This window comes from Brachypodium distachyon, chromosome 4, assembly GCF_000005505.3.
Source record: "Brachypodium distachyon strain Bd21 chromosome 4, Brachypodium_distachyon_v3.0, whole genome shotgun sequence".
Taxonomy (NCBI): Eukaryota; Viridiplantae; Streptophyta; class Magnoliopsida; order Poales; family Poaceae; genus Brachypodium; species Brachypodium distachyon.
This window is the reverse complement of record NC_016134.3, coordinates 6,374,022-6,439,404: the sequence shown is the minus strand read 5'-3', so window position 1 is coordinate 6,439,404 and position 65,383 is coordinate 6,374,022. Positions and strand designations below refer to the sequence as shown.

The window sequence follows — 65,383 nt, the reverse complement described above, 5'->3', positions numbered from 1 at the left end:
TGAATTATCAAGAGACAATATTCAAAATATATTATACCATTTTCTTCTTATTTTTCCCATTGGGTTTTTAAAGGTAGTTTTCATAACATATCAATATTATTATTATTTCCTCAATATTTTTCCCACAGGGTTTTTGGAGGAAATTACATGATTACAAGATTCCATGATGATTCAAGAATATACAAATCAACGGAGCAAATTGATCAAGGGGGAGTGTTGAGAATAATTATTTATGATCAATTAGGGTTAATTAATAGTTAGTTAATAGTTAATTAGACAGCTAGTGTTGTAACTGTTCGTGTCCCAATTTTCCCAAAATTAGGACGTGAATGCCAAAACTTGGGACACCAATGCATGTATTGGTGTCCCTTCCCCTTGTATAAATATATCTTCAATCAATGGAACAAGACAGAGATTTCATTCTTCAATAATTTCCTTGATTCTTACGATCGTGGTTTCTTAGTTTTACATCTTACTTTTGGGGACATGGATCATAACCCCTGCATCTATGTCTTGTTTTCAGTCTAGATTGGCGAAAGGAAATGCAAATTGAAAGTCAAGTAGAATCTATATTCACAATTATTGTGATAAAAATACTTATATTTTATAATATCAACTAGGAGTAGCAAAATTCACGTGCTTTGCTAGTATTATTATTTTGCGTGAGTTTTCTAAATGTGGTTTTATATCCTTGTACTCCTAAATTATTTGCTCAATAACTAACAATTGTCTCAAAATATTACATCAGTCCAGACAATAATAGTCAGAATACCATTGATGCAAACATGTATAATGTTGAATGGGTTCAATTACATTGATACATACATGTATCATATAGAATGGTTCAGTTACATTTAACTTAAAGGCAAAAGATAATAGTTTCAATGAAGTGTACATACGACCACCAACTTAGATTTTTATAAGAAGTTTTCATCCACTTTCTGAGATTTCAAGTTATTGTGTATGATATGAGCATGACCGTCTAGTTATTGGTAAGACCCTGGGCCAAGGTACATTTTTTTTTTTTTTGCTTAGACTACATACTGTGAGCCCCAATCCAAGCTCTAGGCTCTTATTTTCACGGTTGCGTTTGTCTTTTTTTCCTTCTAAGTTGATTTTGGGTTTAAATTTTTAAGGTTTGTAGAAACATAACTATTGACTTACTCTCTCTTTTTTCACAAAGAATGACGCGCTCACAAATTGTAAAAAAAATATATTTTCTACTCTCTCAGTCTGGATATCTAAGACCGGTCTCCTAAAAATTCAGATTCACAAAATCTAAATCTAAGGCCGGTTTTCCTAGTAAGACTGATCATCAGAGGATTGATAATTCCCATTTATTCAGATGGCCCGCACCCCATTAACTACAGTTAATTTCTCCTCTCCCCTACCCTTCTGTCCCTTGAAGAAAGATTCAGTGATGTGCTGCAGGTGACTTTATGTGGCTGACATGTGAGCCAACATGTCAGCCACACAAAGTCACCTGCAGCAACTGCATTGAATTTGCGTCCCTGTCCCTTAACTCCCTCTACCGCATTGGCTGAAGGCCAACAAGCTTTGGATTTTTTTTTATTGGTTTTAGGTAGGTTTGAGGGAGTAAATTTAATGACTTTGGCTATCAAGGGTTTTGTCACACTTTACATTGTGTTTGACAAAATATCACACCACTGTGTCACAAGAAGAATGTCACATGGCACAACTCAGAGATAAAGCTTTCATATCAAAGCACAATCTCAAATCGGTCAATAACTCAGATGGCATTTGCGTCAAAACGCAAAGACTTGTTTTCATTCAACCACTAGTACAGGCGTCACAGGCGGTCCCACGCCAGTCAGTCACTAGTAATTCGTGGCCCACCGGAGGTAGAGGCCCAAATCGCAACTTGTACAAGTGTACAGCGACTTTCGCTATGAGACCGGCATACATGCTTACTTTTTACGCATTTTGCCATCAAGTTTTGACACCCCTTACTCTTGTTGTTGTCGAGAACAACAACAACAGTTAAGAATGTTACTCCCTCCGTTCGCTTTTAGGGGTATTAGTTTTGTCACTAGTACCAAGTCAGTCCAGGAAGTTTGCTTTTTGGACGAAACTGCCCCCAGCGCATGTGTGCACCCAAGCCGCCTGCCCAACTGCAGTTGTCAGACTAAAAGCAAAAATGCTACCGGTATTTAAAAAAATCAATACGCCTACTATAGATGGACTAGGCTGCTCAAATTACAAGTCTGGTAAAGGCGGACAGAGAGAGTAGTTATTTTTTTTCCACCACCAATCGCTAGCAAACGCACTCTATCCAGCGCCTTTTCAGCGCACGCCCCGCCGCTGTACCTAATTTTCGCTAGAACTAATCATGCAGTCTCGTGGCCAATCCGAGCACTAAACTTTTTCACTGCACGAGCAGATAATGCCAATGAGTTAGTTTGGGCATCACAGTTATTTTGGGGGGGGGGGGGGGGGGGGGGAATCAAAATCTAAAATGACATTTAAATTTTAAATTTAAATGGCTGAAATGCCGGCGCGTTGCAGCGGAACAACAAAATAAAATGGTACACTCGAAAACATGCATCAAATCTTACAGCTACCGTGCTCCGCTCCGCTCGTATTCCTGGCAATTCTCCACCTATCCCCACTGCCGATCCCGTGTGCTGCAAAGGAACAACAAAAATAAAAAGATACACTCGAAAACATATGCATCTTGGGATGAACCTCTTGATGTTGTGGTGGAGTTGTGAGTACATGACTCCACCCACGAGGGTTGAAATCTTGATGCTCACAATTATGTTGTAGAGATTTTTCTTATAATTTTTTCATAAAAAAACACATGCATCAACTACTTTATTTTGGTCTTCTTTGATGATCACCAAACATCACTTTTAAAAATATTTCTTCCAAAGATTTGTCTCGATACTCTACTCACTTAAAAGACAACAATATATTATGTTTGATAATTTTCTTGCAGTATCAGATTCGTCAACCTTTTGAGGGCACCATAAAACTATTTCACTACACAAATAAAAAAATATTCTTGAAAAGATATGAAAGGTACTTAGAACGGACTGAGAAATAGTTAGACCACCAAAAGAACAGCTAGCTCGTTACCCTGCCGCAACAAAAATTCGTCAACCGAATTACACACGACATACCTCATGTGCTATGACAAAAATAATACAGTAACAAATTCAGTGTGACCAGATATGTATATAGCACAATGATTAAGGTTCAACATTCATGAGACCGCACACATAAAAAAACCTCTTGAAATTTACTCTTGGGGTCTGTAGGCTTATAAAACAGGCTTTAAAATTATTGTAATACTCTGATTCCTCCACATCATGCAACAAAACTAATCCATGCTTGTTGGCCGTCGACTGCAGCTGAAAGAAATGAACAAATCATGAGAAATCAGAATCAGAAACTGAAAGTAACAAAAATATACTCTGAACTCTAGAACACTCAAACTGAGTAACCCAACCCACCACAACCCCGCACCCCACACATTACCCCCATCTCCTTCACATACAAGCACCATCGCCACCCAAGGCCCCAAATAAGGGCCGGCAAGCTCAGAAAGAACAAAATCGACAGACGTCGACCGTGTCACTCCCTATTTCCTCCTGCTTGCGCTTTCAGGACTGATCTGAGAAAACAAAGCAAAGACATGAGCGTGAACAATAGCCCGGCGAAAAAGCAAGTAAAGCCTGATCACTCGACGGACAGTTTAGAGAGAAACAACGGCATACCGAGCATGCCGACGACGACACCAGTCCACGGTCCACCTGCCGCCACCAGCGCCGTGCCTTCAGCTCGTGGCTGAGAGACTCGAATAAATCGCCCCTGTCTACGCTCCGCCTCTTTCTCGCCGCCTGAAACTCTGACCACTCTAATTTTAGGTTGGCAAGCCCGACCGTCGCGATGACAGCGCTGCCTGCACCCCCTGACAACGCCACGCACACCGTACCTCCTTCGTCCCCGCCGTACACGAACCCGGGGGAAACGCGCCCAGCTCGACGGCGGCCACGGACCAGGTCCAGGAGGCTGAGGGTGAGAAGAGGCGCGGTCCGGAACGCATGGCCGAGGCGGGGAGAGGAGGGTGAAGGAGGCGGCGTGCGGAGGCGTGGAGACAGAGATGAGAGGAGGCGGCGTGCGGCGCGGAGACGGAGATGAGGTTGGTGCGCTGGGGAGGATCCGTGAGAAACGATGGGCGTGGCTTTCCTTTTTCGGTTGTCGGCGCCATGGTGGACGAAGAGGGAGGTGATGGCGGGGCTGAGGCGGGCGAGGAGGTCGTGGAAGCTGGGGCGAACCAAGGGCGTCGGGAGCGTAGGAGTGCATGGAGGCAAGGCGTTTGACAAACGACGAAAAGACAGGCGAAGAACGGTCCGTATTTTTTAATATAGTTATAAATTATAGATTAGGATGAGAAAGGAGTATTTTTTTATTTTGTCTTAGCAGTACCACGGTTTACATTGTGTTTGACAAAATACCACACGACTGTGTCGCTTACGGGTAGAGCCTGGAGCAATAACTCACATGTGACATTTTTATTTAAGACGGGCATTTGTGTCAAGCACAAAGAAAGACGTTGTATTTTGGTGTATTTTGAGGTTTGTTCTTTTTTTATTCAACTACTGCTACAGACGTCACCGGCAGTTCCACGCCAGTCAGTAAATCGCGGCCCACCGGAGCTGCAGGCCCAAAACGCAAACCCTTTCCTAAAACCTCCGCCGCCGCCGCCGCCGCCGCCGCCGCCAAGGAAGCGAGCAGGAAAAGAGGAAGCTACCGACCGATCCACCAATGGCGGGCGGCGGGCTGTTTGGCGGCGCCGGTGCGTTCTGGGCGACGCGGGCGCTGGAGGTGGTGAAGAGGAACGATGCCCCGGGCCTGCTGTGGAAGCGGATCAAGCTCACTACCACCCGCAAGAACAACGCCAAGAAACGCCTTAAGCGCCTCTGGCAGGTAACACCAGGACCCATCCACGCTCCTCCATCTCTTCCTACTCCCTGCAATCAGATATTACTCATGTGGGTGCGGCGACAGTTTGTTTACTGCAACTATCTGGGATGATATCTTTGTCCTCCCTATCCATGTGGACCATGTCGCGATTCGTGTGGTCAGCAGAAACGGTCAATTCTTTGCTTGCCCTGAATCTTGGCCATGGTAACAGTTTGCTCTTCACATATGGCCATCAATTTTGTATTGCTATGCTGCGTCTTCTATTGGAGTAGCAATTCCACCCGGCGTACAACTGGTAAATTTTTTGTAGCAAACGGCTATCAGTTGGATTGGTTTTGTCTTCTTGAATTTGTTATAGCATACTTGTTTGTCATTAAATAGGAGAGAGTTCATGTATTGATGCACATTGTGAAGTTAGCTATGGTTTTGAGGAGTGAAAATGGATATGTTAATGCTCCTCAGTGGCTGAGTGTATGTGACCTAGAGGATCTTGCTGTAAATCTGTGTGGTCAGAATTGGATTTGTGTTCTGAGCTAGTTTTGAGATTTTCTTCCTCTCACATGACCATACTAGTAGTAGCGAAGCATTCATACTACCACCAAAGTTCCAGGGACTCTTGATGGAGTCGATTTAGGATCGGATGTGTCAAAGTAGATATGCTTGTAGCATAAGATTAAGTGCTTAAATGTTAGAAGTATCAGGATACCCTGATGTAGATTTGCTTGGAGAAGAGATTTGCATCAAGATTAGAAGTATTAGGATTTAAACTTTTAGTGTACCACGTCATATATTTAATGGTAGCAGAAGCTAAAGTGCATCAAAATTAGAAGTACTTGGATTTAGGATACAGTGTTTGAGTTCACTGGCAGCAAAAGGCTAAGTTCTTCAAGACTAGAAGTATTAGGATTTAGGAACTATGCTGTACATTTTGTGATCCCAGAAAGGTTAAATGTTTCAGGATTTAAAGCATTAGGATTAGGATTAAGGACACACGCACTATTATTTGGCCGCATGTAATCATTCTAGAGGGTCCTGGTTAAGATTATTTCAGAGGGTTGCTGCAGAGGATTCCTCCAGATGCTATGTGGCATCCCAAAGTTATATCTGCTTAATAGAAAAATCAAGAAACTGTGTGCTTGTTTGGCCTATCAGATGAAGTGTGATACTTGTGTTCTACTTGGTTCTAGTGGGGAGGTAACTTGAGTTTGGCTCGTGAGCAACACAAAGTCAGGGAAAGTCTGGGTAAATCATTAACGTCTCGCCATATTCCACTCATGTTAAGTGCTCTCCCTTGAATTTTCTCACACAACCTCTTCTCCTTTCATGCACGTAGAGAGGAGTTGACCCTGACCTTGAGCCTCCTCATCTATTCATATGAGTTGTTGGTGACAATGCTTGGGCTACTGATGACTAATGCTACCATTAATGGCTTAAATAAACTGGTAGCCAGGCATAAATAAACTGATGACTAATGCTACCATTAATGGCTTCAAGCTCCCAGGAAACATGTTCCAGGGTCAGATAAACTGGTACCATACTGTGGTTGTAGTTGTGTACTGTATAACTTTGTATCTAGGGTCAGATAAACTGGTACCAGCGCTACCCCTTAATAGATCGATGTAATTGTGTAGTAGAGAACCTGGTAACTGGGATTAGATAAGCTGATGACTAATGCTACACTTTGATGACTACTAGCTCAGAGGAAATAGGTTCCTAGTACTTTTGTAAGGCTCTTTAATGGTAACTGTCTCATAATTGGCACACTATGGTGATAAGTTTCTACTGAATAACCTGGTAACTAGGATGAGGTAAACTGATGACCAGTGCTACCCTGAAATAAGTTCAAGCTCAAAGCAAAGATGTGTATTAATAGTAGCCATGGATTTTAACTAGTATTGTGCCTGAGAGTGCATGTTAAATTGGAAGACATGAAACAATTATTTCAGTGCTTGAGCAACAGAAGCAGAAAGTGGCCATACAATTTCCACAGCACAACAACAGAAGTAGAAAGTGGCCATACAATTTATAACATTCTAGCCCTTAATATTTCAAACCAAATCCACCCAAGGTTGGTGTATAAAGTCTAAAACACAGAATTTGTATCAAGCAAGGCATGCCAAGTGCTACATTTCTACTTGAGTTTAGCTTCTGCGTGAATCTATGCTCTCATTGGCTCTTATTAAGTATTAATATCTTCAAAACAGTACAGTGTGATTTCCTAGCTTCTAAGCAAATTATGGATCCAATTTTGAGAGACCACAAACAGATAAAATTTGAGCACCATGAAAGCAGAGGTCACACAGCATCTGAAGAGCAGGACATGAGATCCATGTACAAACTGAGAACACTGTTATTCAACAGGGAGAGAATTAATCTTAAATGCTGCACCATGGCTGACAAGCATCAATATGTAACTTAAATAGGTCTCCTGTTCAACTCTAGGTTGGCCTTCACTGGAATGGTATTGCAGATTTTAACCATCAAAATTTAACTTATTATCAAATTTTAACATCTGAGCACCAGCACCTTATCCTTCACTGTTGGAATAAATCCTTGTAACTTGTTCTTCATCAGGCTGCGCTTTATACAACATGGCTATTCAGGTACAAACACAACCATTTTTCTTCACAATTTTTTCTTAAAAAACAGGTACAAATTCCAACAATATTTTCTTTATAGATTTAATTGTATCTGTTTTGTGGTAAGCGGAAAATCAACTTTTTATCCCTTCAAATAGTGTATGTCAATAAACATTAGCATGAATCAAAATTAGAAGCGGTGAGATCTTGAAACCAGACCAGCCTGAGCTCTTGTGGGCCAAGAATCCTGGCCTCAACTGCTACTCGCCGTTGTCCTGCTTACTTGGCTGGCTTCCTGAGCAAAATGGGAATAGGCGGCTGTGGAGTGGAGGCATGGGGAGACACTGGATGGGGCAGCACCACGGCGGGTAGATCTGTCTCCCAGGGTGAAGCTCGCTGGAATGGAATAAGGAGCCGGGGTGAGCGCCATCAGCTCATAAATACTGGTTGCTCGATGCGTTGCCGGTGGCCAGAACATGACCATGTAGGAGATGGATATCGAGGAGATGCCAGTGAGGATCATGACCTCCCTTGCCTTCTGTCTCTCACACGCAGGGCGGTTTTGCCGGCAAAGATGCAAGAGGCTGCTCCTATAGTCTCAGATATAGCAAGGTGGAGGAGCGTAAGGGAAAGTAGTGCTTTTGAGGGCAGGTGAAACCGTAGAGATGGATGGGTTGAGAGAAGGAGAAGGAAGAGACATGGAGAAGCATCTCGCAAGTTCAAACAGACGTCTGGGTGCAGCATGGGAAGACTAACTGGTACATGTGTGCCAGTTAGATTTTTCCTCGTATCTTTTGGATGACATTAAATCTTATGGCTCTTTCGATATTGTTTCTTAATTTTGGTCTCTCTGCATTTTCAGGAGGTGAGAATAACCGAAGATTTACCCTTGGTATGGCCGCATGGGGCCGTGAAACCTCTAGAGCAAACAATGTTTAAGAAACAATATCAATAGAACCACAAGATAAGAACTAAGTACACTCATAAGCCCTCACAATAAATCTCTTTTAACTTTAACTTCTCTTTCTCAAATATCCAACTTGCATAAACTCAGATTTGCCATTGTTTAGTTTTTATCTTTATTTTCGCTTATCCTAACACAGCAAATGGCACCTCTATAGATATCTACATAAAAAAAATTAGATCCTTCATGTTGTGACCAAAATTTAGTTCTACCTGCATGATGATGCGATCATCCTAAACAGAAACCTTAATCAATTAAAAATTCCAATCAGCAGCATTGTTTCCATGTGCTTGTTGGATTTATGCATTTGGTATTGTTGAAAAGCTATGAACAAACTGTATAACTTCTGTCTTAGAGCTAACTTAAAAATAATTCACGAATCAATATCTGATTTTTAATAAGATTTCTGAACTATGATCTAGGACCAACCAAAACTTATACGGGCATAAAATTGTTCTGCATATCGCTCATCCTTGCCTGGGGATTACATGGGGAATCTTATCGTCCTAAAGGTTGGAACCCAAATTGGACATGAATCTCACAAAATTTGTTTAAATCCGTGAACTTTCCTTTCTCTTTTCTCACCTAATAACTCCGCCTATGGATGGGATTTCTGCTCTGTTTTGTCACAGTATCTATGATTGTTTTTTTACTCTTTTCTTCGCATGGCTTCTTATCACCTTCCTACTTGTTCGTTGTTGGCTTCATGTGAGGACACAGTGACTCGTTTCCCTTGAGGTTTGGTGATGCAAGCAGAGTAGATGTGGATGTTGCTTTAGATTTAATGAGGTGGTGCTGGGGCGCTGGTGCGGGCAGCGCTAGTGCATCTGTTGGAGGTTACCTACCCCCTTTATATTATGCTTCTTAAACCTTTCATCCTGAATTTGAACGCAAGACAAACACTAAGTCAAGTCCAATTGCAGATTCACCGTGACGTCCAAATTTTATTCTTATTCCAAGTTAAACAAACTTGTACTCCATTTTGTTCGACTCAATGAGATGAACCCAACCGTGGTCTCTGCATCTTCTGCGTGAGCTACTGCTTAAAAGTTGCATTTTTTTTACCTTTTCTTATAACCCTCAGTTAGTATCTATTCCAAATTTTAGGGTATTACAGCTGAGCACTTACAGTCTCTCTGAAACCTCTACCTATTATGGACCACTGATGTGTGATGACTGAAAAGAAGGGAGGGCATATAATCTAAGACATACCATAATCTAAAGCAAGTGTCTGTACATTCGTTGGTATATATGCACTTGACACCTATGCGTAAGGATGGGAACTGTGCATAAGTGAGGCAATAAATAACTAATACCTTCTATGCTGAAGAATTGAAATTGTGCATCAACAAAGTACCAATTAACATGTAAGAACTAATAGGACCCTAGGGAGCAAGGTGCATCTGACATCTGTATAGTCCTAAGTTATGTCCAGATAAAAAGCAGATCATTTTACTTATCAGTAGTCATGTCTAGTGCTATGGTCACTTCAACTGTCATATATTACATGCATGCGTTTTTAATATTTATGTGCTCATATTTTCTTATTTTGTGCTAAATAAGAATTCTCCCAAAATATTTATTTGAGAAAACAATTATCTCAAAAGTATACGTCAAACCATCAACTACTATCAAAATATCACATTGCACGGGTGGCAATCAAATGATTATCTAACAAGCTAGGGAGTAGTCTCGATAGGGTGAACGGACAACCACCAACTCGAATCTTTATAAGTGTAAGGACGAGTTGCACCACAGTTTTCGAGATTTAACTTTGACCATGAGTTAGACAATTTATATATGAGTTATTTGATATAAAAATTAGCTTTTCTGTATGGTATAATTTTGTGCCACATAACCCACATTTTATTGGTCAAAGTTGAAGCTCGAAATACGAGGGCGCGCTATAATTTGGAACGGAGGGCGTAGCGATAGACTGGCTCCAAGCAGGCACGGGATTGGCATGTAAACAGATACTATGTTGGGACTAAATCGAGCATCGAATTACAACACTTGAGACCAGAGTTGTTGCCCAAATATTTCAAACCCTCATAGCTGCTGCTTTTTAGGATTCATTAGTTTGTCGAACCTTCAGAGTTTAGACCACCAAGTACCTGTATAGTGTCCCGCAACATCTTATTATCAATTTTCTGCACTCTTCATCCCTCTTCTCTATGAATAGTAATGTTGTCAATGGTATTCTTCTGGTTCTGTTGAATAAATAGTGCTGTCACATAAATAGTAATGTTAGTTTATAACAGAAAGTCACTTTTAGGAAACTTAGATGTTAGGCCCTTCCTTGACTTCCCCATCAGGACATCACTTCACCCTTTTTGTTTACTCTCATCTATTTTATCAAGTTCCAACCCATTTTGCTCTCTAGCGATAAAAATGATTTATATGTGCATTTCCCACGAAATGTGTTTCCAATGTTGCTTCACAAAAGTATTGCGCGAACTTTGGCTGGTCTTTTGTTTACCTCTTAAGCCTTTTTTTTAACAAATTATGGTTCAGGTCAGTTCGATTTTTTCTGTGCTCACAGGTGAATATAGTTTTGTTGTAAGGAGCTTAATGCGCTGTAGTTTCTTTTAAAGTAATTTTTCCATTACTCTCTCAAACTTGTCAAACATATAAAGGCACTTCATAGTGGCAGGTGTTCTTTTTATAAGAAAAAGAATGTGTTTTTCTTGTAAAAAGGGCAATGTGGAATGGTATCTTTTTTCCCAAGTGTTTTTCATAAGATATTAAATTACAATCTCTTCAGTACATACTCCTATAAATAGAGGTTTTATGTCTGAAATGCCATACATTCTTGAACAAAAGGAGTAGATGTTCATTACAGTGTCATTCTCAGGCAACCCAAGTTTATAACTGGCATCAGCTGATTTGTATGACAGAATTATGTACGTGCACTGGGATTCTGAGAATTTGGACATTTTGTTACAGAAATTCAAGATTATCATAACTTTGAAATTATGATTTATGTTGAACATTGCTGATGGAAATTATTTATACTTCCTAATAAAATGTAAAATTTATCACATTAATTTGTAACAACATGATGGGTGGGCCGTGGGACCTCATGCACATCTTTTGTTAGAAACTTGCGATTGTGTATATACTCTGTAAACCCTAACGAGTTGGTATGTGACATGAGACAGAGTTAAGGGACGACCAGTAGTGTCATGGTTTCATGTGCTCTCACTTGTTAGATTTCCATTGTTCATGCTGGGTTTAACCTGCTATGAGCCCTCCATGTCATATTCTGTATCAGGCCAGTAACATTTTGCAATGTTTGTTTTCAGAACGAAGCAGTTATAAGGGCTTGTGGTCAGGTAGAGTCATCGTCGACCTCAAACACTGCCGCCACCTCAGCTGGGAAACGACAGTAGCTCTTCCGAAGTCAATTCATGACCTGTGTGGAAAAGCTTATATGCAATTGAAAAGAATAAAAATGAGTGGTGACCTTTGCATGACATGCTGAAAGCTGAAGCAATATCCTTCCATATGTTTTTCATTGTCACTCCAGAAATTGGAACAAGTACATGCATGTACACATCTACTTTCTTCATCAGGAGGACATCATTGCTTGCCGCCATATGCCTCTCAGTTCCCTCGTGCTTACATCAGTTTGTAGCCTCTTTCCTTTTCCCTCTTTATGAAGCTCAGTATTTCCCAGTTATGCGCTTTACATCACTTAGCCGAGACTATTAGTCCCCATCTGTAAAAGTGTTATTTTCCGTTTTTTAGCGGGAAATACACTGGATTTCTGTGAACATGCCCCTTGATTTCTGCGTCATGCCTAGGTCAGTAAATGTACTGTTCTGGCGATGTTCATATTGTGTGTGCTGAAATGCAATGCACCCATTATGTCGTTGACGTCAGCTAGTCACCATTTCTAATCTAAGCTTGCAAGTTTGGTTAAGAACAACATGGGGAAGAATCGTTGAGTTCCCATCAAGGACAGATCTTGTCCCTTGTGATGTGTTATATATATACTCTGCATGTGTCAACATTTTGCCTTCGCATGTGCTCATTCAAAAACGCACGCCACTAAATATCTGTGTAGCGGCGTGTACCTTTCACCTGGTCGGGCAGTGGAAGATAAAAACTGTGCAAGTATATGATATGATTGATGGCAAGGTGCACAAAAGTTGTTATTATAAGTGTTTAGTTTGTTATGGTTGAAATGAAGGGAGTGATTGCATAGTGCAGATAGATGAGTAGGTTTGTTAAAGTCTAGCTACTCCCTCTGGCTGGAATTACTTGTTGATTTAGGACAACTTTGTAGTTTGTACTAAATCTGTGACAAGTAATTCCGGTCGGAGGAAATAGCATTTTCTAGCTCCAAAACATGGCAGACCTAAATTGATACTTGATTCAATAGTATCTGCATGGCAATCATGTTCTTGCCGTCGTCTATTTCCGTTAGGGCAACTCTAGCGGCGACCCAAACGGACTGCATTTTGTGTCCGTTTCGGTAAGTTTGGATCGTGGGCCGGTCCGGGGTTCGTTTGTTTGGGTCAGTGCGTCCAATGGGGAAACGCAAATTGGGGATAAACAGGATGAACTAGATACAATTTTGGACAAAAAAAAACACAAACAGATTGAAACTTGCAACATTTCATTGATAAACAAGATAAAGTAGATACAATTTTGCTATTGATCGTCCTTGTCCACCAAGGCCTTGGCGTTCGTGAAAAAATGGCTTCCTGGTGTTTGTGAAAAGAGGAGTACAAGAAGTTTCTGGTACTGATCGTCCTCCTCAACGCGGGGGAGCACCTCCGGTGGCTCAGAGGAGGGGTATTGGACGAGCGGTGCCAGCCCCTTGTTTGCAAGCCACGCCTGCCGGTTGAGCTCAAACTTACGGTCCGCTGTGAACCCCCGCGCCAGCTCCTCGTCGTCCAACGTATTCCGGCAGGCGTCGTCTTTGATGCCGTGCTCCGAGGAGGCCTTGCACGCGAAGAAGATGAGCCGATCCTCCTCTTTCGCGTCGGTCCCGAGAACCCAAAAGTCGGATCTATATACGCGAGGGGGAGGGGGGCGTCGCCCGCTGCTGGAGGCTTGTTTGGTCCATTTCGGCCCGAACGGACGCGTCCGGTCCGTTTACGTCAACCCGCTGGCAGTGGCAGGGCACAAAGGTTACCCTTTGCCCTCTGTGGTGAACTCAGAAGTCCGATAGTCACAAATTAACAAGAGACCATACGGTGTAAGTTGTGTGACTTGGTGTACAAAAAATTATGCATTCATAATTTTTTTCATTAACTTTTGAGTATTCCGGGATAGTTGAAAAACGAGATTGGACCATGCGTTGTTTAAAACAAAGAAAAAAATTGCTACACAGATCTCGGTCACCAATGTGTATTACGCTAGTCATAGTGGGAATAACTTAAGTAGTAACATAAGATGCCAACTAAACATTTTGGTGACATGGCATGGTATAAAATAAAGAAAGAGAGGAGAGTGATAACTAGATATGTTACCATAACATCACACAAATCAAGACAAGATGAGTCTACAACCTAATAAGTGACATCATGCATGACACCACATATATGTAAACTTAGGCTAGTAACATATACATGTTACTACTCTAAATAACTCTCCATTATGACCGGGCTTAGTTTATATATTTTTGCCGGGCCGGTGAAAAACTAACGCACTCAATCAGCTCAATCATGCTCACTAAACAATAGCAACAACTCTCCCGTTAACCACCTGTTGACTTGTTATATCACGAAAAGATCCATGCATGCAAAAAGAAGAATTCCCCAACGCGGCAGCATGCCCAGCGGAGGTTTCTCTCACGCAAACGGAATGTTGGATCCCCCAACCAGTACGGTCGTCGAGACAAGGGAAACCGGACAAGGAAGGCAGGAAGCTTGAGTAGCAAGCAGGGAGCTCAGCTCAGCTCGTGGTACGTGCTCCGGCGAAATGGACACCACCGCTTCCCCAAAATTCCCAATACGTACGTGCTAAAACATCAAAACAATGTCGGCACGAGCCCGGAGCCCCGACTAGAGTTTCGTTCCGTTCTCCTTGCGTGCTTGAGCGGGCAGCCTTGGCTATTGATGGATGATTGGGAGTGGGCGGGCCAGTGTGCTCCTCCTGTTGCGTGCCGGCGTACGTGCTGCCTGCACGTACGTAACTCGCTCCATCGACCCTATGTATTCCTGCCGGTCCACGACAATTACGTCTCAGGTAATTTGCTCTAAAACCACGATAAGTATTAAACCACGATAAGTATTTAGGAACGGAGGGAGTGGTACAGATTTTGCAGGACTGTGTTGGTAATTCCCAGTGGTTCAATAAAACCGGTACAAAGATTTTGCTGCGATACGCGGAATCGACAGATCGTCCCTCCGCTGCGTTTCTGGTTTCCTGCACTCGGGAACCGAAAACGACACCCGCGCAAAGAGTAAACAAAACCGTGGTGGTAGTAGTAGCAGTAGGGGGTTTGAGGTGGTCAAAACGGGGGACGGACGGGGGGGAGACAGCTTCGCTTTCGTTGAATTTTGAAGCGGTCCTTCCGTCGAAAACGTTATTTCTCGGTCAGTTGCGTACGGGAGCAGCCGAGCCGAGCGAGCCGGCGCTGCAAGAGCTACGTGAACCGGCGGTCCAAGCAAGCCAAGGCCGCCGGCCCAGGTTTATTCATTCCCGCCCGATCACTTGTGACTTGTGTGCGATGATGGCGACCACGGGCATACATTCATGAATGAATGAGACGAGCTAGCCCGAGATCGCAAGCAACTGGGCGACGGACCTGGTCGGCTGGCTACCCCAGCTTAGCTTAGCTGCATGCTCCATCTCATCTCATCCCATCTCTGCGTCTGCCTGCCGTGTGGGTATGGGTGGCCACAATCACTTGCCATGCTTTGCAAGTAACCTTACTTAGCTGTCTTCACTTGTGCGTGGGCCACCACCCATGCCTTGTAATGACCTTGTCATTCCGGCGTGGATTGTCCGACTTTAAGTCCCATGACTTTATGTGTCTGACTTGTGGGTCCTATGACTGTCTGGCCCGCACGTCAGCCACACAAAGTCAGGTGACTTACTGCAGAGAATCCTTGCTGTTGTCATTCAGTTGGAATTTGTTTCTTTAATTGGGCATATGCATCTCTAGATTTACCGGATCTGCAGCTGGACCCATCCTCATCTGGAATGACTTGCCCCGGCAGGACTACTCGGGAGCATCTTGTAGCAAAAGCAAAAAAGAAGAAGAAGGTTTCGTGAACATCATTATTCGGGCGAAATTTACCTAAACATCATCCAGATTCCCCATTTTTTGGGATGATTCGTGCTTCACAGCTTCAGCATCGACCTTCTCTTTTCTCTGTCTGATTGAGCCTCTCGAAAGGCTACAGAAATGGAAGCTTCAGAGTACCAACAGCAAACTGAATGCTACAAGTTTCGACTCGACCAGTAAAATACGAACACAGACGTTTCCTGATCTCTGATAGAGTTGTATTATTCTGTATCTTTTTTCTTTCTCATAGTATATGTGTTTCTCACTTGCGGTCAACGTTCTACCAAAGCAAACGTTGCTTTCGACCTTTTTCGGGGTCTTGTCCGTTTGCGCTCTAACGTGTACCGTTGGTGTTGGTGCTTTGACAAAGCAAAACGAAAACGGCAGCCGCTTGTTCCGTCCGCATGAAGTACACACAATTGTATAAGGTACATTTTAGATTGATTATGGAAGACCTTTTCACTGTTCCGCTGACGGCAAAAACGCTTCGAGATGTAATGTGCAGTCGTGCAGAAGCTCCACTGTTGGGGCGGGGTGATAGTTTGATTGGAACGAATGATAGGAGGACGGGTGCGCATGCAAGGAAGCATCTTCCTACCTACTACTACATGACCTGTGTTTTGGTTGACACGGTTATCTCTCCTTTGAGTTCTTGCATGTTGTGTGCTTCCTTTCTTTTTACTTTTCAATAATAAAAGAATTTACGTCAAATTCCTTCTAGGAGATAATTTCATGCTTGCCGCTGAAAATTTGCCAATATGTTAAAATACCACTCAGAATTTGCATGTTCCAAATACGCCATTCAAATACCACTCAGAATTTACAAGCAGTCAACTAACGGAAGTGACATATTTGTACTGCATGCAAATTTTGAATGGCATATTTGGAATATGCAAACTCTGAGTGGCATTTGGACATATGGACAAATTTTCAGTGACAAATATGAAATTCTCTCTCAATTTGTATATCACTAAAAATCGCAAGTTCTCGCAGGTTTGCAAATGATGGAAGCACGATGCTCTGCAAGATACGCGCCTCTGCCACCCGCGCCTTCTGCAAAATTAGTTGTCTCGAATGCAACACTCCTGATCCAAACAGATAAACACAAACATAAGCATAAACAAACACCACATAGAAGGACACATAGCTAGATTTCACCAAAGGAAATTCACTACTCGTCGCATAGATACAGTGGTGGAGCCGGTCTAAACTCAAAGCCCAGGCAAAGACTTGATGTCGTGCTATTTATACAAGAAGCGTCACAAATTTAGTTAGCATTTGTTCTAAGGTTGTTACTAATGATACAAGAAACATCACGGATTGAGTATTTACACCCCTGCTTAATTTGGAGGTAAAGAGCAGATGGATTGGCATCCCTGCGATTATTTTTTCCAACCCGCATCCGGAGGACTCAATCCATTAATTAAGACGAACATAGTTGTCCAGTTAATTTGCAGTAAACCGGACAACAGTAACAAACGTGCACAACGTCATCATAAAAATTGATGGCACCAAGGATAACACTGGCCAACCGAGTCACCCACCCTCACACAACGCACACCGTCAAAGATTGTCGTTGAGATTGCACATAAAAGTCGTCATCACTTAAACTGGCGACTCCGACTTCCTCACCACGTACAAAAACAGGTCCAGCCTCTGCAGGTACGCAGGCTCGTGTCGGCACATGCCAAACAATCGGCCACACTCATTTGCGAACATAAGACGTTGACTGATGCGCAAAAATGATATCGTTGGAGCCGTTGTGAGCAAGGCGGCGCGCCGAGTTTGTCCGGCCCAGGGACCAGGCAAGTCGGGGACGGAGGCAGCGCATCGCTGTTGCCAGTACTCGAAGTGGTCACGAGGACGTCGAGCCTCGTGGACGATGTGCGGACGAGGCAGCCAGCACCAGTCACTCGTGAAGGCTCAAGGCGTCCGTTGGGCTGAGCGTCCGGCCTGTCTGCGACTGCCCGGTGGTGACTAGGAGCCAAGCCAGCGTAGTAGGCGTCAATGTCAGAGGCTCAGAGCGGAACACAGGCGCGAGGACAGCCAGCGTTGGGCGGTGGAATTGGCTCCATTGCTCGCCCAACAACACAGAAATCGTCACCGGAGCGACCAGCAGCAGAGAGCAAAAACGAGCAAAACATCGGAGAAAAGAAAATAAAAACTCTAGAACTCCGCAGCTGGTAGGTTCCGGTTACGCGGCCTCCGGAGTCCGGAGCGATATTCCCAGTGACGCCCTTTCGGGACGAACTTTTCCCAGCAAAGGTAGTACCGGTTCCCGCCCTATGGTCAGCGGCACGGCCCTATATAGTAACAATAAAACTTTGACAGGGAAATAATATGGTCCGACGATGCAACCTTGATTGCTTTGCCTGTCATGCACGGCAGCACAGCTTATAACTCGAAACGACCCACCCCACCCGCTGCCGTGGCAGAGCTTCTCTCTTTTCCCAGGAAGGTCACCTCTCACCTAGTAGTCCGAGACTCTACCACCACTGGTTTGGTTCCCCCTCCGTCAGTTTCCTGAGCTGAGCGCGACCATGCCTCGAACAGTGAGCACATCATTTCCGCTACAGTATCCCAACTATACCCCCGGGCGATCCAGGACCGTCGGGTTCCGATCGATCCGACGGTCGGAGAAACACCCCGACCCAGCCCGGCAGCATCTTCTTTCCTCCGAGGCTCCCAACCCTGGATGGGGGCCCACCTGGCCCGTTTCGTGCAACATGTGATAGCCTGCCTTTCCCTTCCCTCCGCGGTCAACACAAAATCTCTGCAAAATATTCTTGACCGGGACGAGCTCGTGCCCAAGGGCCCCCCCCCCGTGACGTTTGACCCCCATTCCATACAAAACCCAACCCCGTCACGCACTCTCTACCATCAACTTGATGGTTGTACGCATTTGCTCTTGCGCGTCGTCAGTTTGGCTGCTTCCGCTTCCTTGCCCGACATTCCGACCTTTTCCGCCTCTTTTTTATACGAGAGAAAAAGCCCCAGCTTTCCAACCTCCCTTTGTCACCTCAGCCTTTGCCGATTTTCTTCTTTTTAATTGGTAACCCAACGTTGGAGGTAACCAAACCCGATTGGCAGCCCCTCTCTCTCTGGCTGTCTAGCTTGGCTGGCTGGCTCAAGTTACATACAGGTCCAAGCAATAGAAAAAAAAAGGGCCAGGGATTAACCAAAACTAGCTTTTTTCCCATAAACTCGCCCCAACCTGCGTCTCTTTCCCTTTCCGTGTCAACCCAGTGTCACGTCACTCAACTCCCGGTTCTCCCTTCCCGCACGCAACCCCGGGCCGTCCGGGTTTAAACCGTTCCCGCCGCGTAGTACTACGCCAAGCGACCGTGGAATGGCAACGCCAAAGCCGTTCGTTCCTTCCTTCTGCTGCGTGAGAGTTTACGACGGAAAAGATGATGGACCAAAAGATTAAGAAAAAGACGAACATCTGCGAAGGGATTTCTTCTTAAAAACTCATCAGATACATTAGTTCCAGCGCGGGCAGGAGCAGCTACACCGCATGACCGGGCTGAAGACTGGGGTTGACGACAACTTTTGCGCTGCATCCGCAAAGCTCTTGTTGGTTAAGCGGCTTAGCAAAGCTTAATTCACAAGAGCCTTGCTCATCAGTCACAGCTTTGCGTTACTACTCGGATCTCTAGCTTCTCTCACTCTACCCAACACAACCCCACGGTTTCGATCAGCAGCCACGGCTGGTGGTCTCCTGCTGCTCCCTGCAATGCTCGGCCGAGGCGTCGGTGACGCAGCTCGACGACACCGGTGACGCCGCGCGCCGCCGCCGCGATTCCGCGCGCGCGAAGAAGTCGATGAACCGGACGCCGCTCTGAGCGCCGCCGCCGTCGTCTTCGGGTGCGGGATCTTGGATGTCGCCCGTGTCGGCGGCGGCGGCCGCGCCCTTCTTCTTCCTGAAGACGCGGCAGAGCACCCAGCCCTCCTCGGGGTTCGCGTTGGCGGCGGCCTGCGCCAGGCGGCACGGGGCGAGGCCAGCGCCGGCGAGGCGGTACTCGTGCATGACCCAGTCCGTCTTCTTGCCGCTCGGCGCCTTCCCCCGGTAGAACACCAGCGAGCGCTTCATGCCCACCACCACGGCGGCGCCCTTGGCCGCCGGCACGCTCACGGCCACCGGCTTCTCCTTCCCCGTGGCCTTCCAGTACCCGGCGCCCGTGGCCCGGTTCGCGCGGCAACCCTTCACGTACTTTGACTCCTTGCACGTGAAGAAGTACCTCTCCTCCTCACTCCACCCTAAAATCAAGAATCAAGAAATTCAGCCCCCCATGAATGACGAATCCATCAATTTGGAAGACGCGAGGTGTATGAACCGAGCGGCTGACTCACCTGGGGGCAGGAGGTCGGAGGGGTCGTGCGCGAGGAGGCGGACGTCGGGGATGTCGACGGCGGCGGGGAGCGGCGACGAGAGCGCCCTGCGGCGGAGGTAGTGCACGACCAGCTCCTCGTCGGTGGGGCGGAACCGGAACCCGGGGGGCAGCCGTCGGCTCGCGTCCGCCGCCACCGTGGATTCCTTGGTTTCCATGGCGAAACTGTAGTAAAAAAGGGGCAAGCAAGAAGCTCGCCGGTTCTCGGGGACACAAGTAACTGACTGGATGCTTGCGCGCGCGAGGACGCGGGCGGGGAGCAGCCTTGGGTTCAGGTGAGCTCGAGTGTGGGGAGGGAGGGGGGGAGGAAGGAGGGAGAAGGGGGCGACGGATTTATAGGGGAATTATCGGTGGGGGAGCCGGGGAAGAGTGTGTGTATGATGGAGGAGGCAGTGGCGTGAGGGAGACTCAACCCCGACCCTGTTTTAGCCAACACACCCTGCCTCGCGCTGTGCCGGCTGATATTGTTCTTCTGATTCTGCTTTTCTCTGCTGCGGGCGGCTCAAGGAACAAGCAACACGATTGGTTGGTTCAGCGAGGCTGGCTGGCTTGCTTGCTGCGATCAACGACCACCAAAAGAAGCCAACGCTCCGCCTGCAACGGCCGCTGTCATTAAATAAAGAAGAAACGCTCAACTGTAAACTGTTAAATCACGGTTTTATACACTCCGCATATTGCTACGGTCGTCTGTTTCTAGTTTTAATTTCGTCCACGTGGCGGCGTTTGGAAAGGAAAGTAGCTGTTGCTTCCGTTGCATAACAAGTGTCGGTGATTTAGTACAAAATTTATATAAATTTGTACTATTAAGTTTGTCCATCGCAAAGGTTTGAAGTAGCTCTTTCATGGAATATAACTGAGCCGTCATCTGTGCGCGACCCAAGTACAGTTTGTCGTTATTTTTTTGTTTCCTTTTGGATATTATTACTAGGACTTTGTTTGAGTAGGAAGATTTCGGTTTTCCCCTTCCCTCTTTTCAATAAGAAGTATTTGAAATGAAACAAACATTTTCAAACATGTATCTAATAGAATAACCCCAGTTGTGCGGGCACAACGTGTAGATTTGGACGTTCTGAAATAGGACTTGTTGTTCGAGCAGGAAGATTCGGTTTTTCCCCTTTCCTCTTTTCAATAAGAATAAGTATTTGAAATGAAACAACCATTTTCAAACATGCATCTAATAGAATACCCAGTTGTGCGGGCACGGTGTGCACTTCTGCCTGCTGCTTAAATAGGCAAAGCATCATTGATGGGCCCTACACTCATACTCATATGTATAGGTATATATTTTTTATGATTTTTCAAACTTAAAAGTATGATTTTCAGAAGAAGAAAAAAAAAACCAGCCTCAGTGACACCCGAGAACCAAATGTGGTTTTGGCTGAGGTAGTTCGATGCAGGGAAGGTCTAAAATAGAAAAATCAAATGTTAAATACATATGATCCCAGGACACAACTTGACAGTCGTTTCTGACAAACCACAAAAGGGCCTGCCGGAACATGGTCTTTTCTTTCTTTGCTTTTTTGTCCTTTTTCTTCCTCTCTCCTACTTTTTTTTTGTTTTTTCAACTTTTCATTTTTTCCAACTTTTATTTTCATAACTTTTGGTTTTAATTTTTGATTTTAAACTTCTATTTTAAAACTTTGAAGAAAAAAGGAAAAAAAATGTTGTAGGTTGGTGTACTGATGACGAGACCCGTGTTGGGGCCCTTCGGGCAGCGCTTCTAGTCGGTGGTGTTTCGGCAGTGTTGCATCCTGGCGAGGCACCGTCATACGCAGCATCCCAGTGCGAGAACGATGACGACGACATGTGAAGACGATGGCGGCATGGCAGTCAGGGTCAAATCCACCGGATCCCGTCGATCGCCTAGAGGTGGGCCATGGCAGCGACACGGGAGAAGGAAGTAAGACAGCGGTCGCGACATAGGGAAGGAAGGTGGCCTGGTGACGAGCGAGTTCGGGGACAGGAGGAGGCACGGCCGTAGGGAAGAGGAGAAGGCTTGGCGGTGGCGGATTCAAATAGACAAGGAGGAAGGAGGTCGTCGTGAACGAGAGACCGAGGGAGAAGGAAAGAGACAACGACGTGAACTAACCTTAGTCACTAGAGAGTCTTCTCATATGACAAAACTAAATCCCATATCCGGAAATGTTGTCAAGCCTCGCGATTTTATCATCCCTCGGCGATGGGCCGCGTGTAGCCGCTAATTTGTTCTGTACGGCAGGTACGTATTCTTTTGTCCGCAATTGCACGTCCAGGTCGTAATTCAAGATATCTATATATAAAATGGGTGTTTCAGAGCATAACGAGTAGTAATTGCAACGCATGGCCTTACTTTTCCAACTGCAACGCCAATGTGGGACGTGGCAGCCTGCATGAGTTACCACATGCTCCATCGATGAGTATGTTTCCTTTCTCTTCCGCCGAGTTTAATTCCATTTTTTCGTTGAGGTCAAACTCAGTTTGTGTGTGGGCAAATGAAACGACCATGACCAGTGAGTGCTGGCTGAACGCGCTGGCCCGCGCGAGCTGGCAAGTTTGAACGGCTGAAAACACCAGCGTGTACCGCACGTTGGTGGCCCTCCGTCGATATCCAAGTACAACTGCCCGTACCTTGTGAGGGCCGTTTGCGCCATGTCTAGAAGACTTCGCCGGGCGCAGGCCGGGCCTTCAGGACATCTCCTATGTACTAAGCAGGTACTAGTACTACGTGACGGAGAGATGAAAAGAAAAAATTAGTACTAGTTACTTGCAGAAGTAACAGCTTGTGCACGAGTACCAAAAATTAAAAGAAAATGACACATGGATCCATTAAAAAAAAACAAAAAAAGAGAAGAGACATGAAAATTAGTAACAACTCGCTATTGAAGATGTGCTTTTACGCCGCCAAAACAATACGAAGTACGTATATGGGCCACAATACGACGTGCTAGGCCCAGGCATACGACTCCGGAAGTTGCCACGTCGGCATCCATGTCGGATTTCGGCTGCCGGGCGCGAGCCACCCATGATCTTCTTCCTCAACTCCGGCGAGTCCACTCCCACGTTCTGGTGGTACCCGCTGCCAGCCATGGAGGCTCCTTGCCGTCGCCCGTAGCCGCTTTTTCATTTGAGCTGCCTGTTGACTACCATTTTTTAGAACAATAAAATGTTGACTTCAGCGGTCTGGTTTCCGGCCCTTGTACTGGCCCTGAGAATTCAGGGCAAGATCTTTTAACGGCCTCTTCTCCAGTTAGAAGTTAGAACTTAGAAGAGGCCGTCGAAACGCTAGTTTTCGGCCCGAGCCCAAATGTTGACTTCTGCGGTGTGGTTTGCACCGGTTTAGGCCTGCTTTGATGTTTTCGGCCCGAGACCAAATTAGCGACCATCGAAGCAGTGCAAGCCCATAAACATCATGATTTCCTTCTACTCGTCCGGTCGGCCCTCTTCGTGTCTTGTCCAGTTGCGGAGGTACGTGAGTCGAGTTCAGGGCAAAATCGAGAAGATGAGAATGTCAAGAGGAAAAAGGCATCTCGGACTCTCGGAGTTGGGAACAACATATTCGGAAAGCTATAATATGGAGTAACTGAATTCACTACACATCACAGTACACAAGTAGTACAAAACGGATCCATCCACTATTCCTCACAAATTACGAAACATACACGCACGCACAGACACGATCACAGCAAGCGTCACAGTAAACCCAAAACAACGAATGTACACAGCCAACACATGGATAACAAGCAAACCAAACGGACGAGCTCCTCAGCTCTCACTCAAAACTCGCTGCTGCCGGCGGCGGCTGCGTCGCCGCGGCGGGAGCGTGGGCGGCGCCGTGCTGGGCCGAGACGGCCTCGCTGAGGTGGTGCACGGCCTTGTCGTAGCTAACAAAGCCCATGAACCAGAAGTCATGGGAATCCACAGTAACAAGGTGCACGTACTTCTCGGACGGGTTCTCCTTGGCCGTGACGGGCTCCACGGCGGCGACCCTGGCCAGCGGGATGACCACCTTGTAGTAGCTCCAGGCGGTCTGCCCCGACGGGGCCGTGAAGGAGAGCGGGCGGTCGCTGCAGAAGGCCACGTTCATGTTTGTCAGGTAGAGCGTGCCGGCGACGGGGCCCGTCGCCGTGGACAGGTAGCAGGCGAACGTCTTCTTCAGGTGCTCGTCGTCGGGGCTGGCGAAGGTCTGCTTGTACAGCTTGTCGAAGCCGCCGGTGAGAGCCTTCGCGCCCAGGCTCAGCTTGCCCATCGCCGCGTCGGACATGGATGGCGCCGTCTTCACTGCAACGACGACAAAATGTAAGCAAAACGACGTGAGCGAAAAACAGAGTATCAGGTCGTTACAATAGGCAGGGGAAACAGAGCATTCCGCTCTCTGTTTTCCTCTGCTCCGTCTTACTCAAGGCAAAGCAGAGTATTGGGACGAGATATGTGCTTACGGTTGAGCCAGATGTTGGAGGAGAGCTCCTCGGCCTTGCGGCTCCAGGTGTTGAAGAAGTCGAGGATGTGCTCCATCGGGCTCTCCTTCTCCCTCTCCGGCCGCCGTGTCGCCGCGGCAGCCGGCGCGTGGGCGTGATCCCCCATGATGACGTACGGAGGCGGCTCCTGGTCGCCGCGCGAGGCCGTCCACTGCGCCGCCTGCTGGTTCTCCGGGTGCGCTCCGGGCGCCGCCGGCGGGCCCATCTGCCGCGTGCCCCACCTCGCCGACTCGGGGCGGGCGGGTTGCGGCGCGCCCGGTTGTGCCACGGGCGCGGTGGCGGCGCCGTCTTTGCCCTCCATGTCTGGTCGCGTCAGGGGAGGAGAAGCAGAGGCAGGCGGCGCGGCTGCGGCTGCGGCGGGGTCCTTGCCGTCCATGGCTGGTCGTGTGGCGCGACTGGAAGCCTGGCGCGGTGAAGCAGGAAGGTGCTGGAAGGGGAGCAGATTTAGACGGAAGTGGCAGGAATGGAAATCGCGAGATGATCGATTTTGGTGGTGAGGTGGACGAGGCGGGCCGGGTGATTATATATACGCTGGGCGGTGGCGCGTGGGCGAGAAACGTCAGAGATTATGAGTTTGTCTTGTGCCTCTGCTACGTGAACCGAAGACAACGCACCCAGAAATGCTGCCTATGATCCAAACAATCACATCCGTTCGATGAAGGTTTTCTCGTGTTTTATACTCCCTCCGTCTCATATCAAGTGACTCAAATTTGACCAAATATGAATGTATCTATACCCAAAAGTATCTAGATACATGTAATATAATGTCACTTAATATGGAACAGAGGAGTAGTTAATCTTGCTTGAACCTCACTTGTTTGATCAGATGATTGTTAGCATTGATTTAAAAATATTTATTTCTCGGACGTTTTAGAAATAACAAAACCGTTTCTTTTAATGCTTCAAACAAGCCTTTTCAGATTAACATACATTGTAGTAACGTTATGTAATTCCTCTTCTGCAAAAGAAAAAGAATAGAAAGATCTCTTTTTCTTAGTCCTTCTGTAACAAAGAAAAGTGTGTGCTAGTGATATCTCAAGAGTGCAAAATAGCATCATAACAAATTTTTTCAAAATGAAAAAGCTTAAAAGATCCAGCATCGAAGTTGTTCGTCGCGAAAAATATGTTTATAATATTTTAATGGAGCTAAATCCGATGGTCACAAATTTCAAGTATTCAATTGGCCAAAGTTCTAAATAACCAAAAATCGTCAAATCAGCAGTCGTATTTACAAATCAATAATAACATATCAAAATTGACAAAAGTATTTAAGGGATCACTAGGGGTAGTTATTGAATCTTGACTTTGGACGACTCTTAAGTCTAGAGTCCTACCAGATGAATACACAAACATATAAATCCAACCGATTTGAACATGACAGCCTCAAAATCGAGAAGCTCGTTTGGCACTCATCATTTGGACATAGAATTCTAAAATTCATTTTGAATTCCGGAAAACTACTTGTTTGGTTGGCACGGAATTAGTCATAGGAATTCAATCTCAAATTTTATGAAATCACACTATAACGAGCCTCAATTCCTCTCTAAAAGCCATCATTTTTTTGAAATTGTCTCTCACTCTACAATTTCATGTGGTAGACAAACATGATATTTCAACCCGGAATTCAAACTCCACCAAATGAAATCCTATCAAAAATTGGATTTCATTTCCTTTCTATCAAATGAAATGAGCTGTAATAGTTTCCTAGCTAGGCACGTGCATGGAGCAATTTTCCTTCGGAGAATGCTAACTCGGTCCAAGCTTGTATGCTTCTCGAGGAAGGACCTTCCAGGCTTAGCCTGTTCGGCAACTTGGCATAGAACACTCGGGGAGTACGTGGAAGATGCAGACTTAGCCGCGGCGTCACCGTTTCCTTCTAGCCACTTTTTCTTTTGACAAGTCCTTTTAGCTACTCGTTGTTCTTTCAATAGAAACAGCTCTTCTCTTCTAGAAAGTACCTGTCGACATGGATTTGATATGGATAGAAGCGTGCAGCACGTGAAATATTTCAGGCACGATAATAAGCATCACCATCCTGTTATTTTTTAAAAATTCACCACACTTTATGGGTTTCACATATTCGCAGAGGTTAAAACAAACTCATGTACTCCATAATTCTTGTCGAAATATTACATATATCTAGACATTTTTTAGAAATAGATACATTTATTTTTGGATAAATTTTAGACAAGAATTATGAAACGGAGGGAGTACACCACAAAAAGTTTTGTTCTTTTGACGGATTACAGTTTTATATATGTGAGGTTGAAATTCCAGCGCTCCCAGCGCTCCCAGCAGAGAGAACTACACCCCAGCATGAGATTCGTTTGACCTCAAAAAGAAGAAGAAGAAGAAGAGAGAGAGAGCATGAGACTCCTACGTCCTACAATTCAGGTCGGGTTTCTTTTTTGAGTACTCTTTTTTTTTCTCGCCGCTTGAATTCGAAGCGATTGACACACCGGGCTGAAGGATGGGCAGAGACGACATGGAGTAAGATCTCTCCGACGGGCTCTAGTTCCTCTCAAATTCGTTTGCTAGAACTGAACCAATGGAGCGCTAAATGGTGAATATTCATGTTGTCTCCTCAAGTCTATGAGGTTAGTGTTTCTTGCCATGTGTACGCGCTGACGCCGTCAGGTTCTTCAGATTGATTCAAGAGATCGATAATGACTAGTGTGGCTCTTAGACACATGCACGAGGACTTCCCCTTTGTTATCGACAAGGTCAGGCCGACTCTGAAATTGGAGCGGCCACATCGACATGTAATTGGCTTGTTCTAGCGGCAGTAGTGGTTGATAGGTGGTTCATGAACCACAATATAATTTTATTTTATTTTTGAGTTGCTTTGTATTTTTGGTGAAACTTTATAAAAATGTACTACGGAGTATATCCTTTTCGCAAAGTAAAAAAGGTCAATGGTTTTTCGCTAGTCGTTACTCAGCCTTCTTGATCATGATAATACCAACAAGTAAATACAAAGGTCCAAACTAGACAGTAAAAAAAAAAAAAGTCGAAACTAGATCTTTTTTCTTTTTTGAGAATCAGCTCGAAACTAGATTAAGCCAAACCTAATTCATTTATGAGAAAGGCCCCAAAAAAACTGGGCCAATGAAGCATTGGGCTTTTGGCCAGGTATGTAGACTACCAAACTGAGGGCCCATTAATGTTAGCAGTCTCCGAAGGACTGAAAGCACACCTCACCGGCCTCCATCGTCACGAAGCGCCTCCCAACGACGGTGACACCGGCGGCGGCTGATTTGTGGACCAGCCGACCAGAGAACCATCTCCACCGGCGGCGGCGCGAGTCATCCTCGAGCAACAGGAGGAAAGGTCAGTCCAAAAGCACCACGTTTCCTTTCACCCTTTCTCTTGCTACTTGATCTTTCCGAGTCAGGGCTTAGTGCTGTTGTACCAGTCCCTTTCCCGTTCTCGTTACAGGTGATTCCGATTCATAGGGTGAAACGGTTGCTTGGATCTTAGGTTCTATGCCTAGTGTGCAACAGTAAGGTTCTGCGAAAACCCTAGGTTCTGATTTCTATTTTAAGATTCGTGATGCGGCTGGTCTTGTGAGTATCCAAGCATTGAAACGGAACTATGACCTTTCCCAGTACCTTTCCGATGGCATATTTATATACAATACACTCTAGATGTCAATTTTTGGATTGTCAGCTTGAGAACTTCAAGCCATCTTGTGTATAGAAGGAGCTGACCTATATTGTACTTCATGAATGCATTTCTGTGATGCATTTGCCAAGAAGGCCTGCCATGTGATTAGAAAAACAAAGCAATAACAAAAAACGCTTGGTCTCTCATCTCGAGATAAAAGAGCAGTATTACAAAGTCAGTTCATGAGTAAAGGAATGAGGATCAGATGCTTAAGTAACCGCAGGCAATTTTGTACCGTTCTATAGTACACTAGCTGGATTTAACTCTTGTAGGAATTTCCTGATAAAACTTTAGGAAATGCTTAGTTTAGAATGATACATGTAGTTGTGAGTGGTGACAATTCTGAGATGTATTATAAAGATTGTCAGAAATTCTAGTCTGTGTGTTTCAGTTCTCAGTTCAAATGAATAATATTGTCTCGGTATTGTGCTGTTTTTCCTTAGGGAAGAAAACACTTGCTTGAATAACATCAATTTGGTGAATATGTTGATAATTATGTAACTCATTGTCAGGCAGGACATTTTCTCATTGTCAAGATGGATGGATAGAGCACTAAAGATTATGTAGTACCACTGTCCACTAGAATTTTCAGTTGCTCATAATTATGTAACTCATTTTCTGGCAGGACATTTGCTCATTATCAAGATGGATGGATAGAGCACTAAAGATTATGTAGTACCACTAGAATTTTCAGTTGAGATAACCTTACCTTGTGATAACCTTACCAATACAATGTACTGCAATATTGGAGTAATAACAATTGTTTAATTAGGATGTTCACACAGTTTATAATGCTTCAACGGGGCTATCTTTTCTGTCTGTTGTATGGACATCATGACCTATCAGAACAGCCAAAAAGTCTTTTAATGTTGACCGTCTTGACCCAGCAAATTGTAGACTTGTAAACAGGATAAGGCACCAACCATCTCTTGGTATGAGCTTCAGTTTAGAGGTTGCAATAACCTTATGTGGAAAGGGAAAAAGTAATCCTGACAATAGGTAAGCTCAAGTCAGTTGAGATGCCATAAAACAAAGGGAAACCCTTGCTTGCTTACCATCTCCATTTCATGGCATGCTCTTTACGCATAGTGCACCACCAAAAAGATACATTTGTTGTTGGGGTTTTGCCAAAAAAAAACTGTTAGATTTTTTAGTGTACTTATCCATTCTATTAACGAATTAGAATTCTTGACACTGCCTACACAATCGGTAATTAAAGAAGCAATATTCAGGGAGTCCAAAACCCTCGAAACAATTTACACATCTGCATGCACGTGTCTTGTATGTGTGTAAATTTCCATGGTTTAGAGTAAGCTTTGCGTCCTTTGTAAAAACAACACATTTACTGCTTTAGAAATTTCCTTTTTAGAGCATTAGATTTTCTTTTTGTCTATGGTGCAAAACTGTTCTCTTTTTCATGAAAATTAACAAACATACAAAGGACATGGGCATGTATAAATGTAAACAATTCCAGAATTTCTTTACACTTTCATTCTTTTGATTTTGATTTTAGCATCCTGAGAGCCAAAACACTGCATTCTACAATCAACATGTTTGTAATACGATTTCTCTCATCCAAAATTACCTTATTTCATTTGCTTTGACCAATAATTACTTTATTAATATACAATTTATGTGATTTAAATTGATATCATTGTATTCGGATACGAAAGTAGTTGCTTATGGTTATGATTTGACATAAGTCACAGGTTAATGAAGTAATTTGTTCAAAGGGTTGGTCCAAGCAAGTGAAATAAGACTTGTTTAGTGGGATAGATCGAGTATTCGTTCTTTGACCTATGCTATTCTTGTATCTTTTGGTGGCATCACCTTGTAAGGGCATGTACAATGGTTGATAAGACCGCTCTTATGTGTTCCATGTCATTTAGATAAGACAACAAAATATGTTGTACAATAGGTCATCTATTAGTGTCATATCTTACAATTAATGCCTAGATGAATAAAAGTAAATAAATAAATGCTAAGAAAAGGTGAAATGTACTACAATGGGGAATTTGCCTTTTCTTTGCCTTATCCTTCTTGTGAAGAGAACATCTCTTAGCTAAGAGAAGACCCATGCCTTTCTTCACCCCTCTCTCCTCCACATCAGCAATTATCCTATGTGGCAGCCTTAAGAAAAGGCTGACGTTACTCAATGGTGCACGCCCTTACAATTGCATTACGAGAACAGCGTTATCCTCTTTGTGATTGGATGCCTTAAAAACAGATGTCATAATACCTCCAAAGCAAAATTACTAAGCTTTGTCAGGATTCCGTTCTTTATTTTTGTTCTAAAAAATTGCTGCTGATGTATTTACCTTTTTTTCATAGTTTGGAAAGATGAGGAAGGGGCTGCATCCTCAGATGCAGTGGATTTCGTATGTGACACAGAGTGGCAGGCTGATAAACATCATGATGCCCAAGATCTGCCATACCGGCAAAGTGTACCATTTGAGGGCGAAGCGTCAAATGGCTCAAAGCCTTGGTCAAATTGCCAAGTTCAAGCGCCGGTACGAGCTGGGAACCGAGGATGACAATGGCAAGTAGGAAACAGCCCCGATGGCAGAGCCTTACGTGTTTAGATGAGAATTGTGGCACTAAGACTGTAATCGATGTTGTTGTGGTGGACTGATATTTGTCGAACTCGCTTTAGCCTATTTCACACTTGAGCTGAGTAACTGTTTCCTGATTCGTGGCTATTTATCTACAGCAAATTATAAAGTTAGTTCAGCTCACTTCAGCTTCAGCTACTTCAGCAACAGTAACTGCAAGCTAAGTGTAAAAATCTGAAAGTTCTGTGCGATGTTTAATGGGGCATGAAGCATGCGTTCAACTCAATACTGTTGTTTGCTCTGTTTCGTTTTCTTCTTGAAGTACATTGATGGAACTTCTCTTTTCTGCAGCATTGCGGCTCAACTGAGTGCCGATGCATGTTGTGCAAATTTTAACACTATTAATTGTCTTGCCCTAAGTCACTAGGCAAGAGATCGAGCGCTTTATGTTTTGCTGCTGATCTATTTACTTGTTTTCGTTCTTTATGTTTTGTCACGATTAGACGACACTCGTTAAAACTATGAATTGTCTTGCCCTAAGTCACTAGGCAAGAGATTGAGCGCTTAGGCCACTCCCTCAGGGTGGGTTGGCTTGGACTGATCCTGACATGCCATGGTTTGGCTCTCAACTACCATATGAGACCCTCCAACATGGCATTGTTCTGTGCCTTCACGCTGGTCACTCTTGGAGATGCGCACAAGCTTAAGGCCCTTTTTTGCCTCGACAACTGGACTGGCCTAGGAGTTGTAGGATAGGAATTAGATCAAGCCGTTGGCGTGCCTTAGCAACATCACTCAACTCGTTAGTTCATCTGGGGAAGCACTTGAAGAGATATTGGCCTTTTTCGGCTTACAATTGAGTACTCCCTCCGATTCTAAATTCTTGTCTGAAATTTGTCTAAATATGAATGTATCTATTCTTAAAAATTTCATCAACAATTTAGAATCGGAGATAGTACGTTACTCCATCCCCGGCTCTCGAAACTACTACTCCAGCTTGGCAGTTGCGGCTCAGTTCCACGAATCATGCAAAAATTGGAGTTCCATGCTAAGACTAGATCATCCTGCACAACAAAATCCTCACAACCGACAGGTTTGCTACGCGTACGTAGTTGTCCCCATGATTCGTACTGTTAACTCCGGTTGCCACCTTGAGGACCACACCGCTTATTATATCTGCTGCAAGGGTGTTTTCATGCTGCAAACATATTTCCTCGTTGTTGTATGAGTTGTTTTCTATTCTACATGCATTTTTTTATCTCCATGTGCTGTTATCTCTTTTCAACGTTTTTGTTGAACGAAACAAAAATTTGTCGCATGTAATAAAAACAATTGCTTCGTGCCTATGTTTGGAATGTTGCAAGATTTTGCATGTTTTTTGAGGTGCTCGTCATAAATATTGCATACATAAAAAAAATATTACATGCTGCAAGTTGGAATGGAATAGTCAGCTAACGTTCATTCCTTAGCCTTCCGACGCGACGGGACAAAGTTACCATCCGTATGGATTTACAGTTGCCACCTTCAATGACTAAAGTTGCCGTCACCCACAAAACTAAAATTGCCACCCGAACTAAATGTTCGCTCAATAGCCTTATGACGCGACTGGTATAGAATTGACACCCGTATAAAAAAAGTTACCATCCTCCCGAGACACGCGGCGCAATACCGGTGTACCTGATGGAATGGACAACAAAGCGTTTGTTTCGGAAGAGTAAAGACCAAACATCGCTCGTCATAAATGTTGACAGAAATTTAATGTTATCACAGTCAAATTTACGAAATATAATTTTTTTAATCAGATCTAACGGTGGGAAAAACGGATCCAATGCCTAGAAGAAGCGAAGGCAACGAGAGACCTCCACCTGTCCTCATGTTTCCTGCCACCTCCCCCTCAAACGTTCCTATGGGCGACTCCCCCGTTCCCCACCGCCATCCGCCTTCGCCGCATTCCGGCAAGCGGCAGCGCCGCCCCAACGTCCGCCTCGCCGGCTCCATGCCCTTTCCCTCGCACCTCCCTCACCCTCGTCGCATCCCCATTATCCCCGCCTCTAGGCCCCGCAACCGCAAACCCCGCGACCATAACCCCTCGGCGGCAGAAACCCCAACACACTCGAACCCCACCGCCTCCGACGACCTCGTCCTCGCCGCTGCCTTCCCCCGCAAGACAAGGGTTCTGGAGGGGGAGGAGGAGGTGGAGGAGAGCGAGGAGGGAGAGGTGGTCGACGTGGCGGAGTGGCTGTGGGGTATGGGGATGGGGCGGTACGTTGCGGCGTTCGAAGCGCACGAGGTGGATGGCGAGGTGCTGCCCTGCCTCACCATGGACGACCTCCGGGACATGGGTATCGGCGCTGTCGGGGCACGGCGCAAGCTCTTCCACGCCATCCAGAGCCTGCAGCAGCCTCCACTCCCGCCTCCGCCACCAAGGAGGTGAAAACGTTCTGGCCCTTCTCTGGAGTAGTAGCTAGTTCGACGGTAACTTCCTAGGATACTTAGGATGTGCGTAGGGGTTACTACGTGACAGAGCTGTGTGTGTGTGTGTGTGTGAAGAATGTAAAATTAGTAGGTTTGATCTTTAATTCGTTGTGAAAATGTAGGATTAGGGTGGTCCGTGGTAGTGTCACTAGTGTGTAAATATGAAAATGTTGGAAATGCTAAGTGTTAACTCTTATGTTTGGCTGTCGTCTGATGCTTTCTTTTTAAACGGTAGTAGGATGTTGCTTGGTGATGTGTAAATACAAAAGATGAACTAGGGTTGGCAAGTGTCTTGGTGGTCGGAGCGAGGGTGTTCGTTCCGTTCCCATCCAAGGTGTCAGTCGCTGTGATTGACACGACATGCCTAATTTACTCTTCATTAGTCCACAAACCACAACCCCTTGTGTATCGCACACATGCCTGTGCACCTTTGTGGTTTGAGTGACTTTGGCTCGGACCCCATGATTGAAAAATATTTTCAAAGTATATGCACATGAGTCAGCTATCCAGTATGTATACCCATGTAGTTTGAGTGAGTTTGAGGCCTTTACTCCTTGTGCCTTTCTCTAAATAAAAGAAGAAATGGATGAATCCACTCCCTTATGTCTCTCTCTTTCTCTAAAACAAAGTGGAAATGTGAATGCTGCTTTGAAGAATACGGTCTTGGATCTATGGATTGAACTAGGTGAAATAGCAACATGCTCTTAGAAAATCATTATATCTTAGAAGCAATAACGATCATAGGGCCATATGGATATATAAACTGGTTTGGGTGGTTCAATTGTTATTTCCTGGTACAGCATTTAGCATTAGCATATAGGTTGAATGGAACACACATTGGCCTTAGCTGCAGTCCTCCTCAGCAAAGATCAAATGTTCATAATTCCTTATCTCACCATCTAATGAAACATTACTTTGCAACAGAATTTTATTAACCTTGTAGATCTATTCCTATGATGCTTGCTTAATTGTGCACTCCTCTGTTGTAGCATAAAGCTATAATCTCTTAGTAGTTTTTGATTTTTCAGGATCATGAAGTCGTTCGTTTAAGACTTCAAGTATATTAATGACTTTGCACTTGATGTCTATAAACTATATAGTGCAGGGCTTTTAGAATAAAAATACATATCTGCAAAAAAATGTTGCTGGTGGGAAATAAGGCGAGACCGGTTCTGTTCTGAAAAAAAATATTTTGTGGGTTTCAGTCTTAGTATGCAAGCATAGTGAGAGGGAGTGGGCAAAGAGGCTTCTTGACGGTGGGACTTGTTCCTGTTAGTGGCAAAGAGGCTGATTAGCCTTTGTGGAGTACTTTTCTTGTTCATTGCTTCAGCAATAGATGTCAATACCTTTTCTTATTTAGTGCCAATCATCTACTAGGCTATGACTCGACTCCAATCATTACTTGCAATGCAACCGGTATGACCTGCAGACGTGTCTGCTAGGGCTGAGGAGGGTAGGGCAGGGGCTGTTGCCCCAAGGGCAAGATAGAAGAGCTATTGTTCTAATTGTTACTTGCTCTATTTTTTCGGCCCTCTTTATTAGAGGCTTAAGAATCTAATCAAGGTATAAAATTGTAGATGTTATCTCGAATTGGCTTAAGGCCCAAGGTAAACGATATTTTCCTAATTTAAATGATAAACTACCTAAACGAAGGACTAGGGATCTTAGCACATAATTTGGGGACTCCCATGGTGGGGCCAAGGCCATATATAACACCAACTACATATGGTTTGCACCCGAGTCTTGACTCCTAAACTACTAGGACTCCTTGCCAACTCCTGCTACACCTACACGGCGCCTCTTGTTGGACTGACTGTAGACCAATCAGTTGTTTTACTACATCCTGGACAACACAGGTAAATGGTACAGTTGTACTGCAGGAAGCAGTTCACAACGGGTAAGGAAGCAGTTCACAACATTATGTTCGTACACTTAAATCATCCAAACTAGCATAGGGGCTTAAAAGTATTTCATACATGTTCGGATCTATTCAAGTATTCATGACTCATATTGATGTCAAGCTTCTTGAAAGCAAAGCTAAGGAGCCTAGTTTGCGATGGTGGTGGAGGTCACAGGTGCTGAGAAGACCTTGATCGATGAAGAGTTTGGTGGTTGTTTCTCCCTTTGTCTCTCTGGATCAAAAGGTTGAGAATGAGTTTTGGGCAAACGCTTATAAATTTGTGCATAGAGAATTGCCAATTCTACTTTTGCAACCTCTGTGTCCACTCTTTTGTAGATTTTAAAGGCTATAGGAAACCCTGGCAATATAATTTTGAGTACCATGATTTTAACCTCAGTGCCCACAGTTCGAGCACTCCCACCAAGAGGTGATCCCAGTCTTTGCCCATTCTTAAAACTGGAATAGCCGAGTTTTGCTACTGGCACCATAGTCCAACCATTTTCTTCTCTTTGATCTCTAAAAGCCACGGTTACATGTCATTCCTCCTCCTTAACGGACCTAGCTCATCAGTCATGAGTGAGTTTGACAGTGATTTTCGTTGTACATCGTAGCACCATTGTCGCGGGAGTGTGGGCGTACCTAAGGAGGCAAGAGTTGGGCATAAAGGCAAAGCATGTGGAGACAAGCCAACTGACAATGATGCTACCACCAGTCAAGACCATTTTGAAGCCGTGTTTTCGAGGTTCCATGTATGCCTCATGTGAGGCACTTCCCAATGGTGTGGAGGAGTTCCCTCAGGCCTTACTTTTGTAAGGCTTTTTACCTTGCAGCTTTCTGAAACTTTAAGCAACATAAGTCAAACTTGTAAAATTTTCTTGTGCCAAGGCTCAAATGCTGAACTTAGAAATGGCCAGTGATGTTGAAATGATACATTCAGTTATATGTTGAAATTTGGATCGTGCGCATTAATTCAGTAGTGCGAGTTCTATCATTTTCCTTGATCTGATTGGTAAGGTGTTCTGTTCTATGTAGACTAAATATGAAGATCCTATAGGATGTGCTTCTTTTCAGTTACAAGCTGGTATTTGTGTTTTCATGGCCAGTTTTTCTTCTTCTTTTTGTTTCCAAAATACCTATTGCAACAGTCTGTTTTTCCGGGTTCCTCGACCTCCTTTTCTTTGTGTTCTCCACACAAATCCTAAAACATTTCAAATCTAAGCTGCTGCTATCTTGTGAATCTCTGTTTTCATGTACATTTAATAGTTGGATAGTGAGTCTATAGTCTTGTTTCTTCTGTTTCCAGGTAGTTATTACAATTTTCCAGAACTATATGTCACTGAATCGTTCCAAAGAGCTCTTTCCCAGCCTAAGGTTACCACGTCTAAGCTTAGGTGTGTCAGAGTTTGTTTTGTGTGTGTGGTTGGCTGCCATAGTTTCTTTGTTACCTTTTCTTTCGCCTACTTGTGATGCTCTTTCACACTTTTTTTGTATTGTTTGTCATTCTTTTGCTGTTTTTATGCTCCATCTTCTTATTTATTATGAAATCTTGAACTGGTCCATGCAACCTAAAAATCAAGCAAATTTTGCACAACTAGCATAAGTGTCACAAAACCTTTTGTATGTTTGTTCATTATGGAGTGTTTCTTTGAACAACTAATATATCTAATTGAAAACTTAAAAGCGCTGGTGCCAAGGCTGAGCAGCGGATCTGACAGCCGCCCGTCGGCCTCCTCCTCCTCCGTCTGGCCGCCGCCCGTCGGCCTTCTCAAAATAAAATATGACATAATACTTGTATCGCTAGATTCGTTATCAAAAGTACTTCATAATACTTGTGGTTTCATGACATACAAACCACACCTTAACATAGTAATTTGTGGTCAAAGCCTTGTCTTAACGGAAGCTAATATGACATATGTCAAGGAACAGAGGGAGTATATCCATAACCTACACATGAATAACGGGACGACCCATTGGGTATATCCATAGGCATAAATGTTAACACATAGCCTAACCATCCAGGTCGGGTATCAATGGGCAGGCTTGCTCAAAAAAAGAATAGCAATGTACAGGTTCCGTAGCACGGGCACAGCTGCTAGTGTTCTGTATTTTATATCTTTTATATGGATCTACTTCTGCGGATTTGTTGCCCTTCTAGGGTTGTGGTTTTGTGGGGTTGATCTGGATCAGCAAGTGATATATTCATGGGTTGATCTGGGAACTAGGAAGGGTAGGTTGGGGCTGTCATAATTGAAACAGGCCTTTCTATGCTGGACCATACTATCCACAGCCTAGGCGCTGTGCCAGGTCTGGCTGCCAAGAAGGGAAGCATAGTATCCACAGCCTAGGCGCTGCTGTGCCAGGTCTGGCTGCCAAGAAGGGAAGATTTCCTGGCTTATTGCTACACGGCAGGCCCGCTGCCATGCCAGCTGATCCACGTACTTCCCTGGCCCAAGCCAAGTCCCCTCTGGTTGCAAGATTTGTGTCACCACATCTATCTACAGGTACAGGCTAAATCAAATAGGCATTTCTTGGAGAATGGCATCTAATACATTTGGACTGGGTCTTCATGTATGATCCAGGGAATCCAGTACTCGAGGTGTTTCCTAATTTGAGCGAACGGAATGCCATTTACTTTTCGTTTGTAAATAAAATTTGTTCTGAGATGTTGCCATCTGGCACTAACATGATGCAGACAATTTAACATACTCCTGTTAACCCGACTAACATCTTGAACCTTATGTGTTTGGGTTGGAACAATAATCAAGGTTTCCATGAGAAGACAATACTATATATGGAATAGTACTTCAACTTTGTGGATCACCTTATGTTACAAAGCCATGTGTAGTACTTCAGCTGAAAAGTACTGCGTGATTGCCAGTTTGCCACATCATTTTTTATTGAAGTACTTTATCATTACATATATATGTTGTGTTATACTGATGTCAGTGGCTTCAGGTGGTGGGTAATGAATAGTATAACTATATGTTTTTCTTCAAATAAAGCAGAACAACCTATGTTCTGTAAGTGATACGGTACTCCGCAGTTCGCTTTGTGCCAAGCTTTATCATTTTTACGCCATCTCACTGTGCTTAGGTAGTGCTGTTGTCAGTTTCGTGAGTATAAATTCAAATGCTCTCCATGTAATAACCAAGCAATTGGCAGAAACTAACTATTTGACACTTCTCAGCTGATTTAGGCATTGTCTGGTATATCAGTATATGTAAGCATGTAAATATTTTAACCGATTTTTTTTGTCTCACTTGCAAGATGGCACAAGCCAAGCAGATACACTGTCAAATCAATCTGCCTTTTGTTGCTTCTTGTGATATTCTTGACAGATTTATGTAATTCTATACTTCTGGTGACAGCTACTTGGATGGAAGTATCTTGCTGGTACTTCGAAGTAACTTTTAGTAAGTAGTCAGTCGATTTAAAGCTTGCCTTTTCATCAGTTATGTTTTTTTTTTCTTGTCATCAACTGTCGGTGTGCATGCTGTAGCAGTTGCTACTCACTGGTGGTGGTGCTTTGTCTAGTGATAAAGGGGTCTCCTACCCCGCTCTACCTCAGCTTTGTCTTACTCATCCTGGCATGCTACATTAGAGATTCTTAACTATGTTTGCTACCAACTACCATCAATTAGCATCATATTTTAGTATATCTTCTGTCGGTGTGACCTCTGCTGTTTTGAGTAATGGCTATTTGTAGTAGTGGTAGTGTTCATGCTCCAGTTTGACGCCCGATGTTGAAGTCCCTGCTAGCTTTCATATGTAATTCTTTCTTTTTAGTTCCCCATTTTTCATTCGTAATTAACGTGCTTGTTTAGGCCACAGCACTGGATACTCTAATAAATGCTTGTTGATATGCTTGTATGCCCCTCTCAATTGTGTCTTGACTTGTGAGTAATGACCTTGCACTTGTTTGTCCTTGATGCTGACTTCCTACTGCCCTTTGCACTCATTTTTATTGATCCTGACTTGCCACCTGAACACTAGGGGAGGCTGCTTCATGGTGCTTCCGTTGTGCTACATTGCAGGCATTGTTAGGTCAGCATGCATTTTTTAAAATTTCTGTTCTTTCCTCTTGGAATTTCTTGGTGCTGTAGATGTATAAGACTAAGTCGAAACATTGTACTCATGCTGGATATTGTGCCTTCATACATTTTACGTTTTTCCTCCGTTGGTTAACAAATTGAAAGACCATCTACAATCTCTGCACTTCCATTTTTATAAACTTAGTTTATGCACAAAAAAGGTCAACAGCAGAGCATAGGAACAAAAATAATATATTTATTATTAAATAAATATGAAAGAATTATTTCTCATTGTTTCCAAGTACACTTACATTTGGGTGTTACCTATGATCTAGTATCCTTGGTTTACTATTCTTTCTCTGTGAATTGTGTGGTGAGGATTAGATGTTAGGGTATGGGAAAAAGGGGGGTATCAGTGCCCTGTGGGCAGTGAAAAAACTAATTACAGTGTGAAAAAGTAGCTGTGTCTGTTGGTGTTCCCTTCTCCAGGTACTAGCTCCTGCCGTAATGCAATGTCATGACCTGGTTTGTGCTCGACGAGCCGGGGGCCGGCAAAACCGCTGCAGCCTCTGCCGGTGGCGGGCGCCAAATGGTGTCGCGGACGTGCTGCAGTGTCATCGCCGGGAGAAGGCGCTGACCTCGACAAGTAATCTCTAACTGCATTTCATACACAGATAGTTCATGTCAATGCAGATTCACGGTGACATCACTATGCTACACATGCTGAAGCAGACAAGGTACAGTATCATCTGTCTGCAAGAAAATTTACTACAGTATACGGTGAAATTAAATCTGCATCCTCAGATTCTTTACTTGTTGATGCCACGTGATATTTTTCATATCTAAGTCAACAAGCTAGGTAGTGGAACCTTGTTACTAATGCGATGCTGAATATCTGGAAGGGACCATTGATTCATTCTCTGCATTCCAATTTTTCTTCTTCGCCATGTCATGTACAGTGAAAATTGACTATGAAGTATGGCCCTTGAGAATAATAGCACCGATTTCTCAACAAAAGTATATTAGTATTATTACTTTCTAATAATTTTTCGAACATATAATTAGAAAATAAAGGTCCGTGCTGTCCGAAACTGTCGGTTGATAAGGAACCGATGGAGTATACTGTACTACTGAAATTGATGCTCTGTACGGAATGACGAAATGCCACCCGCTAGATTAAATCTGGGTTTGAAGTTTTGAGCTTCTGAATTACTAGATGCTTAGTACTCTCTACTCGCTAACAGCAACAGTGCAAGCAGTAACCTCGAGGCCACACATATCGCGCGTGAAGGAACTATAGCTAGTTAACACTCTTGGAGATGGAAAAGCGGCCGTGCAGTAAAGAAAATTAGAGCCAGCTGTGATTCTGGTCTCAACAATCATTACAAAATACACTACGACTAATTATTTTGTAGTGATGCGTGCATGATTGGCTGCCTCCTATTGTGATTCTGTTCCTAGATGTTCCCTAATTTTTGATGCACTTTTGTCTGTCCAGGTTGGAAAGGCAAAAATTATGATATTTTAAAAATGTTGTGCAAATATACAATGCATACAAGGCCCAGAAAAGTACTGTTGTGATTAGCACATCTACCTAACTTAACTATATATTATTTTCCGTCTGACGCGTTCACGTGTTACCTGCGTAGAAGTAATTACATGACTTTGATTAAAATTGTTCACGCACATGTTTGGAATGCACGAATTACCTATGAATTTCATCACTCCAAATAGGGCATAAAAAATCGTCAATGAGTATCTTCTTACGTTTCGTATATTTTTTAGCCACCTAAGAAATATGGTGATTAATTGAGAAAGCTGACGTACACCAAACATGCCATGCTTTAGCTCAGAGATTTGCTCCCGCACCGACAATCCTCTGACAACATGTGAGTTGAATGCCTCTGTACTACGTGCACGGCAGATACTGGATTTTATATGGGGGCCAAATTTTCCGAGGAAGCAAACACGAAACACCTATACCTACAGGTTAGGAACGACTAGACACTTCAAACTCACATGTACAGAGGAATTTCGTGGTTTCATCATTTGTGTACCCCTAGAGAGCTTAAACACCTATACTTAATGGTCTGTTCTTATTCGATTAGGAATTTCGTTGTTTCATCATTCGTGTACTCCTAGTTTTAAGCTCTCTAGAGGGGTTTATCTATATTCTGTAAACAGTGATCTCCAGCTATAAGAACGTAGGGCACCATACAAGGTGGAACCAATAATAGATATATCGATCTCTTCAGGTAGGCTAAATTATTAGGAGATGTTGGGTGTTCAGAGCACATAGGAACTGCTAGTGGTGGACCAAGTTGTTTGTTGCATCTACATGAAAGCAGAGGGGTATCCACTAAACGATTTCATGCCTGACGCTCAAATATGAAGCAATATAAATGCTTGCTAATATATAGTTCGAAAATTTGTCTTTGCAAATTGCTAATAAATAATTATTCGCTTAAGGGGTTTCTTTGGAAAGTGAGAAAACGGTAGACTTAACGAATGGAAAGGAAACATCCATAATCCATGTAATCTTACCAGGTTTGGACTTTAATTCCATGGGGAATTACTGTGTGAGTTAGTTATCTGCTGTGAAAAAAAAAACTAAAGAATTTTTTGTTAAAAAGGCGGGCAGCAGTTGTGTTAAATTAGCTATAAATTACATAATTGATGCCTAGGTGTGTAGCACCATCCAAACTATTCCGATGATGAAATCCGCAAGCAAAAGAATGAGTAAACAATTGATAGGGTTGATTGTTGGAATAAGCAATGAAATTATTATAGACTGTTCTTCATTTTTTTATAAGCTAGCCTTGCTGATACTCCGTATTAGGTTTCTGATCCTTAAATATAGCTACGAGGTCGCAGTCCCACATGTACTGTCCTTGAGAAAATGCTGTGTGCATCGTCGGTGGGGAATATACAGGAACGAAAGTGATATATTCACTATGTAATTATGGAGATTGCGACAGTGCCATGCCATACAGGATTTTAGAGTAATCCTTAATTTCCTAGGCTAACGATATCTGGTCAAGGGCATAAGTACCTTAGTCCGATTAGGAAAGTGGCATATATACATAAATATCCTTTTCTTTTAATCGGAAAATAAGGAGGTAACGGGTTGTGCCTCTATGTGCTGACAGTCCTCTGCAACCTGTTTGTTGAAACCGTATTGGAGGTCTAGAAAAGGGGCGTGGTGGGTTGTACCATATCTTTAGTACTTTTAAAATTCGGCTTTCTCGTCTCGTTTTAGTTATATATAAATTGGCGTCTTTGGCCGTTGTATCTTAATTCAACGGCAACATGTGGAAGATGAGTGAAGATGACATTAAGATCTTAATCCAACGGCTTTGATGTGTGATTTTAGACTTTTATTAAAAAACCAGGCGCCTAAGATATAGCAACACCCTATAAAATTTATATTTCCAACTTATAAATTTTAAATTTGGTGGATGATCGCAAACCCAGGAGGTAGAGCAACTTCATCTCGGTGCTTCTCTTCTCACACCTAAGTTGGATGGTGCAAACAGGCAGAGCAACTATTACTAACCCTCTTCTCGCATTGCCTCTGCTTTTCACTTTCCATGAGTTTGGATTCACGGTTCAGATCCAGCAGAGGCCATCGTTAGGCTTTAATAATGTTGACCGATAGTCTAACTATTATGATCCTATGAGAATGTCATTGGCGGCGTTGGTGAAGCGTCATCGTGCTTGCACAAGCGCGGCCCAAGTTTGGGCCGAAAGTGGATTTCCCAAGTTCCATCCGGCATGCATTACTCTCAGTAAGCTCGATAGAACTTGTCGAGCTTCCTATAGATTCGGTTACGGAGGAAGAGCAAGTTGATGGTGGCATTGTTTTTTGTGTTATCTACGTATTACTTATGGTTCTAACCTTATTGATTTCTTTTTCTATCACCGACTCTAGTTGAATACAGAGCTGGAAACCATCGGCGACGACATTGGAAACCGCATCTTGTCGAGATTCCTCTAGTGTGGTCCCAATTTAAATGTCATTTGGGTGAATATACTTTTGGATTTGCATTTTAGCTGTCATTTGGGTGAATACACTTTTGGGTGCGCATTAGTTGTCATTTCACCCATAGGGGCCATTTTTGTAGGAATTGAAGTTCATTATCATGTCACCTTATTAGACTACCCTGGCGCTGACATGACTGCTTCCCACTGACTGTCATGTGGATCAGACTGACCAAATAATTTTCATAATCAACGCGATCTAGTGACATGAAAATTCCAAGGCTTCCATTTGAGTTTCTCAGAAAGAAATGTTAAAACCTAGTCTTGGTTGTCCACTCGATCAGTCCGGCCGTGTATTTCTCCTTCTCCCTCCACCTGAACCAGGAGAGTAGGTTATTTAGGTTGTATGATTGTTAATTTTTTTTGCTTTTGCGAGGGAGGTTATTACTTATTAGGCTGTCAGGAATACTAAAGTCGCCTACAAATTTTGCTTATGTGGCATAGGTAAGTAACATTCTCATCTTTTATTCAAGTCATTACAAGAACGAGGTCGATCATTTAATTTCAACTTATGACACTACATGCACTGTTCAAAATTCTTACTGTTTTCATTTTATCGAGGGGCTCTCCAGCATTTTGGGTATCAAGGCCTGATATAGGATGATAGCCAATGCGCAATTCTTCAAAAACAGTGAATTAGCTAGTTCGACCTGAACTATGCCATCCAAAAACGTAACGACGAAGAATACAATGTTGCCCCTATAGATGTGCATGTGTTGCAACAGTACAGGCAACCAGCGAATGCTAGTAGGTCGATACAGACAACGCACTAAATGGCAGAGTTAGTTAACACGTTGTAGATCGGTGTCCTTAACGGTAGATGTATTGGCGTACGGTCCCATGGTCACGAGGTTAAATATTAAATTCGGCAAAACTTTTTTTGTGAGTCGAAGTAAATACAAAATTCCGGAAGTTAATAATCTTAAAGGAAATTCAGCCATATTTGAATTTGTTATTTATGTACGATCTATAAAAAGTGTCACCTTTTTTTTACTAAGTTAATATAAATTTTGTACTAAGTGGATGATATTTTTTTTGAATCGGTGGAGGGAGTACTGGGACATGCAACGGAATGCCCAATGCATGTTTCCGTTGAACTAATAAGCTCGCCAAATACGAGATACTCTGTACGGAGTACCTACAGAGCGTGTTTCCATGGAAGTTAGCTTCTCTCTTCCTCGCATCGACCGTTTATTCTCCTTCTGTTTTACCCTAGTGCTCCCTCCGTTTCTTTATACGGGGCGCATATTTTTTTGCGTTATCAACCAGGGAGCAACTGCTTCCGTGCATGCATACCGTGCAGAAAAGGAAACTGCCTTTTTTTGTCTGCTCACGCAACGGCTGGTTGCCGATTTCTACGTTGGCATGCGAAGGTTGGCTCGCTTGGCCGGTGTGTTGAGTTTGTGCGCCTTATATTCAGGAAAAACGAAGGAAATTTTATCCGCCTTAAATAAAAAACGGAGGGCAATTAAAACTGTATTTGCGGTATATTCTTATAATCCTGTTTGTTGCACCAGTTTTTTTTGTCTATGTTATTACTATTTGACTAGACATTTTATCTCCTTTTCTATGTATTTTTGCAACAAATTATAAAATAAGTTCAACTCAGAAAAATTCGATTCAACGACCACAAACTAAACTTAAATTCTTGATTGATTTTTTTTAAAAGTGTCTGTTTATTTTTGCGAGAACCAAAATCCTCGACTGGTTGTTTTGGCTAGTATGAAGAACTAGTTTAACTAATGGTAAACAGGGTGTCACACATTGACATGCACTCCTACGTGCTGTATTAACCTTTTTTTTTATTAAAAATCTCGTCCATAACCTGTACCACCACTGCGTCACGGTAGATTATCGGATGCACTCTAAAGTACGTCAATTTGGCTCCACAAAGTACGTCAAATTTATGTTTGTGGCATTTTAGAAGTATATAATATACATGTGTTGGCAAAATTAATTTGACAAATTTTAATCGGCTAAAATTACGTACTCCCTCCGTCCAACAAAAGATGTCTCAAGTTTGTCAAAATTTGGATGTATCTAGACATGAGTTAGTGTATAGATGCATTCAAATTTAGTCAAAATTGAGACATCTTTTATTGGACGAAGGGAGTATTAATAATTTCAATTAACTACATTTTCATGAAGTACGGTTAACAAAGTGCCGGTAAATATCTGCTGTGAGATAGTGCACCCCTGTGACCATACATCATGAACCAATCAATAGGACGTACCTAAAATGCGTACAAACAAAACAATATATATACACGAATCGTTTCCACGAGCATCATATGGCTCGCCGCCTGCATGTGCAACGGCATATCGAAAGGCATATTGTGCCATTAATTAATTACCCCTCCGATCTTATATTGTTGTCGAAATATTACATGCGTCTAGATCTAGACGTCTTTTAAGAGTAGATACGTCCATATTTGGGCAAATTTGAGACAAGAATTTATGACGGAGTAACAAAATCCCATATCGATCGTACGAACGTCCCTCGTGTTGCATGCATCCCAGGAATTCTCGCGCGCGCGCATGCACGGTCTCATCAAGTCATAAGTATGCATATACAAAACCTCTTACATCATATATCGACCGATGGCATCGCATCACGTCAGGATGGACGGACTAAATGCTGTTAGGTCTGACGTCCATTTCGTACGTGAAAGCTCCAACATATATATATGGCCACCACCGGGCTGCGCGCGGGTCGCTGCTCCAAGCATATATTTTTAGGCCCTGGGTCTCACTATCACGGGTGCAGTATACCCAGCGAGTGATCTTGTGCCAAGTGACAATTAATCAATTATTAATTCGTTTCTGCGCCTCCCCAAAAATATGCATTTAAATATATATGATTGTAATTTTCACGTCTTGCTAATTAAGCTGGGCCGTCCACTTCATGCATGGCACGTAGCTATAGCAACGTACAAGCGTGTGTGTATGATGAATGCAATGCAAACGGTGCAATTAGAACGTCGTGCATGATGGCGCCAAGTCGTTCGCTCACATCAATATTTTATACTGTACACATTTGTGCTTACTGTACACGATCTTGTTGTTTTCGAGGATTGATTTTACTGTACGTATTTCCTCCCTCGGTCGTTGCAAGACTTAAGGCGCCCACAAATCTCAAATGTATTATTATTTTTTGAAAATAAGGAAAACCGTCTTGCCTCTGAATTAACCGATGCACACGACCTAAATATCTCAAATGTATGTTTTATCAATAAATATGCATGCTAACAAATACTATTTGTTATGTACACAAAATCATGTTATTGAAAATACTTTGAATACAAATCCGAAGATATGATTTTGTTAACTCAATTTTTTATCTAATTATTATTAAAACTAAAATATTGGTATTTATAAGTACCTAACAATTTGCAACAAAGGATTTCTTCTTTTTCTTTTTAAATTATCTAATTATTATTAAAACTAAAATACTTTGGTCCATGTTTAGGCCTGTATATTGGAATATATTACTTGTTTTTAAATTATCTATTTATTCAGATAGTTTATTCATACACATAGCCAGCCAGCAACTTTTTGGTTGCCCTTTCACTATATATTTTTACTGTGATAGGTAAATATAGTATTGGTGGGCTTCATTTTTAAAAACCTTGGCACGCATGTCATTCAAAGACATAGGGTGTCCTAGATGCATAGGGTTTTTTTTTTCAAACTTAATTAGTGCATGCCTGTTTTGAACAAATTAAGGAATCCTAGAGGAATTTTAGAGGTTTGGTTTCTTGTGGAATTTTTTCCTTCAGGAGTGTTTGGAACATAGGAAGCAACAATACCAATTAATTAGGAAAGGAAAGGTTTCCTATGCTTTTCAAAGGAAACAAAACATGAGATTAGACCAAGGGTTTTCAATTCTCTTTGTTCATTCATTTTCTTTCGAAAACCTATAGGTTTCGATTTACAATCCATCATATTCCTGGGTATTGTATTTCTGCGTTCGAAACAGGGCCGGGGGCACTGTATAAAGATCGGAATACTGCACCTACGATCTTTAGGTATGATTTCGATACAACCTGATTTGTGATGTCCTGACCTAGACACGACAATTAAACATACTAAAAACATGGTGCTTGTAGCACTGCTCTATAAGGATTTAACCAAGATTTAATAAAGGGCATGCAGTATATAACTACCTATTTTTTTGCCCACCATAAATTAAGTAAGTGCGCTATGATACGTATGTGTCGAGAATAGTTGAGTATCGGTACGGTTAGTCGATGAAGCTACTAGCTAGCTTAACGACCTGCACTTGAGCTTGCAGGACGATAGATACAGTAGCTTGTAAGATTTAGGAACTAAAAGTAATAGCTCCCAGTGTCAAATATAAGTGGATTGCCTATCTTTTTCATCAGATCAGTCTTTTGGTTGCGTTGGCTAGCGCATGAAGCTCTTCATGATATTAGAGCCAAGAGGTCTTGAGTTCGAGACCTGGTTGCGGCAATTAAATTGCGAAGTATAAGTGGATTGACTAGATCTTTCCATCAGATCGGTTTCTTGGTTGCGTTGGCTAGCACATGAAGCTCTTCACACAGAAAGATCAGAGAGATGGAGATTGTGAAGTATAAGAGGTTGATTGGTTCTTTCCATCAGATCGATCTCTTGGTTGCGGTGGGTAGCGCATGAAGCTCTTGACAATATAAATGTTTTCATTTTGAGACAGAGAGATGGAGGGAGGGATGGAGAGAGAATAAAACAACAATGCGTATACATGCATGCATGCATGCTCACCCACCACTCTACACACATAGAGCAATATAATCTTGAGCGTATTCTAAGTGCGTGGGAACAACCTGCAGGCACGATACCAACCAGGCAAAACCAAATGAAGTGTCCTACGGCGCGAGCGACATAGCGCGGCGCGGCCGGCAAATCCCTTTCGTCGGCCCGGGCGACCAAATCAAATATCAATCAATATACTCATTTCCGTAACGCATTTATTTAAGAGTCTCTTTATTTAATATCTTGGACGTTGATATTTTCTCTGTGAAAACCTGATCAAACCCCATAAGAAGTTTGACTACTAGCTGATACTTATTACTTCTTCCGATCCGTAAAAAACGTCGCCTAATTAGTACAAAATTTGTACAGTACAAAATGGCCGACACTTTTAACGAATTGGAGGGAGCAATAATGAGAGAAAACATCATATACTCTACGATTATATTTTGGAATTGGGGAAGTACTATATTTATATATTCTGTCTTCTTGTGTTTTGTAATGGGTGGATCAATAACCGAAGAGGAACCAATAAGATTTACTCTCTCCGTTCACAAATAAGTGTACTTTTAGGTTTGTTCTAAGTCAAACTATTTTAGGTTTGACCAACATTATTGAAAAAAGCAATAACATATATGACATCAAATTGATATATTATGAAACTACATTTTAAAACGGATTTAATGATAATAATTTAGTGTCATAAATCTTGATACGTTTTCCATAAAAATTAGTCAAAGCTTAACATCTTTGACTTAGAACAAATCTAAATGTACATTTATTTGCGGACGGAGGAAGTAGGAACCAAAAGTAACAGCTCCCAGTGTCAAATCCGGTCAAGCATCTAAAAAGATATGACGAGCTTCATGTGCGACAAAAAGGAATATATCATGCAGAGTATAATGGTTCAAACAGTACGTAAATGGAATTCAGGGTGTCAGATTGCACTGCAAATCTTATTCCTCTTTTTGAAAGAAATATGATCGAGAGAGCGAGATGGAATCAAGAAAAATATTGATATGGCCCTGTTCTTGCAGAAAAGGTATACGTAAAAGCCAGTACAATATATGTAGGGCTAAGGAATCATTAACCCTCTTGGCCGCACTGGAATCGCGCAGAAAGCACTCGCAGATTCGTCAAGCACTACAATAATGGGTGTATTGAAATTAAGCAAATAACATACCGCAAAACGTGAGCGTGAGTACGTGTCTATGTGCTAATTGACTCTGAGTATTTACTTCAATTAAATATTCTCCAGAATGAGCTCATCGACGTGATATATATAGTCTACTTCAACCAACAACCATGCTCATGCAGCACCGACAATCTCGGTCTAGCTTTCGATTTGCAGCGACAATCTCGAGGTTAGGATTTCTAAATAGTCCTAACGTTTTTTTCATCAACTACGATCGATAAATATTTAAGTAGTACACGTACACCACCGAAAGAATTGGCTATTTATGTGGCTGGAGTATATACAAGTATTTTTGAAGAAACAAAATATTAATTAGTGGATACAGTACGAACTAGAGTACTTCAGAACTGTCCAATATTATTTGCACCAAATGGTTTGTTAATTTTCCTTACTGCTATATATATAGTTTATTGTGTTTTCTTCTAGTAGTTTTCCTATCCAATTTATTTGCACCAAATTAATCAACCTAGGCATCTGAATTAGTGTATAGCAAAATATTTAGAGGGGTGCCATCACATTCCTAAAAAAAGGAAGACAACTACTGTTTGTATTTGCTTGCTGGAGGCTAGGTGCATGTCAGGTCCACCCGGCCGGCTATAGCCAAGCTGAATTTATATAGATATACAATTAATATTAATGATAACGTCTTCCTCACGGGCCACAGATGCATGTACGTAAAGCTCTTTCTGCGACCAAGCAAGCTAGCTAGCTAGGTTACCGGCCAGTCCGGCTCCGGCAAGCTAGCACAAGCATACGCATTGTGGTACGTGGTCTATAGGCCGGATATATAGATGGTGCATGACTTTCATGGGATTAGGTGAGACATGTCCTCTTTTTTGGGACAGTAATATCTTCAAGTCAACTCAATACCCCTCACACACTTCCCGGCCGCTGCTAATTAATTTAATTTAATTTCCCTGCAAAATTACGTATGCATTCCGTCTATTTCATAAGATCGATTATATATGATATGATCTCACACGTGGTGTGTAGTGTCGTCCGCGCATGCACGTATGCAATTATAGAAAAATTCAATGTACGTGTTGATCAATTAATTAACATCAACCAGAAAAAAATTAATTGGTTCTAGTTAATTAAAACTTAATTCGTGGAATCGTATATTTGGAAATTTGGGTTCATTTTTATTTTGTTACAGGAGTATATACGTTGGGTTGATTGATCTACCTAGCTAGACGGCAGGGATGACGTGCGAGACGTAGTGTACATATAATTGGCTTTCTCTCGGGTCACTCTGCTTCAGGAAAAACTAAGGACAAGTTAAAACTTACCATCACTCGTGGACTGTATATATAAACCCTAGGGCGTTCGGCAACCCGACATCTAGCCTGGCAACCACTCCAAACGTTTAATTTTGCCCTCCCATGGGGGCTTTGTAAATTATACACCGGCCCAATTATGGTACGTATTGATGCCATTAATTTCCTATTGTTAAGGTCCATGTCGATGATCCAAGACAAAAATTAACCCGGCCACATTAATTAATCAAGCTGCAGATCACACGTACAGAAAGATCGAGATTAGAAAACCTTAATTAAGCATGCAACCACAAAAGCATGCACCAGGAAGGAAGGAAGGCGAGAGAGAGATGGAAGAGGGAGAGTCCTTAATCATGGGGTGGCGCCATGATGTAACGCGTGGACGGGCACCCTTCACCTACAACAACAACAAAGACCTATGGGAATCCCGACGTCTAAACTACTGTCCGTAGCTCCAAAGCTCCTTTCACCTACCAATATTTGGCGCTGCCACTTTAAAACTACCCATACCATATGCAAGGTTAGATCCACCTCTAGGCTCTAGCTAGTGACATAGATGCCCTGCACTTTCCTATACTTGCTTAGCTTCCTCTGCCAGTCCTACCCGTCACTATTTCCTCCAAACTTGTTATCTACTTTTTTTCATTTATTACACTGCATATTATATTCTCCAAATTGTAAAGCAAAAAAAAAATGTTCCCATAGCTGAGGTCATTAATCTCTGTGAAAAAAAAACTTTCTCTTTCTTTAGGGATTTTATTCGTTAATTTGGATACACCGGCTTTTTTTTTAAAAACACGGTACAGACGCAATCACTCACGCACACGCACGTACCCTCGCCACTCTGAACGCACACACGAAAATCCTATCTCTATGAGCATCTCTAAGAAACCCGGCCGCCGACAGATCATCTTGAGATTAACGAAGTCACCACAGGTGCCTTGGATACACTGGCTTTAACCCGATTCAATCACTTCTTAATTTGAAAGGACAAGGGAATTCGAAGTAAAATCACCACTTCTGATCGATCTGATCGAAGGGATTATGATGTGGTACTTTTATTTAATATATATTTTCTGTATTTTGGCTAGCAAGCTAGTGTACTAGTTCCTTTGGGTGATCACGTGACGGCTCAACGGTTAAAATTACTATTCGTTTGTATGGGAGCCCCACAGGCAAGATTAGCAACACGCACGATGGTGTTATATATACTACTGTAGGTCATTTAGCAAAGCTAACTCTCCATCCACGTATACGATCTCTAGGAACAGTAAAATCATTGTTTCGATCGAAAGAAAGCACAGATGACTAGTATAAAAGCAAAGCAAGGAAGCGCCGGAGCAAAGCAAATTAAAGCAGTAGTACAAATTAAAGTGAATGAGAGACATATATACATACCTGTGAATCGTCCTCAAGACCCAGCTTGTTAACCAGGTAGCTCATCACTAGTCTAACTGTCATCCTCCCGTCTCTACTGGCCATGCATGCACATCACCGATCGAGTCAATGGCGCACAGGCATCCATGGAATTAAGCAACACACCAATGGAAAATAAGCAGATTATATATGTATCAATTAATTAAACTGAAATCAAGAATCTCAGCAGCTGGTAGAGTAATCAGGAGCTAACCTAACCCTGAGGTAGCTCCTGGGTATCTGCGGCAATGGCGGCGGCTCCGTCCTCCTGCAACGGCAACCACATGAGCTATCTAACAAACCCACCCACCCACATTGCCAAACGGCGTGCTCTACACACTTACTGGTTCTGCGCCGCCTGGAGCACGAACCACGTGCCGGCCTCGTGCGCCGGCGGAGGCGCCGCCGCCACCACTGGAGCCACCGACGCCGACGCCGACGCCGGAGACGAAGACGGCCCCGGGAACAGAGACAACCCCAGCTCTGGGCCGGCCGGCGTCGAGGGCCCAGCTGCTTCATAATCTGTTCTCGGGCGTTTGGGCCGTCGGGCCGAGGACGAAGACGGAGAGGGCGAGCCCGGCCCGGGCTGGCCGCCGCCGACCCCGAGCTGCAGCCAGGAGCCCGCGGTGTCGCCACCGCTGCTGCTGCTACTGCTCGTGCTGGCCGCCGGCTCCTGAACGACGTCGTGCTGGTCGGGGTGCGGCTGCTGCTGGGGGTTGGTGTCGGCGGCGTCCTGGTCTTCCTTGGTTTGGCGGTGGGGATGGGAGGGGTCCTGTGCCATGGGAGAGCTCAGGCTCAGGCTGCTGCAGCCGCAACAAGGGACCAACGGCGATGATGATGACTGTAATTTGCTTCTGATCCGGAGGCGAACGTCGACGGCGGCCGGCCCATGGGCAAGAGGGTGCGGCCGGAGGAACGTCACCATCCTCCTCTCATGCCTCCTCCTCTCTCGCCGCCTTGCGCCGCGCCGACACCATATATGCGAGCTGCCTATATAGATAGGTGGAGAAGAAGGAAGGAGGAGAAAGAAGAATGTTCAAAGGAGAAGGGGTGCCTTTCTTTATAGGTACACAGAGAAGCCAGAGCGGCGGCCTGCAGTGTACTTAGTGTATATCAAATTGGATGTGTATACATTACTGACACCCTTCTTTCTCCATCTCTTTCTAAGTGTTTACAAAGTACAGCCAGAGGGAGAGGGTAAGCTGTCAACGGGATTTGCACAGTGCCCAACTTTGGATCTGTACTGGACTGGATGGATGGATGTACTACAAGACAGGAATATTTTTTTTGCCACCCATTTCTTTATGGGAAAGGCACATTGCTGTGCAGAATGCTGAGGTCATCAAATGCCATGCACTACTGCAGCGGCGTGATGATGATGATGATGACTAGTTTATGGTTTGCTTCTTAATTAGCTAGCTAGCTAGCTTAATTTGTTTTTAATTTCGTGCATGGTGTGTTAATTGTGCAGCTCAGTCGTCTCATGCTGCCACCTGCATATATGCCTTTCTCTTGTGGTTTTGTTTGCTTGTGATTTACATCCATGTACTGGGGTTGTCTGCTTTATTTTAGTGCAGACATGAGCCTAGCTCACCGCATTCAATCAACCACTACTGTTCCTACCTTAATTCCCCGCCTCCGCGGCTTCTGTCAGACGTCCATCCATTTTTCTTGACAAGAGTTTAACCGTAAGGTCTACCTCCCAAATGTCGAATATAGACACAATCTCAGTTGATCTGGCAAGCCAAACCCACTGGAATCATGAATATCTGCCAAGCCATCTCAGTTGCCCTGAATTAACTGGGATATAAGAAGAATTTGTTTTCCGCTACACCATCTCCTTTTTGAAAAGAAAAAAAAACATGTCCCTTAAAAACAAACAAAACGCAACAATATTTAGTCCCAGACCTACAAGATCATGCCGATCGACATCTCAGATCACAACATATCATTCACAAACATCATTGCAATGAAATAGTCCAAAGGAATATCATTATGTATAACATTTCAACAAGAAATTCAAAAGTTCAATGAGCGCCATATTTTTTTTTCTTGAACACGCCGCTCGTAAAGGAAAATTAGAGTTAGATCATTCTTCCCTTCTCAGTACGGAGGAGACAGATACGCCAAGTGCTGCGGGCACTCGACAAAGTGAGATATACACTCGGCTTGTGCATAAACCGAGTGCCGCACTCAGCTTAGATCACTCGGGGTATATTTATTCGGCAGATATCTATAAGCCGTGTACCATTTTTCAGGCACTCAACTTATAGGTATACACCGAGTGTTCATTCTGGCGCTCGTAGAAAGCTGCGCTCAACAAAAAAAAAGTAACGAACGTTGTCGTTTAAGGGCCATCATCTATAAGCCAAGTGTCCTGGCACTCGGTGTAAAGGGGAGTGCCACGTCGATATGTATGCCGAGACTCTGCATATACTCTGGACCCGATGCTGCGATAGGCCAGGCTAAACAAAAGAAAATGTATACACCGAGTGCCGGCTCAAAATAGCACTCGGCTTAGGGTCTGTAGGCCAGCCCAAACAAAGCAGGTTGCCGCCGCGTGTCATGTAAGCCGAGTACCATAATAAATTGCACTCGGCATATAATTTTTTTTTCTGGACATCCCAACAATTAAACAAACACATAGTCCATTGTTCATTCATTACATCACAAGGTCCATACATGACATCCAACATAGTCATGACACTCAACTCGCACACAAAGTCCATCTCATACGTAGCATGGATACACAATGTCGAAGATACAAAACGATGAACATAAAGACGACACATCGGTGTGGTGCAAGCTCACCGTCACTATACAATGGATACAATATTAATTCACTGTGTTTGCATAGATTCAACATGTCCAAGATATAAATTTAAATTCAAGCAATTAAAGGAAACTTACCGTACATCACTGACAGGAAGTGCCAGGAGTATCACTGTCACGCGAGGTGACCGGGCTATGTGTAGCAGGAGTAGTAGCCCCAAAAACATGGTTCTGACACAGCTGATCCCTGCATGTTTGGGCAACAGATAGTAAGTACAAATATGTATGGCTTGAGCGACCACCTTCAGGTTGAAGACAACTAACCGGAGTCTCAGGACCATGTAGAGCTGCCAGAGCTGCCTCGGGTATTGTCACGTTTGGCGCACAATTAGTCAGCAGAGTCTGCAAGTTTGGTTTGGAGTGCTTAGGTTGCAATTAGCAAGGTACAAAGGTAAGCAACCAAAAGGAGGATGTCTATTACCTGTACCTAGTTTCTCAAAGCCACTCCATTGGCCTCTCTTTCCGCCATTTTCCTACTCAGTTCGTCCATTCGATTTTGTATCCCATGACTTTCTTCCTTCAATTGAGCCACCTCGGCCTACATAATGTCATATGAACGTCAGCGAATGCATAAGTGTAAGACCAAAAGAACTCATGATGAATGGAGAAGAACTAACCTCCAACTGGGTGAGAAGAGCTGTGACAGGCTGTGTGTGAGGACTAATACTAGGACTTCCGCTCGTACCGGCAGCTCGAATCTGTGAGATAGAGGTGGACGGCTCGACAGTACAATTCAGAATCACATGGTGGTCATGTTTCTTGCCCCCTCCCACAATGACAATAGCATCAGGATCAATGGGGTCAGTAAGGGGGTTAAAATCAAGCCCATTTCTTTCAATTGCAACTTTGATGTCCTCTTCCAGATTAGATTGTACGTGGGGGTTGCAATAAGTGCTATCTGGCTTGGTCTGGCTACGGGTCCACGACTCAAGCAAGGTGAACTCCCTGCCTTCCTTTTCTTCCTGCAACAGAAAGCAACAAACATGCCTTATCATACTAGGCCTTTGCGCTTTCCTCCGGTTCTTCTTCTAAAGGTGGCAACTGTACCTCATGGTATTCCTCTACCATGTCTGCAATTCCAGTCCCATAGTTGTCAATATCGTCAGTTCGCTGTCGCAGCACCTCCTCTCTGGCACGCCCATCCTCACCATGGAGATACCAAATAGTATAGTCCGGAACAAAACCATTTTTCCCAAGGTGTATGGACATCGCCACCCGATCACGTCTGAAGTTGTTCTTGCACTTAGAGCAAGGGCATCATGGGAGGGCAGGTGCATCCATATTAGCGAATGCAAAATCCATAAACTCATCTGCTTTTCTGATCTATTCGATGTCAATGTCACGCGCATGTCTACGACCGGTGTACATCCACCCACGATCAGTCATTTTCTCTGCTAAATCAGGAGACATATAAAATTTCTCAACTTAGAATGCATCTCACATGTTTATTTAATCAAGCATCCATGCATGTTTATTTAATCAAGCATCCACGTTCCAAAAATCTCTCTAGTAGGTAAAGATAGGTCCTAATCCCACCCGAGGATGTGTAGACTCGGTTGTTTCCATGCTCTACTCCGATCCAAGACAAAATTTCGACAGCACCTCACCGTTGTTCTCCCAATAATTGTCTCGACAACAAGCCAAGAGAATTTGTATCCGGAGAACAACAGGGAGACACTGCCGAAATCCTATCCCGGATTGAAGTAGAACATGAAAAAGAACCCAATCTTGCATATTTATAAGCATAACCCTTTCGAACGGGAGACGCCTAGGTTACGCGACTTGCATGTTTATGAATATAAAGCAGATGAACATGTTCTCAGATATTAAACCATGCAAAAACAATAATATCATCGGCGCGATGGCCGGAACAGAGCACTGCCAATCCAAGATCGAGGTGATATACCTTCCGCGCGACCGAGCTGGCTCGGAATCGGGGCCCACAGCTGGACGGGGTGGACAGCAACGACGTACTCTGCATGGACAGATGTGACCAAGCAATCAAACAACAGATTGACATTACCCAACATTTAAGCATAGTTGCCACAAAAAAAAGTTACGTCACGGGAATTCCGTCGAACACCTCCTAGGCAGTGACAAGGACGAACATAAGAGTGCCAGAGGAGGGAGATGCGTGGCAGCAGAGGGCAGAGGGAGGGAGGGAGGTGGCGGCAGAGGGCACAGGGGAGGGACGGAGGTGGCGGCGCGCGTCCGGAGGAGATGGAGGGAGGGGGAGGCGCGGGGCGGCGGAGAGGGAGGGGAGGGGGCGGCTCGCGGCGGCGGGTGAAGAAGAGGGAAGGAGAGGGCGGCGCGGGTGAAGGTGAGGGGGGAGGGGGGGGGGGGGAGGCCGGCGGCGGGGTTGGGGCGGCGGCGACGGCGGGGTCGGGTCGCGTGGGGAAGAAGGGTGCGGACGGGGCTAGAGGGTTGAGGCACTGAGCCTGTGAGGGTATTAGGTTTTTTTTTTGGCCAATTAGATAGCCGAGTGTCCTGTATACGCCGAGGGCACGAAAAATACGCACTCGGCATACAGGTATAAACCGAGTGCAACCAAGCTAGGCACTCGGCCTATACTTTTTTTTAAATCCGTTAATCATTTCGCCTGGTTTTTCAATTTCCATTTTGTGTATTCACTCATAATTTTTATTCCAAACTTGTATACCCAAAATATGTCTCCAAAACAAAATTAATTTTTTTCTGACAAGTTGTAGGTATTATTTCATTATTTACTATTAAACAACCTAAAAATTATAAATAAATTATTTTGACATATAAAAATATTATTTTAATTCATGTTAGTCACTGTTACGGCTAATTAAAGGTATATACAAATTATCAAACCATACAAACGGAAATGAGTTCGGTGCTTCGAGTTGGGAGGTTTAGGTTCTAAACTTAGAAACTTCGTGCGAGATTGTTCAGTTTGTAAAGCATTCACTATTTCAAAGTTTCTATTGTCGTAATTTTTTTAATACAAACTTGTCAGAAATGTGGATCTATAGGGTTTTATCCATAGGAATGGCTAGTTTTTACACTGGCTCGCTAAACCTATCACAACCCTCCTCCTTTATCCGGGCTTGGGACCGGCTGTGCCTATAATGACATATGCCTCTACAGACATAGGCGGAGTTATATCCAAAATGTGGATGCTCGCAAAAAAATATTATTTTTAGACAAGTTTTAGGTATAATTACATTTTTTTGCTATTATAAAAAATATGTAAGCCAAGTGCGCCTACATGTGTCGCTCGGTGTAAACAGGTGGCACCCAGCGTATGGGTCGGCACCGTTTGTGGCTGGGTGGGACACGTGGCGACCTGTACGCCGATTGCCTCATCTGGTACTCGGCTTACCTTGGTCTATACGCCGTGTGCCAGACATATAGCACTTAGAAAATCTGATGGTGATTCAATGAGACAGGTGTGTGGTGTTTTTCTGTTCTCGTGTGGTGTACGAGGAGGAAGACGACAGGACGTGTGCTGGCTGGGGCAGCAAATGGGTCGGGCGTAAATATTCGGTTTTACGGATTAGATATGCGGTATACATTCTGTCCGGACCAAATCGGTAGCTAAAAAAACATGGATTCAGTTCACCGAAAACGTGTTTTCTCGGGTCGGAATTTACGGGATCCGCTAGAGATGCTCCAACGTAAAAAAATTTAGAACATAGGACAGGGTTAGATACTTAGATTAATGTTAGGAATTTACGTTTTTATACTGGTTAGGCTGAGCATTTTGGGCCACGGAGGCAGCACTGACGGGCTAGCTACTACTCCATGCACTAAAACCACGACAAGTATTTAGGAACCGAGAGAGTATTTGATTTGTGGATTTTCTGGAACCGCCTAGGATTGGGATTGGTGTACAAAAAAGGTCGTTTTTGTAGTGCTGCCCGCGTACTTCATGCCCACAGGTTTTACAGCAACCAGCAGCTAGCACGCCCACCCGGGCGCTGATAGTGATGTACGGTGCTATACCACCCTGCTAGAGTACAGTCTGCTCCTGAACCTTGAAATACAATCTGCTCCTGAACCGTGAACTAGTTCAGCCGGTCAGGTCAAATATTCCGATCTTCCTCCTCGTGAATTCTAATATGCTTGTATGACATTGTGATGGACGAATAAATGATGGACCTGACTACGTGCCAGCCGTCCGGTAGCTTACCTAACTACCGTACCCTTTTCCCGCCACTTCCTTCCCAATGGTTCTGCAAGATGAGCGCCCACAGAATCCATTCTGAGCAAAGCCCCCTCGATGATGCATGCTCGCGTCAGCCAAGATTCCTTTCTAATCCGAAAATTCAAAATGTTTTAGCGCTCAAACGGCGCAATGGATTTACAATCCGTTTTCACCGTTGAGTTTGTGACGACGAGGGTTTCAAAACTAGATCCCACTTGGGCATGTTTTGACAATAATTTTTCGAGCTCACAAGTTACCAACCACTAATACGTGAGTTACCAAGCATATGCACAAGTAGTTACCGGCTTAAAAAACTAGATCATCACTCGAACACCTACTTAACTTGGACAACTCAATTATTACAATGGTATAATGGTCGTGAACAGTAACATGGACAACCTGTTAACTACAACAGTGCCAGGTGAGTAACTACATCAATACCACATTAGTAATTATAACACGAAACCTAGTTAACTATATCATTGGTACGATGCAAGTGGTAACCACCACACAAAAACCTGGGTAACTCTGTTAGTGATATGGTGGTAATTGAAACCTAGATAGATTGATAGCTATATCGGTGACACGATGGTAACTTTAACCCGAACGAATGGATAACCAGGTGAGTGTCACGATGGTAACTATAACCTAAATGACTTGATAATTAGTGTCATGATGATAACTGAAACCTAAATGACTAGGTAACTACATGAGTATCATGATGCTAACTGTAACTTACATGACTTGATACCTACATGAGTGTCATGATGGTAACTGTAATCTAAACGACTGGATAACTAAATCAAGGTCGTTACGGTAACTATGACCTAAACTGTTAGATAACTACATGAGTGTCATGGTGGTAAATATAACCTAAATGAATGAATAATTCACTTGGTTATTGTTCCGGACCACTTTCTTCATGTTCAGAAGTTATTGGCCTATAAATGATTGAGTTACCTAACAATTCACACTCATTCATTGGCTTAAAACTATGACCCACTTGGGGAAGCTTCAGCGACTTCATTTGAGATAAGAAGCTACCAAACGATAATATATGAGTTACCAAACCAGATTAGTCACAAGTAAATACAATATGTTTGGGTGAAAATTCTTTGAACTCAGAAGTTACCAACGAGTAAATATACCGGTCACCAAGCTTTTTAATGTGTACCTATTGGGTTCAAAACACTAGATCTCACTTGGTAACTACATCCGTGCCATAGCGATAATTGTAATAAGTGAAATGGTGGTAACTTAAGCCAGACATGCTACAATGGTAAGTACTCTCTTAATGGCTAGATACTGCACCATTGCTTTAGTGGTAATACCTACTAAATAATAAGCTAACACAACAAATAAAGTTGTTCAACAAACTCCACCAAGGAATCTAATATAGCAATCAAATTTAGCAACACAAAATAGCTCAAGTAATTTTCAACCTAATCCATATACATTCATAAGAGTAGATGTAGCGTAGATCAATTTTCACCAGACGCCGTACCTCATTGAGCACATCAATACCACATTAGTAGTTGTAATGTGAAAATTAGGTAGTTATATCAATACGATGATGCAAGTGGTAACTTTAATTTAGAAAAGTTTCTTCAAGTCCGGAAGTTACCGGCTCATAAATAATTAAGTTAACTGACCTTTCACACATTTATCGGCTTGATAACTATGACCCACTTGGGGATACTCCGATGGATATTTTTTAGATAAGAAGTTATCAACCGATGATATGTGAGTTACCAGTCTTGATTATTCACAAATGGATACCAATATATTTGCATTACTTCCTTTGAACCCATAAGTTACCAACAAGTAAATATACAAGTTACCAAGCTATTAGTGTGTAGTTATTGGGTTCAGAATACTATACCTCACTTGGTAACTACATCAGTGCCATGGTGATAAATGTAGCATAGACATAATGGTAACTACATAAATGAGATGGTGGTTATTACAATTTGAAAGGTTGGGTAACATAACTCAGTTCTATGGCAATAAGTGGGTAATTCTACCGTGAACAACCAGGTATAGTAGCTCTAAAGTAGACAAGTTGATAAATGCATCAATTGCATTGATGGTAATAGTAACCTGAACGGGTAACTATGTCACCTCATGATGATAACTATAACCTAGACAAGTTGGTATCCTGATGAAATCTCTAGCCCAGTCACCCTCACAATTATCAGTACCATACTGCAGAAAAAAGAATCGAACATATTTCTTTGCAAAACATGCTAACCCACAAAGTAATCCTAATCCAATGATTGAGAAAACACACATAAAAAAACATCTAATTACAAACCTGAAGCAATGAAAGTCCAAGAGAAAGAGGGAATGAGGTCATACAATTTGAGGCTTGATGAAGATGGTCTCGCTAATCACACCGATAGACCCGGACTTGTCAAGCACACACGTGATAAATGACCAAGTGTCGGCTTCGTGGTGTAGTGGAAGAGCCGCAGAAACTTGTCGTACATCACCGTGTCCTCGTATGGTGCTCGTGGTCACCTTCAGAATACTAATAGCTTACACATTGCCTGCACAGTATGTTTCCATGTGCTTCTTGGCATTTCATCAAACAGGTAAGGTGCAACTCTGTTGGAGAGCTGAGCAAGTATACGCTAATGCTTGTACGAGCCGTTGCACATCCAGATGCCTCGCTCCGTCAAGAACTTGCACTCTGAGTCAGCGTAACATCAGCGCCTGCTCGTCCTCGGCGTCGTAGGTCCAACACCGGCGGTACACATCGAATGCACGCCGCCTTTGGCACCCATGGAACATACACCACTTCCGCCATGTTGCTGCTGGGTGTGCTCGGCTTGGGCGGCGCGTCGAGGAGGCGGACCGACTCGGCTTGCTGCTGCTTCTGCTTGTTCACCGCCAACCTCTTCGTCTTTCCTTGTTGGGCGTCGACACAACGATCCCCCTCTCGTCCTCTTGCTGGGATTTGGCATGCGCGCTGACAGCCTCGTCGTCGGGCAGGTGGTCTCTTGGAGGAGGTGGAGGTCAGGGGAAACCCAGCAGCACGCCCGGCCCTGGCGATGGCGAGGGGTTGGGACTTGACGACCATGTCTTCGAGGTAGAGGAAGGCCAGAACGAGGAAGAAGAAGACGAGCAGTCCCGCCAGCGTCCGCCGTGCATCCGACCTATGCGTGGGCGTCACTTCCTCCTCTTGCTTCGCGGCCGCTAGCGTCGCCGTCGCTGCTGCGTCACCGGCGCCGTTGGATCTAAGGAGGAGACAAGGGGAACGGGAATGGAAGAGCCATTTGATGGTGAGGAGAGAGCCTGGGAGGAGGAAAGAGAAGGAAGGAGGAGGTAAGATGGGAGGCTCGAAAAATTTGGGGACTGTGAGATCCCCATCGAACGGCAAGCGACGCGTATGCGCGTAAGACAAGTTGCCGGACGGCATGCATTTAGATTTTCCGATAAATGATTGTGCTAAAAATTAAGCAAGCCATGGCCTAAGTTTCAACTCAAAATTTTGTCATAGTTAGTTTTTCCGGAGCAGAAGTTTGTGAGAGTTGTAGCAGTATATTGACATATGTAGATTCAGAACGGTTATCATATACTCGTCTGTCGGTCTGTCCTTCCCCTGGTTCCAAGTAAGTTTGGGCACTTATTACAAAGGCATACTGTAGTTGTCAATGCGAACACTCATTGGCCCTCATGCAATTTACCAATGACGAAAAAGTGGAAGCAACCAAAGAGGGAGGGAGCAGTCAACCATTACTAGTGCATGCCACGAAGGATTCCACTGGCCAGGCTATCAGATACTGACATACTGTACGCCATTGCCGGCCAATTGTGTTCCAGTTTTGCAAGCTTCCGTTGGAGCACAGCAGATTGAGGGACAGCGGCTGGTCACCACGAGCCACGTCAAGCCCAATCAAAGTATCAAACCGTTTTTTTATTTCTCATCCGACCGCCACGATGGGCGATGCAATGCACAAGAGGTCCACGCAAGCACGAATCGAAGAGGGCTGTGGCAGGAGTCACCAGTAGTAAATCTTTATAGGCTTCTTATCTGACATAGACTTCTTAAAGGTCCTTCTGATGCATTAAGTGGATCTTAGGTACGACTCAATACCTGTACATGGTGCTCTTTTGATGTCTGTTTGATACTGTTGGTAGCTATTTGCATATTTTATTGTGAACCGTCTTTTTCTTTCTGGTTTTGTCTAGACCATGAATCATAGCATGTAATACTTCGAGCACTAATTTCTGTTTGGTGAGATACCTCCGGCGACAACCTTCAAACATTTCGTTTTCTCAGGTAGGGCAGTCCAAAAAATTTCAAGCAGGTATCTAACAGAGAATATTTCTCTCAACAACTTAGTCCCTTAAAACCACCTATTTTCCTTTATTTTTGAAGAAGAAGATCTGGAACTAATGTGTATTCATTGGGAAGATTGTAACAAGTTTATGTGCCAGAAAAGTAAGCAATGTACTTCCTCCGTTCCATAATTCTTGTCTATCTATTTATAAAAAATGTCTACATACATATAAAATTTCGACAAGAATTATCTTATGTAACGGAGGTAGTACTGATTTAACAGGTTCTTGACCTTTCCGGGAACCCTGCAGGGACTGTCCATGTTGTTATTTCTGTTACATGTGCAACGTAATTTATTTCGTTGCATGCATTCCTATCACAGCAGCTCATGCCAACTTGACAGTATTATAGCTCGTACATGTTTCTTGATGCTTAAACATGCGTGGAGTCATGGAGATGATAAGTAGGAAGTTTAATTTGATTTGCAGATTACTGATGACAATATCAAGCGATTAAATCTGCATATGGCTATTTTTCCACTGTCTGGTACCCACTTGCCACATTTTAAGTAAGTCAGACAAATGAATCTGGACCATGTACCTGCGCTGAACGAACTGCTCGAGAACTAGTTTTTGAGACCATGCATAGCAGCATCTCTAAATGCTATGTATAGTTTCCCAAAACCTGTGAAGGGATGTCCTAGAGTTCTGTTAATGATGTCATCGTCTTACATTTGGTATATTTTCCCTGAAGGAAATTGATTGCATTTAATTTGCCCCCCTTGGATGAAAACAAGATTTTTCGGAGAGGTTATGCCCTGCCCGGGAGAGGTATTTAGATTGTGAGCCGGCCAATTTCATAGTTCTTCGTAGTTCGGTATGCCAGCATACAAGAAACTGCAGCCATATTCAATGCAGAGTAAATTGCAGAAAGACATGGTTTTTTAACCGAAAACCAACTGATACCCACGACACCAAGACTAATGAATAACAGAAAAATCGTAAGTGGACCGTTTGACCAAGTTAATCGCCGTGACTCATGTCATAGCCTTTTTTTTTGGCTCGCGGCGGGATGCCTGGGGGGGAGAGTGGCGGGCAGTTGCGGTCGCCGGGGCACGTCCTGGCTGCTGCGGCGGGGCCGGGAGCTTCGTGAACAAGGAGCGCGAACAGAGCAGACAGCAGAGCGCTCTCCCATTCCCATACCTTCCCAATCCCGCGGTTCTCCTCCCACTCCAGCGCCGCATCCGCCGCCGAATCAGAGGTCCGCGCGCTGCCCTTCTTGATTCGTCTGTTTCCCTCTCTGTTCCTTTGCCAGGCCGCGAAGATGCAACCGGATCCGGCTCATCCAGGCACGGCGGGGCGCTCCAAGGATCTCTCCTCGTGCGCGCCGGCACGGGGAGACGGATTGTGGCGGCGTGCCGGCGTCGTTGCGGATCCGCCGTTGGAGGAGGCCGGCGACGGTGAGGGAGGCGGCCGACAGAGGGGCTTCGCGGCGGGGGCAACTCAGGCTCCAGTTGGTCTAGGCAAGGGCGGCTCCGGCTCAGGGGAGGCGACGCGATGCTTCTGCGTGTGGCGCTGGTGCAGAGGAGGGCCAGGGACATGGCCGGCGGCTTCGCCGGAAGTGGAGAAGAAGGAGGGAGGGAGAGCTCGGGGGAGAAGAGGGTGGGAGGGAGAGCTCGGGGGAGAAGAAGGAGTGAGGGAGAGCTCGGCAACACTGTATGGGGAGCTCGGCCAGGGGAGGCGGCCGGAGCTTGTGCGGTTGATGAAATTAGACTTCTTTGTATGACATGTGGGCCACGGACGATTAACCTTGTCAAACCGGTCACTTTCGGGTTTTTTTTACTCATTACCGTATGATTAGTGGGTATCAGTTAAAAAACTTTAGGTTTGTGGTTTTTTGTTACAAGAGCCGTTACATATGTGTCTTTGTGCAATTTACTCTTCAATGTATCGGCTTCCTGTAGTGGTAAGGGACTTGTTGTTTAGACCGAATTTTACTGAAATTTATTTCTCTTAATAAAAAAGCACATGTATAATTGTGTGTAAAAAAAGCATTGTGCTTTAACTTTTCCACTTGCTTGAATAACATACTTTTTGCATTGGATATGAATCTTAGAGCATACCACTCTATCTTTATCTGATCTATCAGCTTCTCGACGTCCTCACTGCAGTCTTTTCCTTGGCGAGCAGTTTGAATTTTTATTTTT

General features: G+C 43.7%; 6 protein-coding genes and 3 long non-coding RNA genes across 14 annotated transcripts; 3 read left to right on the top strand and 6 right to left on the bottom strand.

The window, feature by feature from the left end:
- Window positions 1–3,137: 3,137 nt before the first annotated feature.
- On the bottom strand, window positions 3,138–4,020 carry LOC112268950. The gene is made up of 3 exons (XR_002960523.1): window positions 3,741–4,020; window positions 3,502–3,637; window positions 3,138–3,374 (listed from the first exon to the last, which is right to left on the bottom strand). It is a non-coding gene; the product is annotated as an uncharacterized LOC112268950 (long non-coding RNA).
- A 621-nt stretch (window positions 4,021–4,641) lies between these two features.
- Window positions 4,642–12,395, top strand: LOC100837101. Its single transcript, XM_010238961.3, has 2 exons — window positions 4,642–4,953; window positions 11,799–12,395. The coding sequence occupies exons 1-2, from the start codon at window positions 4,792–4,794 to the stop codon at window positions 11,883–11,885; spliced, it is 249 nt and encodes an 82-aa protein (XP_010237263.1). The 5' UTR covers window positions 4,642–4,791; the 3' UTR covers window positions 11,886–12,395.
- Window positions 12,396–19,165: 6,770 nt separating this feature from the next.
- Window positions 19,166–20,613, bottom strand: LOC100836791 (NAC domain-containing protein 83). The gene is made up of 2 exons (XM_003575478.4): window positions 20,093–20,613; window positions 19,166–19,999 (listed from the first exon to the last, which is right to left on the bottom strand). The coding sequence occupies exons 1-2, from the start codon at window positions 20,286–20,288 to the stop codon at window positions 19,437–19,439; spliced, it is 759 nt and encodes a 252-aa protein (XP_003575526.1). The 5' UTR covers window positions 20,289–20,613; the 3' UTR covers window positions 19,166–19,436.
- A 3,051-nt stretch (window positions 20,614–23,664) lies between these two features.
- LOC100836482 (GEM-like protein 5) lies at window positions 23,665–25,074 on the bottom strand. The gene is made up of 2 exons (XM_003575477.2): window positions 24,546–25,074; window positions 23,665–24,387 (listed from the first exon to the last, which is right to left on the bottom strand). Exons 1-2 carry the CDS (start codon window positions 24,958–24,960, stop codon window positions 23,879–23,881), a joined length of 924 nt encoding a protein of 307 aa, XP_003575525.1. The 5' UTR covers window positions 24,961–25,074; the 3' UTR covers window positions 23,665–23,878.
- Window positions 25,075–27,739: 2,665 nt separating this feature from the next.
- LOC100835868 lies at window positions 27,740–31,088 on the top strand. 3 transcript variants are annotated; one of them, XM_014902147.2, is made up of 3 exons: window positions 27,740–27,914; window positions 28,876–28,943; window positions 30,582–31,088. In XM_014902147.2, exon 3 carries the CDS (start codon window positions 30,591–30,593, stop codon window positions 30,795–30,797), a length of 207 nt encoding a protein of 68 aa, XP_014757633.1. In that variant the 5' UTR covers window positions 27,740–27,914; window positions 28,876–28,943; window positions 30,582–30,590; the 3' UTR covers window positions 30,798–31,088. The 3 variants fall into 3 exon arrangements, with proteins under 3 accessions (XP_014757633.1, XP_014757634.1, XP_024318469.1); XM_014902148.2 differs by lacking the exon at window positions 28,876–28,943 and adding an exon at window positions 28,023–28,086; XM_024462701.1 differs by lacking the exon at window positions 28,876–28,943 and having other exon boundaries at window positions 27,745–27,914.
- A 1,577-nt stretch (window positions 31,089–32,665) lies between these two features.
- Window positions 32,666–36,168, top strand: LOC100844399 (SH3 and multiple ankyrin repeat domains protein 2). The gene is made up of 2 exons (XM_003576330.4): window positions 32,666–33,232; window positions 35,789–36,168. Exons 1-2 carry the CDS (start codon window positions 32,676–32,678, stop codon window positions 35,988–35,990), a joined length of 759 nt encoding a protein of 252 aa, XP_003576378.2. The 5' UTR covers window positions 32,666–32,675; the 3' UTR covers window positions 35,991–36,168.
- A 3,276-nt stretch (window positions 36,169–39,444) lies between these two features.
- On the bottom strand, window positions 39,445–53,010 carry LOC100835560 (protein LAX PANICLE 2). 4 transcript variants are annotated; one of them, XM_024455004.1, is made up of 5 exons: window positions 52,231–53,010; window positions 52,101–52,154; window positions 51,869–51,944; window positions 43,508–43,564; window positions 39,445–39,865 (listed from the first exon to the last, which is right to left on the bottom strand). In XM_024455004.1, exons 1-4 carry the CDS (start codon window positions 52,809–52,811, stop codon window positions 43,508–43,510), a joined length of 768 nt encoding a protein of 255 aa, XP_024310772.1. In that variant the 5' UTR covers window positions 52,812–53,010; the 3' UTR covers window positions 39,445–39,865. The 4 variants fall into 4 exon arrangements, with proteins under 4 accessions (XP_024310772.1, XP_024310773.1, XP_014757564.1 ...); XM_024455005.1 differs by having other exon boundaries at window positions 51,869–51,941; window positions 52,231–53,007; XM_014902078.2 differs by lacking the exon at window positions 43,508–43,564 and having other exon boundaries at window positions 52,231–53,003.
- A 1,458-nt stretch (window positions 53,011–54,468) lies between these two features.
- LOC104584401 lies at window positions 54,469–55,066 on the bottom strand. The gene is made up of 3 exons (XR_002960554.1): window positions 54,983–55,066; window positions 54,797–54,905; window positions 54,469–54,702 (listed from the first exon to the last, which is right to left on the bottom strand). It is a non-coding gene; the product is annotated as an uncharacterized LOC104584401 (long non-coding RNA).
- Window positions 55,067–55,932: 866 nt separating this feature from the next.
- Window positions 55,933–56,964, bottom strand: LOC104584400. The gene is made up of 3 exons (XR_732107.3): window positions 56,779–56,964; window positions 56,625–56,693; window positions 55,933–56,109 (listed from the first exon to the last, which is right to left on the bottom strand). It is a non-coding gene; the product is annotated as an uncharacterized LOC104584400 (long non-coding RNA).
- Between the last annotated feature and the right edge of the window lie 8,419 nt (window positions 56,965–65,383).

Coding starts and splice junctions, on each gene's coding strand:
- LOC100837101 (XM_010238961.3), top strand. CDS start 4,792: ATGGCGGGCGGCGGGCTGTTTGGCGGCGCCGGTGCGTTCTGGGCGACG. Junction 4,954..11,798: donor GCCTTAAGCGCCTCTGGCAG/GTAACACCAGGA, acceptor GTTTGTTTTCAG/AACGAAGCAGTTATAAGGGC.
- LOC100836791 (XM_003575478.4), bottom strand. CDS start 20,288: ATGGAAACCAAGGAATCCACGGTGGCGGCGGACGCGAGCCGACGGCTG. Junction 20,000..20,092: donor CTCCGACCTCCTGCCCCCAG/GTGAGTCAGCCG, acceptor TCTTGATTTTAG/GGTGGAGTGAGGAGGAGAGG.
- LOC100836482 (XM_003575477.2), bottom strand. CDS start 24,960: ATGGACGGCAAGGACCCCGCCGCAGCCGCAGCCGCGCCGCCTGCCTCT. Junction 24,388..24,545: donor CTCCAACATCTGGCTCAACC/GTAAGCACATAT, acceptor TCGTCGTTGCAG/TGAAGACGGCGCCATCCATG.
- LOC100835868 (XM_014902147.2), top strand. CDS start 30,591: ATGAGGAAGGGGCTGCATCCTCAGATGCAGTGGATTTCGTATGTGACA.
- LOC100844399 (XM_003576330.4), top strand. CDS start 32,676: ATGTTTCCTGCCACCTCCCCCTCAAACGTTCCTATGGGCGACTCCCCC. Junction 33,233..35,788: donor CCGCCTCCGCCACCAAGGAG/GTGAAAACGTTC, acceptor TGTACATCGTAG/CACCATTGTCGCGGGAGTGT.
- LOC100835560 (XM_014902078.2), bottom strand. CDS start 52,811: ATGGTGACGTTCCTCCGGCCGCACCCTCTTGCCCATGGGCCGGCCGCC. Junction 52,155..52,230: donor CTCCAGGCGGCGCAGAACCA/GTAAGTGTGTAG, acceptor TTGCCGTTGCAG/GAGGACGGAGCCGCCGCCAT. Junction 51,945..52,100: donor AGGAGCTACCTCAGGGTTAG/GTTAGCTCCTGA, acceptor ATGCATGGCCAG/TAGAGACGGGAGGATGACAG.